The sequence below is a fragment of the Ochotona curzoniae genome, unplaced genomic scaffold (assembly GCF_017591425.1).
Source record: "Ochotona curzoniae isolate NIBS_2020 unplaced genomic scaffold, NIBS_Ocur_1.0 contig_1820, whole genome shotgun sequence".
Lineage (NCBI taxonomy): Eukaryota > Metazoa > Chordata > Mammalia > Lagomorpha > Ochotonidae > Ochotona > Ochotona curzoniae.
Genome location: NW_024465207.1, coordinates 353,106 through 425,194, shown reverse-complemented (window position 1 = coordinate 425,194; position 72,089 = coordinate 353,106). Strand labels below are relative to the sequence as shown.

The window sequence follows — 72,089 nt, the reverse complement described above, 5'->3', positions numbered from 1 at the left end:
TCTATTCTATTCCATTGATCTTCCTTTCTGTCTTTGTGCCAGTACCAGGCTGTTTTGATAACCACTGCTCTATAGTATGTCCAGAGGTCCGGGATTGTGATTCCCCCTGCTAACTTCTTATTTTTCAGAATGGTTCTAGCTATTCGTGGTTTTTTGTGTTTCCAGATGAACTTTTGAATCATTGTATCCAGTTCCGTGAAGGATGTTTTGGGCAATTTGATTGGAATTGCGTTGAAAATGCATATTGCTTGTGGTAGTATAGACATTTTAATGATATTGATTATGGCTATCCAGGAGCACGGGATGTTATTCCATCTTTTGAGGTCTTGTTCAATTTCCTTTTTAAATAGTTTGTAGTTTTCTTCGAATAGGTCTCCTACGCTTTTGGTTAAATTTATTCCCAAATACTTCATACTTCTCTCTGCTGTTTTGAATGGTATCCTGTTGGTTAGATCTTCTTCCATCTTGGTGTTATTTGCGTACACTATGGCTGTTGATTTTCGTTCATTAATTTTGTACCCCACCACTCTGCCAAACTCTCGTATAAATTCTAGCAGTTTCTGTATTGAGTCTCCTGGTTTTTCTATGTATAGGATCATGTCATCTGCATATAGTGAAAGCTTGACTTCTTCGTTTCCTATACATATGCCTTTGATTTCTTTTTCTTGTCTTATGTCCTCTGCAAGTACCTCTAGGACTATGTTGAGTAGCGGTGGTGATAGCGGGCATCCTTGTCTTGTTCCAGATCTCAGTGTGAAGGGTTCTAGCTTTTCTCCATTCAGTATGATACTGGCGTTGGGTTTTTCATATATTGCTTTGATTATGTTGTGGATTTTCCCATCTATGCCTACTTTGGCTAGAGTTTTTAGCATGAAGAGGTGTTGGATTTTGTGAAAAGCTTTTTCTGCATCTATTGAAACTATTATGTGGTTCTTGTTTTGCAGTTTTTGGATGTGGTTTATAACATTTATGGATTTCCGAATGTTGAACCATCCCTGCATTCCAGGGATGAATCCTACTTGATCCGGAAGAATGATCTGTCTGATGATTTTTTGAATTCTATTGGCTAGGATTTTGTTGAGAATTTTAGCATCAATGTTCATCAGAGAAATAGATCTGTAGTTTTCCTTCTCTGATGGTTCTCTGTCCGGTTTTGGGATTAAGGTGATGTTGGCTTCATATAATGAGTTTGGAAGGGTTGCTTCCTCCTCTATTGTTTTGAAGAGCTTGTAGAGGATTGGGGTTAGTTCTGTTCGGAATGTTTTGTAGAATTCTGTAGTGAAGCCCTCTGGGCCTGGGCTTTTTTTCGTTGGGAGATCCTTGATGACTGTTTCAATCTCTACCTCGGTTATGGGTTTATTTAATTCTTCAGTTGCCTCTGGACTGAGTTTTGGTAAGTGGTGGGAATCCAAGAACTTTTCTATTTCTTGGTGGTCCTCAAATTTGTGGGAGTACAGTTCTTTGTAGTAATTTCTAATTATTTTCTTAATGATTGCAGTGTCTGTTGTTATGTTGCCTTTTTCATCTTTAATGCTATTGATTCTCACTTTCTCTTGTTTTTTTTTGGTCAATCGGGCCAGTGGAGTGTCTATTTTGTTTATTTTCTCAAAAAACCAACTTTTTGATTTGTTGATTTTATGTATAGTTTTTTTGATTTCTATTTGGTTTATCTCCTCCCTTGTTTTGATGATTTCTTGTTTCCTATTGTGCGTGGGACTCTTCTGCTGCTGTTTTTCCAGATCCTGGAGGTGTGACGTTAGTTCCTGTATTTGGCATCTTTCTTGGGCCTTGACATGCGCTCCGATTGCAATGAATCTACCTCTTAGCACTGCTTTGGCGGTGTCCCACAAGTTTTGGAATGTTGTATCAGAGTTTTCATTGTTTTCCATAAATTTTTTAATCTTATCTTTAATTTCTTCTCTGACCCACTGTTCGTTTAATAACATATTGTTCATTTTCCAAGAGTGCCTATACTTCCTGGGGAGTTTTGAATTGTTGATTTCCAGTTTCATCCCATGGTGGTCTGAGAGGGTACATGGTATGATACTAATGCTTTGGAAGTTGTTTAGATTCGCTTTATGTCCTATCATGTGGTCGATTCTGGAGAAGGTGCCATGCACCGCTGAGAAGAATGTATAGTCTGTGGCCTTAGGATAAAAAGTTCTATATATGTCTACTAAGTCCAGTTGTTCTATTGTTTGTGTAAGCTCTGTTGTTTCTTTGTTGAGTTTTTGTTTCGTAGACCGGTCCATTGTTGTTAGAGGCGTGTTGAGATCGCCTACAAGAATTGTGCGGGTATCTATGTCTTCCCTTAAGTTTGTAAGTAATTGCTTTACGTAACTAGGTGCATTAAGATTCGGTGCATAAACATTAATGATGGTGATTGCTTCTTGATGGATCATTCCTTTCACCAGTATAAAATGGCCTTCCCTGTCTCTTTTGATGTTACTTAGAATGAACTCTATCTCGTCTGAAATTAGGATAGCTACCCCAGCTTTTTTTTCTCGTCTATTGGCGTGAAATATCTTTTTCCATCCCTTCACTTTCAGTTTCTTTGCATCCTTTCTGGTTAGATGTGTTTCTTGTAGGCAACAGATGGCTGGGTCTTGTTTGATGATCCATTCTATTAATCTCTGTCTTTTGATTGGTGAATTTAGACCATTTGTGTTGAGAGTTAAAATTGAGAGGTTGCAATTTTGCCCTGCCATGTGATTGTGTTTTGTGTGTGTGTTGGCAACGCCTGCATTGCCACGTACCTCAAGCCCCGAGTCGAGCGGAGGGACTAGGGTTATGAGACAGACAAGACACACAAGACACACAACACACTGAGACTCATTCTTGTGAAGTGAGTCCTTTATTCAAAGTCGAACTCTCTTATATAGTCTGCTTGGCCCCTCCCAGGATCTTCCCAATGGTTAAGCCACACCTAAGCTCCCCCAAGGACGTGCAAAAAGGGGAAGCAGGAAGGAGGGAAATTGCAATCAGGACGTGCAAGAATGGGAGGCAGGAAGGAGGGAAATTGCAGTCAAGCCATGGGCTAAATGTATCAGGCCATGATTGCCCTTCCTGTTACACCTTTGAGAAACAAGCTGTGCTGTGGAGTTAACCCTTGGGAGACCCGGCCGTGCATGTGTGTTGTTGTCTATGTAATTGTTTTGTTTGTGTGGCCTTTAGTTTGGAGACCTTCTTATTTGCCAACTTTGTTTGTAATTTGCCTCCTTTTTGTCCAGGACTAGCGCATTTCTAAGGAGACTTTGCAGAGCTGGTTTTGTGTAGACATATTCTTCTAGTTTTTCTTTGCTATTGAAGTATCTGATTTCGTTCTCATATACAAATGAGATCTTTGCTGGGTAGATTATTCTTGGTTGACAGTTGTTTTGTTTCAGGGCTTGGAAGATCTTTGTCCATTCTCTCCTGGCTTGTAGGGTCTCTTCGGAGAAGTCAGCAGTGATTCTGATGGGTTTTCCCCTGTATGTGTTCTTTTCTCCATTTCGTACTTGTCTCAGGATTCCTTCTTTGTCTTCATTGGAGTAGCACTTGAGCACCGTGTGTCTGGGTGAAGATCTCTTTGGATCATGTCTGTTGGGAGTTCTCTGTCCATCCTGTATGCGGCTTGGAACGTGTTCCAAGTGTTTTGGAAGTTTTCCTGTATAATTTCGTCAAGCACTGCTTGCATCCCTGATTCTTTTTCTACTCCCTCGGGGAGGCCGATGATCCGAATATTCAATTTTCTAAGGTAATCCTTCATCTCTTGCATCATTTTATTAGTTTTGCTGAGGCTTGTCTCCAGCTGTTTAATTCGCTGGGCACCTTCATTTTGTGTGTCTTCTGTTTCAGAGATCCTTTCCTCTGCCGCATTTATTCTGTTGATGAGGCTTTGAATTTTATGATCTTGGGCATCCAGTTTGGTTTTGATTTGTTGTACTTTGGTGATTATGCGGTTCTGGAGGTCTTCCAGCTTTGTGTCCACGTCTCTGATAAATTTTAGCACTATTTTCATCAATTCCTTTGCTGGTAACTCTTCCATGTCTTCATCTCGCATCGCTGATATTGATAATGGCTTTTGGCCCTTGTTTGGTGGGGTGCTGGCTCTTTCATCTGGAGCACAACTCTTTCTGGTGGATTTTCCCATTGCACTGGTGTATTCTGGTGGGGCAAATGGACCCGTGTGTTCAGGGGCCGTCAGGTGTTTTCCTGTAGAGATTGGAGCCTGCAGGTGTGGTGTTGCCATGCGTGGTAATTTTTAAGGCACCGTTGGTGCGTTCTCAGTGCCCGGGGCTGTAGAGCACCACCTTGGGCGTCCAGTGGATTCCAGGCACACTCTGGGCACCTCTTCTACAGGTGTGACACCCCAGGGTGTGGAGGGATGGAGGTGCTCTCTGGGTGCGCCTCCTGCACGGGAATCCACAGGGCGTAGAAGGTTTTATGTGCTTTCTCCCTGCGTTCTCCGTGTCAGGGACTGCAGGGTTTTTCAGAACCCACCTGGTGTGTCTCGCACACACGGGACTGTGGGTGAGGCACTTTCCAGGCGTGGCTCTTTTGCAGTGAATCCACCACTCATGGTTTGTGGGTCTTCAGAGCCCCTGCTCCCGTGTGCCTCCCCCACACAGGCCCTTAGCGGAGGAGTGACCCAGGCGCCCTGTTAAAATGACTTCTCGGCAGGTTCGCACCGTGTCAGTGTGGTGCAGGAGTTTTCAGAGCTCTCCTGGTGTGTTGCCCATGCTCAGATCTGCGGGGTGGGAGGCGAGGAGTGAGCAGGTCACACTATGGGAGTGGTACCTGCGTGTCAGGGACACACCTCGCTACACTTCCCAGTGCTCAGAGCCCTCCTGACACCTGCACTGCGGAGGCGGCTGCTGCAGGCAGGGCCGCCCAGCCCGCCCGGGGCAGCGTTCAGAGTCCTCCTGGTGTTGTCGCCCACCCACCGGGTAGGGTGTGGGGGATTCCAGACCCTCGCCGGCAGCCTCTGCACACTGAGATGCACTGGCCCCCTCAGCGCAGGAATATCTGAGGCGCTTTCCCGGGGCCTTCTCAGCCACTAATACCACTGTGCGCTGTTCCCAAGGCACAGACCTGACAGTTTCAGGTTGCTTGCCCTGTGTTCTCAGAGGCTGGAACCTCTGCAGGAGGTGAGGAATGCGGAGGCAGTTATGTTAACCCCTAGCTCACCAAATGTCCGGCTGCTGCAGTCTGCCTCTGCTGCTGTTGAAGACCTCCGCCAGCGACGATCCCTCCCGATTTTCCTGTCTCCAAGCTGGCCGCGTCTCCTGTCAGGCCGTTTTCAAAAGTGACTCAGCAGGTCTGGAGTGGGATGTCGGCTTCTCTACCTTTGCCCTGCTCCGTTCTCATTGTTCTTCAGAGTTGTGTGGATCTTTTTGGCTCCACACTGTCCCAGGGAGCTTCACGGACCTCTCCCTGAAGTTCCCTGCTGTTCCTCTTTGCTGCTTCTGTAGCGTTCTATCCCTCTCTCACTGGACGCTCCCTCACAGCCTTCCTCCTACGTCGGCCATCTTAAAACCTCTCCACTGCATTTTTAACGCTCACTTTTCACTTCACCTCAATATGAACACAGGCTCAAATGAAGCAATATACATATGTTTACTTTTTCAAATATAGTTTCTAAGGAATATACATCTTTATGAATGTTCAGATCATTGTTGCTATTGATTATTAAAATAGTTCAAAACTTGGTACACAAATCTTGACATTAGCTATTGTGTCAGGAATGTGTTTTATTTCTGATTAACTCACTGGACTCACACATTGCAGGACAATATGTCACTGCATTCCGTGTTCTGGTTGTATGTGCCCTCATAGCATATTAGCACATGTTGTGTTGAAGCTAATATGTTATTAAGTCCTTTTAAAGTGAATATTGCAGTGAATATTGAGTTTAGAAGGAAATTTCATTTATTTGAATGACAGTTTTATATACTCCTGTATATATAAGTGTCACACCATTTCATTTGGGATTTGTGCATTTTCTGTCAAAAACAGAGTGTACTTTGTGTTGTGCGCATGTGGTGTGTGTGTGTGTGTGTGTGTGTGTGTGTGTGTTTTAGTACATGTATCTATGTGTTTTGCATTTTCATGAGTTGAATTTTCTGTGGCTTCAGTGACCTGTGAGGTGAATGGATGTTTGTGACTAAACTGTCACTAATATAAAGGTGTGTGTCAGCTGGAGAGTTGATGGGGAAAAAGAAGGACAATTGATGGGGGCTCTGTATTCCTTTTAAATACATAATGGAACACAATACCATGATAGAAAATTAAGTGAATTCTCATCATGAACACAGTTGTTGTACATGTGGCCTTAAATTAGGCTGTTTTATTGGAATGGGATGCAGTGTATCCATTACTCATGGTTATAGATAATCTACAAACTTGAAGTTATAAATATCTCACTATGCAGTCAATACAAGGTAGTGAAGGGCAGGATGAATGCAGATGGACTTTAGTTGATGAGTTAGGCAAAATGCTTTTATTTATTTATTTATTTATTTATTTTCTTAATGGGATGATAGAACAGGTGAGTTGGGGCGAAGCGTGTGTGAAACCTCTAAACAAGCATCATTTATACACCTGGCCTCACTTGCAGATCTTCTGCTGAAAGGCTTACTTGGTTCTGAGGCGCTATGAGCTGTTCTTGGCACCACACTAGCTATGTGTCCTTTCTCAAATCCTTTAATCTATTGGCTGTGCTGTAAAGCAGTCATTGTGATGAGAAAGTGGAGTGAGTAGAGGTTGGGTTGGCTGCCTAAATTATAACTTCTGCGCTCAGAGTTTGCATTTGCACCTTACCTTGTTTGATAAGAATGGGTTCATTCCAAGCAGAAACAAAATATACAACACCGCAGGGGGAGCAACTTTCTCCTTCATATGTGGGATGTGTTGAGACCTCCACACATATCAGGAGCATCTTCTTGAGGCTTCTTGGATACTGATTGGAAAATGACAACAACTTAACCTTGGGATGTGGCATCTTACTTGTTTGTTTCCCAAAGTACAGCACATAACACGTTGCTTATCTCATGGGAATACTCACAAATCTGGCTGTCACAGGAGTGAAAGTGATTTCATGCATGCCAGGGGCTATGACAGAGGCCACTCAAAACTTATTGCAGAAATCTTAAGTAAATTCCAGGTTTCTCAGTGTCTTGACAAATTGATGGACACAGTAGTTATGTGTCACTTGTTGGACTGCATTTGTTTTGAAGCTATGCTGTTGTTGAATGTATTCTACGTTTCTTTAATTATGTGCTATTTTGTTTTATGAATTCATGAGTGTTGTGAACAGCTCGAATCCAATGGTTGTATGTTAATGTCTGGAGCTTGTGAATGTTACCATGTGGGCCAATGCAAGTTGGCAAATTGTGTGGCATAAAAGAATGTGTGGTTCAGAAATTTGCTTTCAATGACATATGCAGATGTCAAATATGAATTAAAGAAACATGCAAAATGGAGTTAGGAAGGACAAAGTGTGGGAAAGTTAGGTGGCACTGGTAAGCTATGTGCTGGAGGTAAGCATTGGAGAAGCTGAAAATAAGCAGTTCCTCTGAATTCAGAGAGGCAGGAAACAATTCATATGAATACTTAGATCAAGAAAATGTTTTTTGAATGCAATAACCAAAGTATTTGTTCACTCATTGCTCTTTTCTTTTCATATTTGTTCTCCTTCCACCACAAGTAGAGCATCCCTGCTTGTCTTTCAGATGTCAATACCAGACTACCCTTTGCCAAAGACTATTCCCAGACATACCTGTCGCAGTCTTTGCAGCTGGTGCAGTTTGTTCCTTCCAGGTGTTTTGTCTTTTGCTTGTGCTTCATAGCCCCAACAGTAGGGAATTACTCAAAGCTGCTACTTGCCCCCTAAATTCTTTCTGTTATAGTCAGTGAATTGTAAAACAAAATAAAATTAGAATATTGAAAAACAATAAATGTCATTGATATCCTCTCCAATAGTTACCTAATGTCCTGCCCACTACTCAACACAGAGTCAGGAATGTCATAAGTCCTCACTAAGGTGCCAGAAACATTCTATCAGTGATTGATGATGTCACTCCATTCCAATGACCCAGCCAATAGCTGCAGGATGACAGCTCTGCCAGAGCCAAATTTATATGTGATTTATTTCATTGAATGGAAAGCTAGTGTTGATTTTAATGTTTCTATCTTTTCTTGAAACCAAGAGGAGAAATAGAGAAATTGAATCACTTGATGTAAAACCATGATATGACTCGTAAGATTTGCTTTAGAACCATGATTATTATTGTGTCACAGAAGATATTGAATATTAGTAGTTGCATTGTCTAATTTATAAATAAATATAAATATGCTAATAAAAGCAACATATCTGTTCTGCTTGAAAAACAAAACAAAGCACCTACTGCTTGAAAAAAATGCACAAAGCATGTGTGTATCAAAATGTCACATATTTGTAAATAGTGTGGATGTTTGAATATCTGTGCAGTTTTTAAGAAGCTGCATATTATTTTCTTTTAATTACAAGTAAGAGAATCAAGATGAAGGAACCGTTAGGGACTGTCTAAATGGACAGAAAAACATTTAATCAGAATGAAGCAGAGAGAACACGTTCCAGGAAATAGGAGAGGGCAGAACAACAGCAAAAGAGTATCTGGTCATTGTCAGACACAGGATAGCAGAAGAAACAACGGTGTGGTGTTGCAGTGACTCATACTCCAGTGGCATTCAGCTAACAGGCAATCTGAACTCCACCAGCAACCAGAATTCCACCAGCAAGTAGGAGGGAAGGGAATTTCACTGGGAGCTTGGGAGGTGAACCCAGACAAAGGACCATCCATCCTGCTGATTCATTTGATTTGATCAGGAACAGAGACAGAGTAGCAGACCACAGATGAGCAGTGTGAGAAAAGCATGGATTTCACAGCCCAGTTAGACTGCAAGAGCCGAATTGGGCATCCTTTTGCATAAGGAGGCAAATGCACATAAAGGACTGACCATAGGCTGAGCTGGGAGTGAAATCACTTCTGATTCAGGGACCTGCATCAGCATGGCATTCTACAGGTTCCACCCAAGACAGGTGTGGGTAACCTTCAGATCTGATGGCCAGCAGATCAAGAACTGAATCATTGGTAGGTCAGGTACCATTTCATATACTGTGGCAATAGCTTTAGGACTGCTGGAGAAAACAGTGAACTGCACATGTACTGAGCTCATGAGAACTCAGTGATTTCCATGGATTGCAATGGTCCTGCAGAAAAATAATACGACACTGGCACGTTCTGGCAAGATCAGTGCCACCAACCATCTCGCTCCTTAAGATACCTGTGCAGATCATCGGGCTTCTTCCATAAATGTGAGGGGCGTGTGGGACACATGGGGATCTCTGTAATGTATCAAAGGCCTCTGCATCATATGAGGCTCTGCCATTGACCCGAGGGCTATGAGGACTACATGGGGCTCTGCTATTTATCTGAGAGATGTGCAGCTAACATGGGGCTCTGAAATGGATCAGAGGGGAGTATGGCTCACTAGGGGTTTTGCCATGGATCTGAGGCCTGTGAGGACAACAGGAGTCTCTGAAATGTATCTAAGGTTCTGGATGCCCACATGTCATTCTTCCATGGATCTGAGGGTTACATGGCTCACGCAGGTCTTTGTCATGTGACCAAGGCTGAGAAACCAAATGGGGCTCAGCAAATGACATAAGGTTCTGAATCTTATGTAGGGCTTTACAATGAATTGAGGGCTGTGCAGACAACATGGGGCCCTGCCATTGATCTTATTATTGTATGGACAAAATATTGGTCTGCCATGGATCCAAGGATCATGCAACTCACACAGGACTTTGCCATGAATCTGATGCTATTGAGGACCATGTGGTATCCTGCTGTGTGGGGCACATGGGGCAATGCCATCAATCTAATAGCTAAAAGCACTCCATAGGGTTCTGGCATGGATCTGATAGCTGTGCAGATCACGCAGGTCTCTGCCATACATGTGAGGGCTATGTGGTTCATGTGGTCCTCTGGTATGGACCTGATGGTTGTGAAATCTTTGTGTTCTGCCATAGACCTGAGACACTTAAGGCTCACCCACAGTTACGCTATGGATCAGTAGGACATGCAGGTTATATGGGACATTGTTAAGGGTCTATAACCTGGAAGACCAACAACCATAAGGGGCTGAGTGCACTGAGTGCTGTGAATTTCATGCAGGACTCTGCCATGAATCTGAGTGCCTTTAGGACATTATGTGGTTCTACCATAGATTAGAGGGTCATGTGGCTTAATCATGGCTCTATGATGCAGCTGATTGGTGCAGCTCACATGGGTTCTGCCATGGATCTGAAAAGTGCATAAAGAACTTGGGGCTTTGAAATAGTTCCAAAGGTAGTGCAATCCACTTGGTAATCTGCCATGGATCTAAGTGCCTTGAGTATGACAAGAGGCTATGTAATGCCTATGATGGCTGTTGGGATCACATGGAGCTCTGCCATGAATCTGAAGGGCATGTGACCCATGCTTGGCTCTGCCATGGATCTGAGGTCTGTGTGATTCGTACAGGGCTGTGACAAGGATCTGAGGATTGGGGAACTCATTTTGTTTTCTGGCATGGTTGAAAGGCTTAAGGCTTATGCAGGGCTATGTGACTTATCTGAGGGCTATGAGAACCACATCATGCTCTGCCCTGGATCTGAGTGGAGTGCACCTCATGTGAGGGCCTGCCATGGATCAGAGGTGCATGTGGGACACATAGGGGTCGCTTCGATTGGATGAAAGGCCTTCCAGACCACAAAGGAATCTGGCATGGATCTGAGAGCTGTGTATCTTACCCGGGGCTCTGCTATGAATCAGAGGTAAATGTGATTCACCTGAGGCTCTGCCATTGTCTGAGTTCCAAGAGGACCACAGGTAACTCTGAAGTACATGTTACTGCCATGAGGGACATCGGGTTCTGCCATGAATCTGAGGTCTGTTTAGATCTCTTGGGTTTCTTTTGTGGATCTGAGAGTCATCAGATTACATGCGGCTCTGCCATGAATCTAAAAGTTGTGTAGCTTACACCGGGCTCTTTCATGGAACTGAAGAATATGCAGACAACATGGGGCACTTTCCTGGATCTGAGGTGTGTGTAGGCCAAATGGGGGTCTTTGCAATGGATCAAAGGCCTTCCAGACCACATGGGGCTCTACCATGGATCAGAGGGAAGTGTACTTCAACAGGAGGTTTTCAATGGGTCTGAGGCCAGTGAGTACCACATGGATCTCTTACACGGATTTAACGGACATGAGGACCACATGGGTCTCTAATATGGATCTGAGGGTCTTTTGACCACACAGCGCTCTGCCATGGATCTAAGGAGCAGGCAAATCACACAGGACTCTGTCATGGATCTGACGGCTTTGCAGAGTGACATGAGGCTCTGCTTTTGAACTAAAGGTTGCAACTCTCAGGACCCAGCAGTTCCTCACCTAATGGAATCTTCACAATGGATTTGAAGGGCTTGAAGAACAATGTGGCTCTGCCAAGAAGGAGGGCTTGCAGCTCCTGCAGGGATTATTGATTTGTCTGATGGCTGTGAGGCTGACACAGGGCTCTGCCTTGGATCTGAGGAGCTTGTGGCTCATGTGGGGCACTGCCATGGGTTTGAGGGCTAGGTGGCCCATGTGGCACCCGGCCATGAATCTGAAGGCCCTCCATACCACTTGAGGCTCTGCCATAGATCTGTGGTATGCAGCTCATGCAGGCTCTGTCATGAATCTGAAGGGTGTACGGCCCAAGCGGGCTCTTTCAGGAGTCTGATAGTTGGGGCTTTGAGGGCCCAGGTGAACCTCACCTGTCACAGTCCTCACCTCATATACAGGCAGAGGACTCACACTGCCTTTCCTCTCTCTGATCCCACTCATGATGGCTCAAAGTCCCTCCTCCAAACAGTAGCATTTGGGGTCATCTCACACACTCTGAACTTGTGGGACACAGATGTTATAACTCATAATCAACTGAGTGGAATAATGGCTACTATCCCCCAGCAAAATGGGGTGCTGACAGATGGAATTCCCTACTCCCCATGTGTCCTACTCTCTGCAATGCCCCTGATCACTGAGGAGCTGTCCACTCTCCTCCTTGCACTCTTCCTAAAATTGAAGTCAGGCACAGTTCCCTTTGGAACATTGTCCACTGAGGACAACAGTCCCTGTCTGGGTAATGAGGCATTGGGATCCTGCAGCTTGTGAGGTTGGTTGTTGGAGGGAGCCAGCTGACAGCAGCGAGCTGGTCAGTAATGTGACCTGACTCATCCCATAAGGATCCTGATGATGTCATATCCCTTGTGCTGCGTCTGAGAAGCCATGGCTTGGACCAATGCCCCTTGCCAAGGAATCCAGGTTTTGGATGGTCTAGGCCTGACAGCTCCCCTTATACTTCACTCCTGGTGCTTCCATGGTCACTGGTGATGCTAGGGCTATCTGCATCTTATGCTTGTGCTTTCATGAACTCACCAAGTTTGGCGTGGTTACAGGTTGGGGACATATGTCCACATAGGAGAAAAGAAGACCAGTGTTGGAACTTCCCATGAAATCAGAAACCAAGCCACAGCTGCACTGGACCTTTTTACTTTTCTTTGGCAGGGGAGTGGCTCCTCATGTAGATCCTTGATCACCTCAAACATGTTTAGTGTTGTTTTGAGAAAATGCTATAAACCCAGGCAACCTGTCATACTTGCACAATGCAAGTGAGCAGGCTAAGGCAATTTTCTTTAGCAGTATGGAAGCACAAGCCGTGTGACTGAAAGCCTGAGCTTCACAAAATGCAAGATTTTGTCACCTGCAGTTTTAGGGTCATGCTGCTGTTTGCCCCATGTACCCGCAGCCTTCATCCCCGCTGCAAGCCTGAGCTGGGCACACCCCACAAAGTCTCCCCTCCATATGCACAGCGAGCCTGGGGCCAGGTTCAGGTTGACAACTCACTATCCTGCTCACACACGGGACTTGCCAGTAGAGCTCAGCACGCTAGGGGTCGGTCAGAGAGCACCTCCACGCACTGAATCACCTCACCTCGTCAATGCCAAGGTTTCTTCTCATGCGCCTGGGCTTGGCACTGTCGCCGCTATTTTTCTCCTTATGATGGGTGTTACAAGTAGGTTTCCATTTACTCAGATGAGCAGCTTGCTTAGCGAATTGAACTACAGCGTTAAAATCCAAATTTATTTCAAGAGAAATGGGTATAGGAGTACTGCCAATGTACAAATGCAGCAAGAAATCCTACTGACATTCCTTATATCTGTGAAAACACAGAAGGCTGTTGCAAAGCACTAGCAGAAAAAAAAGCAAAAAGAGAGAGAGATTATTGATGTTTAAATCTTTGTCCAAATTTAAAATTCTGTTACTTTAAACACAGCTATTTCCCTTTCAGGAATATAAGAAAAAGACAACGGTTTTATAATGATGTTTCTAGTGGCATGAAGAAAAACTCAAACAAATATAACTAAATTAAATTAGCAAAATACCTAAATATTTGTGAATTAGATTTTAATTAAATAATGAGTGTTGTGTATTCAGGTAATTGAAGAAAAGACTTAAAAAATGTCTCGACTAAACACGTAACACAAGATAAACATAGATGCACATATACATGAGTTTTAGCAGATTCATGTATTTTTAAGACCTAGGAAATAAATAATTAACAATTATTAGAGAAAATTCCAACTGTAGACTTATACTCTATCAAGAGTCTCATTACACTTTCAAATCTAATGAACTTTATTCAAGTGAACCAAATGTTATAGAACTAACACGGTACCCTTCATTCATCTATAAATAAAAAACATAAATGGCCTAATAAGTCTGACTTAATTGTAGGTAAGAGAAAAGAAAGGCTGGGTCAGGTGACATGATCCCATGCTTACCAACTAGGGCAGTCTGGACATCTTACCTAAGTAAGAGACATAAAGAATGATGTTTAGACACAAAGAACGAAGTATTCACAATGAACAGATCTGCTCCATTCCATGAACTGAAACACAGACTTGACTTAGGCCTCCCTCCCTATTCCCACAAAAATACTTTTCCAAACTCAGCCATAACAGTTAGAATCACTACACTCTGATTGGAAAATCTTTTCTGCTAAGAGTTTGCAAACCTTTGAAATTTTTATCAATCCTTCCTTGTCACCTTCTAGTCAAGCCTGCTCAGATGACCTGCAAAAGAAAACACACCAGATAGCAGAAGGTGAGTAGCTCTTAGATCCCATTCACTAAAAAAAAAAAAAAAAAAAAAAAAAATTAATTACAATAAAAAATTTTAAAACAATGATCCGGTTTAGTCCCTCACAACGAATTGGAGAAAGGACACCGAATACAATTCGCTGTCTTCTTCCTGTCATGATCTTTCATAATAGCTGTCATGATCATAAACTGTAAATCAGACAAGCCAAATTATCACTACTTCTTGTTTTGTTTCACAGTGCATCAGCCTTTTTTGGTAAGGTTTAACAACCCACACACATTGAAACCTTCCAACAACCCTATGAATATTTACTAAATACACTCATTTAAAAGGTGAGAAATGTGCAGTATAGGAATGTGAAGTGTTTAGGGAATTGATTTAAAATGGAGAAAGTCTCCAAGGGCCTAGAGGCTGAATCCTCACCTTGCACACTCCAGGGTCCATATGGAAGTCAATTCATTTCCATGTTGTTCCACTTCCTATCCAGTTCCCTGCTTATGGCCTGGAAAAGCAGTGGAGGATGGCCCAAAGCCTCAGGACCCTGCCCTCACATGGGAGACCTTGAGGAGGCTCTTAATTTGGGCTTCAGATCAGCTTGGCTCTGGTTGTTACTGTCACTTGGGGAATGACCCAGTGGATTGAGGATGTTTGTCTCTCCTTCTCTCTGGAAATCTTCCTATAAACAAACATAGAATCTTAAGAGAGAGGGAGAAACTTCCAGTTTGTCACTCCTGGGTTTAATCATCAGAATTTATCAAATAAGCCATGACTTAAGTTTCCCTCAGTGCTCTTTCATACATTTAACAGAACTGTACCTTAAACTCTTCTCCTCATCTTTGAAGACAAAACTTCATCTTCTTTCTCTGGGCAATACATAGGTAGTTTTTCTAGTGTTTGTAATTATTTATTTTCTATTTCCTAAGCAATGCACACTGTGTTTCTATGTGTCGAATGGATTACAAATACTTCTAAAATTTTGGCACAATTTGGGTCAGTAAGAACTTCTCCAAGTTTCTCAAAAATTCATTCAGCATTTTCTGATGAAACAGACAAAGCCTGTCCAAGGAATTCTAAGCATTCTTCTTTTAGTTTTGTTTGTTTGTTTTTGCATTGGGATTCAGCTATGAGAACATGGTAAATTGTAACAGCAGTATTAGAAAAATTAAACTCACAATAATGAGTATATAATATCTAAAATATATGTATGCATATTTACAGATCAGGAAGAGTAGCTGTGGAGAGGTGGATGACAGTAACTGGGATTCAAGCAAATTGATATAGGCACCAGCTCATCCAATCACCAAATCAAATATTCTCTGAAAAAATACTATCACCTTCAGCTTTTATCACTATCTTTCTGTTTGAACAATCATCTGATTTCACCTCTTCCTCACCTGTGCAGAGAAAGTGGAAAACATATGGAGGAAAATAGCCCCAAATACACAAGAAACACAAACACTGCTTTTCCCTTCATTATTAAAACACCGCAGATAGTTCCCATGTTTGCTGATACATTAAAGAATGCCAAGCACCTGAAAACACTTTGCAATCGCAAAGGATAACTACACTGAATAGTGAGTTTCAAAGCAAAAATGTTAGTTTGTCATTAAAGAGAAAGTCAAACGGGACTTCACATAATGCAATGAGTGTGAAGGAATCATCAGGAACAGCAAGTTTACTAAACACAACTGCCTAAATAAGGCCAGAAAGCAGGGTTTCATCCTAAGAATCAAACATCTCAGAAGAGCACTCTACACAAATCTTTCGTAAGAACAACACTTTCAGGAGTTGTCTCTCCAGGCCCATTAGGAAGTCCAAGGAGGGTGAGGATTGATGAGGATGGTCAAGCTGTGAGAGGTGCAATTGCATGCTTGGGTCAAACTCAACACAAAACGAATAGAGCCTCTAGAAACATGATTATATTTTAGGCTCATTGGGGGCTGAAGTAAGAAACAAACAGGGATAAGGTTACTTAGGCTATATGCAAAAACTTTATAGAGAGGAAGTCAGTTTTCCTTGGAGTGAAGATGCTAGTTAATACGCATGTTTCCCATGGCAGAGTACCTGAGTTCAACCCTCTCTCTGACTCTACCATATTGTTAATATACAACTTAGTGTTGCTTGGTGATGAGACAAGTGATTCAGGTCTTACTACCCTTCTGGGAGAACTGGATACAGCTTTCTCATCTGAGAATAGATTGCTTGCTATCAAGGTCACTTAAACAGTGAATTTCCACACCTCCTTCTGCCATCTGTGTTCTCTGCCTCAACCGATGTGTCAATCTCTATATGTGTCTTTCTTTGTCTTTTAAATAAACAGCTGTTCCAATGTCAGGAGAAATGAATGAAAACCAGAGATTTTTCATGATTTGATGGTACAAGGCAGGATTCTCCCATTCCAAGAGATTGAAGAAGGTGACTCACTTCTATGGCCCATGATGGCAGTCAATCCTGCCGAGATAACCTTCAAGGGAGGCTTGCCAGCCTGTTGCTCTTTCTCCAACTCAATCATAATTACTCATTCAATCAGGAGCAACAGGATTTGTGGTCTCAAAGTCTTAACACCTAAGGGCTAACTCTTTGACCTCCTGAATTAGATCTGCAGGTTAATCAAGACAAATATAAACTCTGGGCGCCCCTCCAATGCATAAATGTACCCACGGGAAGGGATTATCCTCTCGGACAAGGGCAGCTATAAGTATGGGAGAATTTGAAAATGTCCACAGTTGTAACTCTTTCTTTGGGCAATAATGAAAACTTGCCTTGCCTAGGGCCTTTTGAGTCTCCTGTAAGGCTTGTACATGAGGGAAACTCAGTCTCCTAGCATTTTGCTTTTTCAAATAATGGCAGTAATTGCCCTGTAGACATGGGTAGTCAAGGGCATAGCCAATGACCTCTCCAAGAAGCTTTTGAAATTCTACTGGTCGGGACCAGCGCAGTGGCACAGTGGTTAAGGTCCTCGCCTTGCATGCGTGGGATCCTATATGGGGCACCGATTCTAATCCCGGACACCTCGCTTCCTTTCCAGCTTCCTGCCTGTGGCCCAGGAAAGCGGTCGAGGACAGCCCAAAGCTTTGGGACCCTGCACCCACGTAGGAGACCCAGAAGAGGCTCCTGGCTTAGGATCGGCATAGACCCGGCCGTTGCGCTAACTTGGGGAGTGAGTCATTGGACGGAAGATCTTCCTCTCTGTCTCTCCTCTGTGTACATCCACCTTTCCAATGAAAAAATAATAAAAATAAATCTTTAAAAATAAAGAAATTCTACTGGTGAATATTGTTCCTTAACGCTTAGCTGGAATTTCAATGGAGAGGCCTTTTCAAAACATAATTCTGTCACTAAAATTGTAGAAACAGGGGGTTATTTGCACCTTCTCTGAAGAGACATTCATGTTAGCTCTGTCTTAAAGCTATTTTAACTTTTCCTTGACTACTTGCAATTCCTGAGTTGTTTGGGCTCCCAAAATATTATTCAAACTGCCTGGTTACAGGTTTGTTGAGAATGACCCTAAAGACAAGTCTTAGCCCATTGTGAGTGAGGCTCATTTCTGCCACAGCTTTCTCAGGTCTCCTGCATTCCAGGGAGTATCACACTGCCACTGGGCCATCACTTTAGGGTTAACATCAATGGAAAATCCTTAACTGGCTGGTGGAGACCCACCAGAAGGCTTGCACCTGCGGCTGTGTGCTCTGGACTCCCCTTGAACTTGGGGGTGGTTTCCTGCCCTCTAAGCTTCCCAGAAGCTCTTGTTGGGGTGGCTGAGGTGGGCCAGGACCAGCGTTTTGGGCGTCAGTTTTGCTCTTCTTTCATTCCCAAGTATCACGTACAAATAAATTAAGCAATGTGACCACAGTGCCAATGTGACCACAGTCCCTCAGGCCTTGACTGCCTAACTATCTGAGATTTCTAACCCTCAGGACTTCAGCATGTATTTTAGCACCCTAAGTGTGGGATCCTCAATTTCCCCTCCTTTATTGCCCATGGCTACAGAAAGAGAGCAGGGAGGAGAGTGCTCAGAATATCCAGTCAGGCTATTGGGCCCAGGCAATCCCCTATAGAGTTCCAGGTGACACCGAACTTTTGCCTCAGCCAAAAACGTTTAGTCCTTAGACAGGATCACCCCAGAGCCAAGCATCCACAGCTGTCCCTCAAACCAGAAGATGAGAGATAAGAGAGGCACTAGGATACCCAGTCGGGCTGTCTGGCCCAGCGGATCCCCAGCAGAGTTTCAGGTAACGCCAAAGTATTGCCTTGGCCAGAAACTGTCAGTCCTCAAACATGTTCACCCTAGATTCAGGCATCCATGTCCATCTCTCACTGCAAAAGAAGAGAGAATAGGAAAGAAGCCAATTGGGCACCTAACAACTCCCTTCCCTTACAAACTCTCAGGGGATTTGACCATAGCTATACCACAGTTGGCTGTTGCCCACAATTGTACAGAGCTGTGGGGTGCCTAGGGTCACTTCTGTAGGATACACTCCTGTTTGAGAGGAGGAATACTGTACCTTAGGTCACCTTTTCTTTGAGACTCACCTGAAGTTCCACAACTTCATCGACAATGTGCTTCTCTGGTAAGACACTGCTCTGAAGCAATTTTTTTTTTTTTATGGTTGTTACTTTTGTTGCTGGCATTATTATTTTTTCCTTTTTTTTTAGAATTTTTTAAAATTTTATTTTGACATTCTTTACATAGTTAATTAGATTTAGAAGGTTCAAGGGCTACAGGAAAGTGGGTAATACTAGTATGTTTTCCATATTTTTAGCTTCATATTTAAAGGGGGGCATTTAAGGGAGAAGCCCACCCAATTTCCCACCCTCCCCAGGTCCCGGATGTAGGGCACGCTCTGAGGTTCTTGTTCAAGTGGTTTTGATATTGCCACAGTTATGAATCGCTGTCAATCTTGCCACTCCAAGCACTATGAGATCTTGAAAAATCCACTGATTGACATAGTCCATCATAGCTGAGATGGTTGGTTGACCTGTTCTGTCTTCTCTCTTTTCTACGTTAGGGTTCTGAGTCCAGCATTTAGATTAGGAAGATCTCCAGAGAAACTTCTTGTATGTGTTAACAAGTACAGGGCCTGGCACCATCCATCGCTCCAATCAGCTGGTGGGTGCAATTGTTGGAATGGTTCTGTTTCCCGACTTCCACTGGAACAAATGGGTGTTGCAGTCCAGCCTGGTTCTGCCCAGCACATACTTGGCCCTCACATAAACCAGCGGGAGCTGCAGCCTAGGTTGGAGTGACCAACAATAACCCCCACTGGGCCCACCCCATACCCTGGTTTGCCAGTAAGTGCAGCAGTAATCCAGTCTGTCCCACACCCCATTCCACCCCAGTCGCAATCTTAGTTTTATGTCCTCCTGTGGAAGTGGAAACCCAAGAGAGATGAACCCACTATTTCCCTCCCAGGCCTCTCCCACTCCCAGATTCCAGTTGATGCTGCGTCTAAACCCAAACAACCCTCAACCACTTTAATTTTGTTTGCACCAGTAGGAATAATCCGCCCAGCCTGGCTTTTCCCTGATCTAGTCCCATGAGGCACACAGGCGTGGTAGCTCTGCCTAGTCTGGTCTGCCCCCATCCCAGCCCATGCTCTCCTGTGGAAGTAGCTGTCCTGCAAAGGAACCCTCCCTTATTCCCCTGCCGGCTCTGCCCACTTCCTTTCTTGTTCTCAGGATGGTTGGGAGCTGCGGTCCCTTCCGGTACAGGCAACCTCACCTCGGCATTCCATAATGTGCACTAGTCTTTGTTGCGACCGAACTGGGTCAACCCATACTGGTGCCTGGATTTGCCAGTGGATGATGTGGACAGATTCAGCCTGGTATTGCCCCCATGTCTGCCAATTGTATGCCAGTGGGTAGCTTTCCATGGCCTTTTCTGGGCTGTTTCCTATCATGTTTCATGCGTTTACCTGCTGGGTCTGTGTCCTGCCAGAGAAGTTGCCCAGGCTCCTCCATCAGAACCTCCCCCAATGCCAGGTTTCACGCTTACCAGTGGGTCCATGAGCCAACCCTACTCAGTCCACCTCCTGTCATAGCAGGAACTGTGGCTTTTCCTGACTGGCCTTCCACCCAATCTGGTTCTTGCTGTTGGATGTTCCAGCCCAGCCATGGTTTGTCCATACCCACGTATGGCTCACACATGGCTCAGTAGGGGTTTGAGACCCTGCCTAGTCCATCCCACATCTGCCCTGGTCCTCCAGAGCACCAGGGGGAGTCGAGGTCCGGCCCAGTTCAGTGCATCCAATCCCAGTCCACACTTGTGCCAAGGGAGACTACAACTGTTTCCATATCAGAAGGCAGCCACCATTCCAGGCCACATGCCTCTTGGTGGGAACCTCAGCCCAGCTAGGGTTGTCCCCTTTGCTCCCCAACCGGGTTTGTTCCCAGCCATAGATCACATGCCTGCCAATGGATGCTCTGACTCAGCTAGGCACAGTCCCTCCCCTGTCCCGAACGCTGCCTTAGACACTGTGGCTTAGGGTCCCTGGCTCCCGCAAACCAGCAGGTACAAGAGCCTAGCTCGGCATGACCTCTGCTCCCTCCTGGTTTCTAGTTTTACTTGTGGGCTAAGGTTTGCTCAGTCATGCCTAATCTACTCTGTTCCATTACCAGTTGACACATTGGCCAGCTGTTGTAGCTACTTTTGCAGGACAAGCCCCAAGCCATAGCTTCTACATGACTGGTATTTGGAGCTCAGCATTATTAGTGATTGCAAGTTTTGTTAAGGAAGAGTTACTGCCTGTTTCAGGTCCAAGAAGCACAATAGGTTCAACCTGGAGCTAATTAAGCAGCAACTCAAAGAACCAAATCCCCAGAGCTCCACGGCCGGGCAGGCAGCAGGCGGAGCCTGGCACCAAACGGTGCACTGGCCACCTGGGAACAGCTCACCATTTGCACATGGCGGCCGTCTGGGATCCAGGCATGAGACGCCCCGTCCTGAGACCCACCAGCTGCCAGGAGGCAGCTGGAGGTTTAAATAACCCAGGCCCAAGGTTGCGCCCCTCCCAAATCCCATTAACTGCCCCATGAAGGCGGCAGGTGGGTCCTGGACCTGCCCAGGCCCGGAGGCCTCCCCCACTCGGTATACTCACCCCGAAGGAAGCGGCCCCCGAAACCCAGCAGGCCCAGGGAAAACAGCTCACCATGTGCACATGGCAGCTGTCCGGGATCCAGGCATGAGACGCCCCGTCCTGAGACCCACCTGCTCTGAAGCTATTTACAGCCATTCTTCACTTCTCTTTCAAAGCCATGCAGTGAGGAGTGAAAAGGTCCAGCCTTCATGATCCACGCTGGGTGCATATTCTGCAGGGTCTCCCCCACAGATTCCTTTAGTACCCTGTTGCTGGATGGGATGAGCCTGCTGCACACCATCCAGTCTCCTGGCCTGTGAATGGCAAAGGAAAGGACAGGGCTTCTGTCTAAGCAGTGCCGATTTATAGGGAAAATTCAATTCCCTATATAGGGTAAGGGATAGCATTAGGCCTGGAATTTGGGGAAGTCCAGAAGGGGAAAAACTAGGAACCAATTACTCGGAGAATGACTGTAGAAGCCACTTCCATAATCCAATGGTATGTGAGTGAGATGGCCATGGTTGATCAGCATTTCCTTGGAGCTACTTGACTCCTGCCCTGATTCATACCCAGGGTTGTCTCTTGGCCAACATCTTGCCCACTAGTCCCTGGAGTGTTAGTCACATTCTTATTGACGTAGTGACCTCTTTACCCCTGAGCACCACAGAGGATGATGATTACCTGTGTAAATGACCCTTTGGCACATCCACAAAGAGAAATCCTATATCTGAAATCAAATTCCACTTGTAATTTTGTCATCTGGTAACTTTGGTTGCAAGATTGAGGCTGAGTGCTGTGCATAGTTGGATGCTTCTGATGCTCTCGACATCCAGTACTGTTTTCGTATCCTTTCCTAATCCCTTCCACTCTCATCTCCAGATTGTGAGAAGTGTCAGAAGTTCTTCTTGAAAAGCTGTGCTGCTCATGGACTGCCAGTGTTTCTAAAGAACTACACCGTGGATAAGGGACATCCCAGTCCGGTTTTCTTCAGTGTGCGCACTGGACTTAGAATTGGCCCATTCAGCATTCCTGAGGCTGGGCTTGGAGTGTTTAATGAAGCATCTGATCTGCCACTGGGGTTGCACTCTGGTCCTTTTGAGGGCAAGATCACAGAAGTGGAACAGGAAGCCAATAGTGGGTACAGCTGGCAGGTAAGAAGTACATCCCTTTCCGATCTGGTGGCTTTCCAACTGCCTGCTGTGAGTTTGGTTCATGTGTCATTTGTCCTTCTACACATTAAGGCATGAGTGGAGCCAACATGATTACATCACAGAATCCTTACTGAAGATTAGCATTGATGAGATCACTGGGCTGTAAAACCAAAGCAGTTGCGATCTGAGCTGTGGGCTTCTACTGTAAGAAAACAAATCAGATTAGGTGTGTACTAAAACTATGTTATGTCTCAACATGTGGTTGGACTCATGGAATATCATGGAACATGATGGTAGTTGAGTTAATAATTCTGCTGAACAATTCCCTTTCCAGAAACATATTACTGATTTTTTCTGAAACTCAACTATCCAACAGGAGAAACAGCTATGAGTACATGGATGGAAAGGATACTTCTTTCGCCAACTGGATGAGGCAAGAGCCATGCTTTTTACATGTGGAGACAACATTTCTCTCAAGGACAAGATCACTGTCATTTCTCCTCTACTTTTTTCAGTGATTTTTACATGATAAGTCCTCTTTGATATCTAACCGAATGACCGTTGAATACCATGACCAGTTTGTAAAAGCACTTTCTATATAAATACTATTTTTATCATAACATAAAATAATATGTTGAATAAATGGACACAAAAATGGACCTTGAGCAATTTATATCAACAGGGGCATTGACTCACTCTCTAATTATCATTGGTTATGCCTTTCCTGCATAGACAAAATATCCTAGTGCATAGACATAGCATTAAATTGGCACTCTAAAAGTAATGGTTTTTAGTCTTTTGAAAATTATACACTCTCAAACAACTTGATACATAAGGCCTTTAATTTATGAGACATAAACCCATACCAGGCACAGTGGAAAAAAAAAAAGAGAGAGAGAGAGAGAGAGAAAAGAGCCAGATTCTGGGACAAGCATTGTCATTCAGTGGGCTGCAATAAGGACTAGTGTGCCTACATTACAAGTACCGGTTACCCTACGGCCAAACCAGTTGCTTCCTTATGCGCCCTGAGAACCTTCAGAGGATGTCCTCATTCTTTGAGTTCTGCACCCATGTGGAAGACCTGGTTGAAGCTACTGCCTGCCACTGTGTCCTTTTTATCTCTCCACTCCACGCTTTTTCTTGGTATCTCTGTCTTCTGCCCCTTCTCTTCTTTGTGTCTCTGACACTCAAATAGAAAATAATCATAATAATCTTTACCAACTAAACAAAACAAAACTGGAGATGTGGATGAGAGAAGGAAGCTGCGTCTGGATAATTGTTTCTGTGAGCAGTTCTGGGAGAAGCTAAAAAACTCCCAGAGACTCCCAAGGTACAGGAGAAAGATCCAAGAGAAAGGACTTCAAATAATTGCCTTTGGAAAATCTGAGTTGTGCAGCATGTGTGGTAGGCTAGAGTTAGCCAGTGTACACTCACCATATTGTGTGGCATAAAACTAAATTAAATTTGGGGTTTAGGGAACTCTGTGTGCTTCATGGCTGGTCAAGGAGAAAGGTCGAGTAGGGTTTTGAGTATGACTAGTGAGGAAAGGAAGTAGCAAATCATGCTTGTCAGAACAAATACGGTATCTGCAACTTGGATGTTTGACTTCATTGATCTCACGAAAGAGATACATGTTTGCAAGGAGAGCTCTTGCAGAGTAGGGATTCAAGCAGGATGGAGGCTATCAGAGAACAGATGAGATTCAAGTATAACAGCACATGAAACTCTGCATTTATCTCTGACCCAGGTATGTGAACTGTGCCTGGAATGATGAGGAGCAGAATTTGGTGGCCTTCGGATACCACAGACAGATATTTTACCGCAACTTCCAAGTCATCAAACCAGGCTGTGAGCTTCTATTTTGGAATGGGATGAGTATGGCCAGAAGCTGGGTATTAAAAGACGCAGTGGAAAAAAAAAAAAGAAAAAAAAAGAAGGGAAGAAAATGGAAGAACTCACAACAGTGAGAGGTAAGTAGCACTGTTGCTTTTAAAATAAGTAAAGGAGTCACCTGGGGAATATTTGTGATTGAACTCTAAGGAGTCAAATGGAAAGTGACAGCTGTCAAAGTCCAATTCAAATGTGATTTTAATTTAGCAAAAACAAAGACTTAATTCTCAAAAGTAGGGAAGAGTTATAGAGAGACTCAAGCACAGAGAGAGAGAGAGAAAGACAGAGAGATAGCAGGAATGAGAGAGAGAGCAGGAGAGGTCACCAGCTACTGTTTTAACCCCAAAGGCTGCAGGAAGGCCTGGTATGGCAGCCTAGTGGCTAAAGTCCTCACCTTGGACGCGCTGAGATCAAATATTAGCAAAAAACTTCATGTCCACACAGATGCAATGCCTTCCAGCTTCCTGCTTGTGGCCAGGGGAAGCAGTTGAGGACAACCTCAATCCTTAGAGTGCTAAAGCCACAATGGGACCAGGAAGAAGTTCCTGACGTTAATTTTTAGATTGAAACATCTTGGCCTATTGTGTTCACTTGGGAGTGAATAAAAAGACAGACAGATTTCCTCTCTGTCTCTTCTCCTCTATGTATTTCTGATTTCATATATATATATATATAAAGATATTATATAATAAGCTTATTATATTATATTATATGTGTATAATTATGTAATAATTATATATATAAATATAATTATATAATATATGATATTATTATATATTATAATAAAATAATATAATACAGTATACATTATATAGTATTATTATGTTTTACAACATATATTATATTATATTATATTATATTATATTATATTATATTATATTATATTATATTATATTATATTATATTATATTATATTATATTATATTATAGTTACTGTTTACACTATTTTTTTTTTTAATCTGAAACTGTGAAGTCTGTCTCTGGCTAAAACCAGGAGCTCATGTATATCAGCAGTTTACCTGTGTTGTACTTATATCCTGGGTACATTAAAAGACCAGTGGATAGGATAAGGGGCAGCCAGATGTCAATCTAGTCATTATATGCTTTAATATTATCTTAGTAGTGACTTGAAACAGTGTAACCTAATACTGACCCATTTTTTATGTCTTTGACTCCTATGAAAATTTGATCTAAGTTTTTATTTAGTTCTTTTATCTTTTAAATACTTTGTGCACAAAAATATCTCAGAACATACATTTTACATTTTTTTTAATTTTTCATTATATTTTTCACAACTTATATAGTTAATTAGAGTAAAAATGTTCAACGGCTATAGGAACGTGCGTAAGAGTATAATTTTCATGTTGTTTCCTTCATGTATCTGAGGTAATGGGCAATATTGAGGGAGAATCCTCACCCAGTTACCTTCTCCACCCCAGGTCCTTCATGTGAGGCACACTCTGAGATACTCAATCAAGTGGTTTTGATAGTTGATCAGTTCTGAAGCGCTGCCAGTCTCACCACTCCAAACACCATAAGGTTGTTGAAGAATCCACTGAATGACTTAGTCCATCCTAGATTTTCTGGCCAGTAGTTTGCTGCTAAAACATAGCTGCATTGGTTGATTTATGTGTTCTGTCTTCTGTCTTGTCTTGGTTAGGGTTCTGAGTCTGGCATTTTGATTGTGGAGATCCACAAAGATAAGTTCAAGGTCTGAGGTGTTTGCAGTCTAAATTCTTGTATGTCCTGCAAGTACAGGGCCTCGCACATTCCATCGCCTTGATAGCTGGTGGTTGCAATTCCTGGGTTGCTTCTGTTTTCATCCCTGACTCCCACTGGAACTAAAGGATGTTGCAGTCCAGCCTGGTACTGCCCAGCAAATACTCAGCCCTCACATAAGCCAGTGTGGACTGCCCATTTCTTTACAGCAAACCACTTACCATTACCAATTGACAAATTAGCCAGCTGTTAGAGCTACTTTGCGGAGCTTGTCTGACCTCCAGGTCTGGGCCACATATTCACCAGTGAAAACTTTGACTTGCCAGGGGAGTTTCCCAACGTCCTCCAATTGATCCTCTCCCTGACCAAGTTCTCAAATGTGTCATTGTGTTTTATTCCAGGACTTGGCAAATCTGGCCTTCCATTTGGCTTTGTATGAGCTGGTGAACATTACAAGCCAGATCACGTTGTGGAAATTACAATTTACATAATGGTTTCCTTATATTAGAGAGAACATATGTATTTTCTCTTTTGTGATTGACACATTTGATTGAGCAAATTGGATTGTCATTGGGACAACCTGGTTATCCATGGCATAAGTTTGTTCTTCTTAATAGATAATATTATTCCATGGAGAATAAGTAATACAATTTCTTCCACCGTTCTTCTATGGGAGCACATCTGGATTGTTTCCATGTCTTTGCTATTGTAGATTGTGCTGCTGGAAATATAGGCTTAGAGATCCCCTTCGCATATGCAGATTTCTTTTCTATTAGGTACAATTCTAGGAGCAGGAGAGATGTATCATATGGCAGGTTTGTTTGCAATTCTCCAAGCATTCTCCATACTGATTTCCATTTATATTAGGCCACACTCCCACCCGCAGTGAAGGAGGCTACCTTTCTTCATACATCTTTGCCATTAGGTTGTAACTGGAGATTGGAATATAGGCCAGCCTCATTGAAGTTAAGCGGTAATTCTACATGGTTTTAAAGTGTGTCTCTTTGATGGCTTGGGAGCCTGAGATTCTTTTCCTTTAAATCAGACTTCTGAAAAAATGGTCTGCAGAATCCTTTGCCCTTTACTTCACAGGTTGTTTGTTTGTTTTTATTGTCCCTGGGATTCTGTATCTGTTTGCAAATCCTGCATATTAGTTCCTATTCATTTATGGGTTGTGCAAGTATTTTCTCTGTTTCTGTTGTTTACCTCCTCACTTTGTTCATTTGTTTCATTTAGTGCGCAGAAGAATCTTTTTTAGTTTGATGACATCCCATTTGTTCGCTTTGGCTTTGATTGCCTGTTCTTTTGGTTACTCTTCTAAGAAATCTTTCCTTCTTGCTACATTTTCGAGCGTGCTCCCTATATATATATATATACATATATACATATATATACATATATACATATATATACACATATATGTATATATATACATATATACACACATATATACATATATACATATATATACATATATATACATATATACATATATATACATATACATATACTTATGTACATATATACATATATACATATATGTTTAACAGTTTGATGGTTTCTGGGTGTAGATTTAGTTCCTTCATCCATTTAGAGCCAACATTTTTATACTTGGACAGTTGTGTTTCTTGCTTCTTACTTCTGCAGCTGCTATACATTTATCCGAACAGCACTTGGTGAATAGATCCAGATTTTTCTTGGATAGTTTCCAGCTTTCTTCTCAAAGATTAGTTGACCCTACAAGTGTGGGCTCCCTTCTGGTGTTTGAATTTACGTAGCTTAATTCCTAGGTATTTCCCATTCCACTCTTCTATGTTAAAACTTACTCTACTAACAATTTCTTTCTCAGCCTTAGAATTGTTTGTGTACACCAGTGTCATTGACTTGTGCTCACTAATTCTTTATACTGCTACTCTGCCAAAGTCTCTTCTGACTTCCAAAAGACTCTTGGATGAATCCTTGGGTCTCCTAGGTAGAGAATAATGGAGTTTGCAAGTAGCGATAGTTTCAGTTCCTCAGTTCAAATTTGGATTGCTTTAATTCTTTTCTGCTTGCCTCATGGCTCTGGCAAGGAATTCCAATACTACAATGAAGAGCAGTGGTGACAGTGGGCAGCCCTTCCTAATTCCTGGTGTTACTGGGTAGGTTTTCAATCTTTCCCCATTTAGTATGATGCTGGTATATTGGGTTGTTCATGAATTGCTTTGATTGTATTGTGGAATGTTCCTTCTATGCCTGACTTCTTTGCATTTTGAGAGGACCATATGGTATTTATTTTTAATTTGTTGATTTGATGCATCTCATTTCATGATTAGCTGATGCTGAATCATCCCTGCATCTCTGTAGTGCATGGATGTATCCCACCTGGTCTGGGTGAATGATCTGCCTGATGTGCTGTTGGATCTGGTTGGCTAGTATTTTGCTGAGGATCTTTGAATCTATGTTCTTCAAGAATTCGGTTTGTAGTTCTGTTTTTGTGTTGTTTCTCTGTGGCTTTGGTGCTAAAGTGATATTGGCTTTATAGAAAGTGTTTGGAAGATCTGCCTCGCTTTCTACTTCTTGGAAAAGTTTGTGACGATTGGGGTAAATTCCTCTTGAAATGTGTGCCAGAATTCAGCAGTGAAGCCATGTGGTGTAGGACTTTCCTTGTTTGGGAGGGCTTTAATTACTGACTCAAAATCATTGCTAATTATAGGCCTATTTAGATTAATTGCTTCTAGAGTCAATTGTGGTGGATTGTATGTGTCCAAAGATCTATCCATCTCTTTAGGTCTTTTGATTTGCTGCAGATAGTTGCTTGTAATAGCTCCTGGTGGGCTGTTGGGGAATCTGTTTTGTTAATTTTCTCAAAGAACCAGCTCTTTGATTTATTGACCTTATGCATAGAACTTTTATCTCTATTCCGTTTATTCCCTCCCTTGTTTTGATGATTTCCTTTTGGCTTCTAATCTTAGGATTGCACTGCTGTTGTTTTTCCTTCTCCTTCAACTGCAGTGCTGGCCGATTTACTTCATTCTTTTCTATTTTCTGGACATAGGCACTGATTGAAATGAACTTCTCCCTAGCACTGCCTTGATTTCCCTTATGATTTCCTCCCTAACCTTTTGCTCATTTAGCAACATGATTTATTCTCCACGTGTTTGCAAGTCTTCCTTGGTGTTTTGAACTTTTTGGTTTCTACCTTCAGTCGATGATGGTCTGAGAAGTTGCTCAGTATGATTTTAAGTTTTAAAAATTGTTGAAGCTTAATTTGTGGCTTATAAGATGGTCAGTTCTGGAGAAGATTTCAATGCTCTGATTTTAAAGAAACAGTGTATTCTCTGTCTGTATGATTAACAGCTTGATAGATGTAAACAAATGCATTTGCTCTAGAGTTTGGTGAGTTCTGTTATTTCTTTGCTTAGTTTCTGTCTCTTTGATATGTCCTTTGATGTGAATTGTGCATTAAGATCCCCCACTATGATCATATTGGAGTCTGTTTCTCCCATCAAAGCCATTAATATTTGTTTCACACAGCTAGATACTGCGGCATTATTCACATATACTTTTATTATGACAATCTTCTTTCTGAATGGATCCTTGGATCATTATGTTATGTCCATCTTCATCTCTTGGAAGTTCTTTACATCGAAGCCTATGTCTTCTGATAAAAGAATGTTTAGTCCTGCACGTATTTTCTTACAATTCACTTGCAATATCTCTTTCCATTCCTTCAGTTTCAATTGCCTCTGATCTTTGTTGGTGAGATGTGTCTTCTCTAAGCAGCAGATAGATGGATTTTGGTTTTATCCAGTCCTTCTCTATGGCATTTGACTGATGAGTTTAAGCCATTTAAGTTCAGAGTTATTGTGAGTAAGGGGCATCAGGCCCTATCTGCCTTTTCAATAATGGAGGCTGGATGTGACTTCTCTTCTTCTCTCCTCCTTTCCTTCAGATTCAGGATGATAAAAAAGACAATAAAGAAATTCTAATGTCTGCCAACTTCATGTAGCCCTTGTCCCTATTCCTCCTAATCACACATGTAAAAATCTACAAAGGTAAAAATAGATAAAAATATTATGTATAACATATAAGATAATATAAATTAAACAATAATAAATATGTATAAAATAATATACTATATAAAATAAACATAAAATATATGATATTGTAATAACCCTGTATATAATAAATAATATATAACAAATAGTAATTTTATAAAATAAAAAAATATATAATACAAAAGAAGAAGACGACAAAGGAGAAAAAGCTTTGCTGGGTAGATTATTCTAATGTGACAAATTTTGCTGTCAGATTTTGGAATGTATCACAACATTCTCTTCTGACCTGTAGTCTCCTGTGAGATATCAGCTGTGAATTTAATTGTCATACATCTATATATCAATCAATGTTTTTCTTGAGCACATTGAAGGATTTCTTTTTTGTATTCAATTGACAAGAGTTTGATTAGCTTGCGTTATGGTCAAGATCACTTTGGTCAACCCTGTTGGGAGTCCTGAGTCCCTCTTGGATATTAATGTCCATTCTTTGTGTAGTTTAGGAAATGTCTAATTTGTTATTTCATTGAATTCATTTTTTAAATGTAGATTTCTTTATTTTTTTTTGGAAAATGAAATATATAGAGCAGGAGAGTCAGAGAGGAAGATCGTCTGCCTGTTGATTTATTTCCAAGCATCAGTGATGGCTGGAGTTGTGCTGATCCAAAGCCAGGAGCCAGGAACCAGGAGCCAGTAGCTTCTCCTGGGTCTCCTGTCCTAAGTTCAGGGCCCCAAAGCTTTGATCCATCCTTCACTGCTTTCCAAGGCCACAAGCCAGGATCTGGAAAGTTAATGGTATCGCCAGTATTAGAACCAGTGTCCTATGAGTTCTTTGGTGCATGAAATGTAAGGTTATGACTACTATGGCTTCAAGTCAACCATGGTATGTCCATTGAATGCATATTTGTTTATTTGTTTAGTTATTTATTTATTCATTAAAATTATTACATTGCATTATTCATATGGTTTCTTATATACTGGCATTCCCCCCATCACCTCCCTAAACCCTGCACCCATTGTGGATTCCTCCACCTCCTGCATTGCCACAGTTCAAGTTCAGTTGAGATTCTTTCATTGCAATCATATACCAAGCATACAGTGTAGTATCTAAGAGTCGAGATAAGTTCAATGGCTTCTTATGGAGACCATCTCTGGTGTGAAGGCAAAGCTGGCAGAGTATCATCCTGATCAACCCAAATCCCCAACATATCATCAGCAACAATTTATAACATTATGGAATTAGTGGATATAGTATTGAGTAATCAATATGTTAAAAAAATAAATGCAAGCTCTTAACCACATCCTGTGCTTCTTCACTGACATTTCCATTTTAGTTTATATACAACCAGATTCTATACACCTTAAAATTGCTATAGGTTAACATCCAGTTGTCTCATGTATATTTTCAGTGTAGTATTTAGCTTTTTATTGCGTGGAAACATAATTTTAATGAACCTGGCTAATTTTGGGAGAAGGCGGGGGAGTCTATACTGGCTTATAACTCTAACAAGACATATATCAACAATTTAGGTGCAGAACAGTTTTATTGAAGGGTGTGCAGAGGAATCTTTAATTCCCCAGTGAGGAGTAACTAATTTTTATGTCTCACCTAGTAAGATATAAGTGAGTCCACGCTGACTGCTTCCTGTCTATTTCTAGGCTTTCCTTGTTGTTCTCTGTCTATCTGGTCTAGATTTTAGATTTTTTGGTTGGTTATTTGTTTTGAGAGGTTTCTGGAGTGATCCTGATGGCCATTGCCAGAGAGGGTGTGGACCCAAAGTTGTAACCAAGTGAGGACCAGAGAGAGCTCCCCTGCCTAGTCCCAAAGGAAGTCCGTTGTTCTTCTGTTTCTGCAGACTGCTCAGGACTCCTGACTGTTGTGCTGATGCGCTTGGATCCTGTGAGGGAGGATTTGGACTTGTTCCATCCCATGTGGTAGATTCAAAGAGGAATGGGATGACCACAGAGTTCTTGGCCTCTGAGGGCACTTCAATTCCCTGTGGTCTCCTTAGTAGCTGGAATGTAGTCCTTAGTGCTCATATTGATAGACCTTGGTGAGGGTCTCGGAGTCTTCAGGGTTTGGATACAAGCCTCCTCTTGTCCCCATGCTCCACTCTGTGTTCCCAACCTGCTCTTTGTATATGACTTCTGGTTATGAGCTTGTCAGGATCGCTCTTGAATCCTTCTATATATGTTTGTACTTTAACAATTGTCTAATTCTGATTTGGGTCTGTTGTTATCAGTTACAGTATGATACTCCTAGGTTGTATATCACATCTACCTCACACATTCTAGGGAGATGGAAGATTTCTCTGTTCTCCCACTCTCTTATGGAATAACATAGAGTATTAAAATATATTAGGTTTTATGTTAGTTCTTTGATGTAGATCATAAACTGACTTACTTTGACTATTGATTCTTCAGTTATTTCATAATATCTTATTGCATGTGGTATGGGCTGTGTGGTGTTGAGATAATATTAATTGCAGGTTCTTCTTGAAGATTTATTGTCATTGGGAATCATTAGGATTGATTCTCATCCCCAAAGCACTGTGCGTTCAGCTGGGACCTACCTAAGCAGCAAATCAAAGAACCAAAATCAAAGAGCTCTCTTGCCGTGCGTCCAGCAAGGGGAGCATTTGGAGTTCATCACATACGCTTGGTGGGTGGCATGTGTATCCAGGCATGAGAGACACCTGGTCCCTGTGCCCCCGCAACCAGGTGGCTGCTTGAAGTCCTAAACCTCATCCTTAGCTCTTGCCAAGCCCGTTCCTGTCCTCAGTTTAAGGACATGGTGAGCAGTGGCAGGGTCCAGATCTGCTTAACAAAGTCCCAAGACTTACCCCGGGAAAGAGCATGCCAGGGGTTTTTCAGGCTTGGGCGCAGACTACCATGTGCACGTGGATGCTTTTGCGTGTATCCAGGCATGATACAGCACTGGTTCTGGCCCACCAGAAGCCATGTGGCCATGGAAGTTAACCACACAGGGCCAGGTCCCACTCTTCCCATTCCCAGCTCAAGCTCCTAGCTAGCAATGGAAGGGTCCAGGCCTGCTTAACAAAGCCTGAAGACTCCCAACTGAAGGGTAGCCCATGATGCTTAGGCAGGCCTGGGTACAACCTATCATGTGCAGGTGATTGCAGGCGTGTGTATCAAGGCATGAGACACACCTGTTCCTGGTATCCTGCATCCTCTCGGCTGCTGCAGTTCTTACCCCACACCCCAGTGGAGGTCCCACCCCTTCCAGTTCCCATTCCCAACTCAAACTCCTGGTGAGCAGTGGAATGCCAAACATGTGTGGGATGTAACTAATGGAGCTGTAATTTGGCTGTTTAAAAATTTAATCAATGAAGGATTACGATGACTGTCTAAGGTGAAGCACAAAGGCTAGATTCCAGAAAAAGAAATATGGTCAATAGCAGTGGCATGAAATCCACACTTCAGGGATAGGCAAAACTGCAGCAGCAGCCAGGTTAGAGAGGAAATTCACTGGGAGCGTATGAACTGAACACAGGAAGACAATGATCATTCTCTTGATTTGTTTGACTGGATAATTAACCACAGATGGAAAAGGTCATTTGGTATAATTATAATGCACCTTACATAGTTTGGTTTCACTTGTTCCTAGTTCATATTATCATTCAGCTGTTAATAAATTTTACCCAACTTCATTCCAGTGTGTGTTGTGTGACAGTCTCTACTACACAGATGCCTTTCTCTCAGGAACTGTTCAGGCTTACTGTTAAACTTTCTACAAGTGTTCTCTATTCCATGACATGAGTTTGTATATACAGAGATATGTGAATATAACCATAACTGTGTTTCTAACTCATTTCTCAATCTATCCCTCTGTTTGAATTCGATCATTTTCATCTCATAGGTTCAAATCCTTTGAATTTGTGTGAGTTTCCTGTTTCAGTGATGTAATGAATTTGTTATAGTTAAGACATAAAATGGCGTTTTCAGAGAAGTGCACTAGGGTGATGAGATGGATGCCTATGATACTTGAGAACAGTTTTACTACAGTAATACAGGGGTTAGGTGACCTTGAGATTTTAAAGTGTGAGGGCAGAAAACTGGAGTGTAATTTGAGTAAATGTGTAAGAGTCATTGTATTGTGCAGTCACAAAGTAGACTTAACAGCTGATTCACTATGTGTGGAAACTACTTCAGAGATACTAGCATATTCATCATAGGACAAGAGATATCATTAGTGGAAAAGCATGCTTGAAATTGAAATCTATGACCAAGATATCAGGCGAAAGTTGCCTTAAGGGTTGCAATATCATTTTAAATGGGGAACTTCACTATCCATGGTCAGGATCTATGCTATAGGACCAATTCTTGCAGAGACTGAAAGTGTTGTATCCATACTTGGCTGGCTGCACAAATCTGAAGTCATATTGAACTCAATCGCTTTACCTTTTTGTAACAATAATTTATTGTAAACCATGAAATATATGCCAATTATGTACCCAATGATATTTCCACAAGTCATAGGAACTAGTGAAGACCAGTAAAAGTTTGCGTTCAGCAAGAGATACAAATGAAACAAAGAAAGATTCACTAGTGGCTTTTATATAGCAGACACAAACAGAGATAAGCAAAGAGAGATGTAATTTGTCTCACTGCAACTTAACTCTACACTAAACATGACAGATGCTTATTTTGACTGCTAATTGTTCCCTAAGACATTACCTTCTGGACAGGAAATATTTCTAGCATCTTCCTGTGGAACAATCCTGTTGTGATGGCAGAATGAATACTCTTTCCCAGGATTCCTTTGTAAGTTAGCATGGCTCCAAACTTCATGCTCAGTTATTCATATGCTTTGAAACCCAGCCAAGATATAAAACATAAAGTTATTGTCCAAGTTGCAGTTTTTGTGTTAGCCACATTAGAGTCAGTTGGTTAAGACTACACGGATTTTCATAGTCTTGTTTGATAATATATTGTAATGGTTTTGTAGTAGGTATCATGTGGATCTGTTATTTTTAAGTATTATTTTTCAGCAAATATCATATGATTTTGCAGTATAAATCACATGGATCCCTTAAGTGGTCAATGGAATTTTCAAACACTTCGATTTACAGAAAAAAACTATGTGCTCCATTTAAAATTGAGGGGATGAGTAAAGCAGGGCTTGCTTACAACAGAATATGTGGAATGTGTATAGTCACTTCTCATTTTCACAGTAGTAAAGACAATAGAAAGATTGTGGAAATTTTGAATATAACTTTCAGATTAGTTACTATTAAATACTATCACAATAATGCCTTCATGTTGTTAAATGTAATTTTTTTTTAGATTCGGTGGTATTTTTATTTATGATCTCTTTGTAAAATAATTCTTTGTTTCCATTACATAGGTTTCATGCTCATCCTACATCCATGTTTAAATTTCGCTCACCCTATTGCTAGGACATTTCATAGGAAACACATGCACCACTCGTGTCCTGACAGTCTACTCTGCATCAGGTCTCTGCTAACATGCATATGAAGGCAGCAGCAGATGATGGTACAAGACTTTGGGCTCCTGAATCTATTTTAGAGAACTTCCAGAAGCTCCTGGATCCAAGCCTTCTAACTGCTCTGCTCCAAACATTGCAGTCATTTGGGGAATGAAGCAGTACTTGGGAGATGTCTCTGATTTTTCAAATAAGTACGTATAATTTAGAAACAAAGAAAGAAACTATGCATCCAGCAATGAAAAGGCAAATTAAAAATAGGAAATCATCTAAAAAGCTACCCAATTGCAAGATTTGCAACTTTCCAAAAAAGACACAAAAGAACACTCAAGAGCATTTCATAAGGAGAAGATACAGAGAAAAGGCAGCAGTACTGCACACCACTCAAAACAGCCAACAGCATCCATAACATGGACAATGGCAGAGAGCCCAGCATTCTATTTTAACAATGTTGGGAACAGTCTCACCGAGAGTACATCTTTGTTTTGAAAGCAGACATGTATACGGCTTAGTATCTTCACATCTCAATATGTTAGTCTCTATCACACAGTTATTGTACATCCCCATTATAGAAAAGCCACAAAATAAGATCAACAGCAAGAAGTAAAACAGAAAATTAACTGTAACATGAAGGTAAATACCATAGTCCTGAATGATCAAAGTGTCATTGAAGAAATGACAAGTAAACTCAAAAATCTTGAAGGCAATGATGCTACTGTGTAATGGACTCAGTGATAGAATAGAATGTAAATACTTCATTTGAATGAATGAAAATTAAAACAAATATACCTTGAAACATAATGCAGACAGCATATTGAAAGGATATTGATCTTATAATTCTATGTGGTTTTCCTTATACCAGAGAACATATGGTATTTGTCTTTTGAGGTTGACTTGTTTCATTGAGTATAATGGTCTCTACCTGGGTACATATTGTCACAAAGGGGAGAATTTCATTCTTTCTGGTGGTCATGTGATGTTCCATGGAGTAGATGTAGCACAGTTTATGTTTGTTCTACTGAAAAAAGAAAATTCCAACCAAGTACAAACAGGTCTTTATTATGCAAAGAGAAGTCAGTTCCTGGGCTTATCCCATGCAGTGGAGTAATGGACAGAAGAAGAGAGAACTGCAAGTTAGAAAGACCAGCAGGGTAGTGGAGACAAATGTCTTCTACTCCCTCTGACAAGAGTGCTGGCATCAGCTCTGCTTGGGTTCTGATAGGAGAGGGAATGTTTCTTTTTGTCCATCATCAGCCTGTACATGGAATTGGTGGCCTTGGGGGAGTGCCAGATCTCTGACTGAGTTGACGGTGGTGTCGACCTATTTTCTGTAACCACAGCAAGCATCGATTTCTTATCCAGTACTCTATGGATTGGAGCTTGGCGGGGGAGGGTGTCAGCCTAACAGACATCATGGTCATAAAGGATTTTAGCAAAAGAGCAGAATAAAGTGCCTCAAACACTCTCACTCAAGTGTCGGGTGATTTCTTCCGCGGGAGAGGAGGACCCCAATAACTGTGCTGTGACTCAGATAGAAGATAACTGACCTTGTGAATCATATAGAAGTCAGCTGATGAATCCCAGAAAGGTAAGCTGAGCAGATTGCTCAGGGAGCTGCTTCCACTGGGAATTAGTTTACAACTGAGCCTTTTGCTCTGGAAGCCGCTGATAGAAGCAGGGATGTGCATGTCACGTTGGTGCAGTAGCAATGAGTCAGGTTCGCAGAGTAGTAACCAGCCAAGTTCATGGTGTAGCGACCATTAAAACTTGATCCTAGTGACCATTCAGGCTTGCAGTCTAGCGGCCATTCAAATTCATTCAGGTTCACTCACGATTGTGTTTACCGCCCACTCACAATCGTGTTTATTGCCCACTCAGCAGGCATTTACAGCTCATTTACAGTTGCATTTAAAATGCACTCATGTTCCATCATGTTTACGGTGCATTCCGGGTCGAAGTCTAGTGCCCATTCTAGTTCGTGGTTAACAATCACTCAATTTCTTGATTTAATGATCAGTCAAGTTTGCAGGTTAGCAAGGATCTGAGTTGTGTTAGAAACATGGGCAATTTAACTTGTTCAATGCAGGAAGAATCTTCCTTGAAAGGTGGAGATAGCAGTGAAGAATACTCAGACTCAGGCAGTCTGGGCCTCTGGCGAGGATATTGATGAACTCATGCAGAAACTAGAAACCACTTCAATGAGAGCAAAAAGGTCTATCTGGCAGCTGGCTACCCCTCCAGGAGACCCTCCATTCATGCCAACTGCACCACCATGGTAATGCCAGGGGTGAAAGGGAAATAGAGTATATGTCCCCACAACCCGTGTGCAAGTTCATGGCACAATTTTGCCAAGGCAGGCCAAGTGTTTCCAGTTACACAGAATAGAGCACAAAATTCCCCAGTTCGCTCCTGAATCTCACCTGATTTCAAATTAATTAAAGATTTGAAGACCTCTGTTGATTCCTATGGTGTTCATGCCCTCTTCACCCTCGCGGTGCTGGAACAGATAGCAGGCTCGGCATTGACCCCTGATGATTGGAAAAATTTAGCTAAAGCCAGCCTGTCCCCTGGACAGTATTTTGTCTGGCAGTCAGCCTGCCGCAAGTTAGCACTAGCCACTGCACGCTGTAATGCCCAAGCAGGCAATCTTACATGGGACATTGACGTAATCCTTGGGGAAGGTGCTCGAGCGGGACAAGAAAACCAAATAGATTACCCCAAGCTTGTTTATGCCCAGATAGCCACCATTGGGAGCAATGCTTGGAGGGTCCTTCATAGCAAAGGTGATCTGTGCTTTTCAAAATGTAAAGTGACCAAGGGCCTAATGAGCCCTATGGGGACTTTGTGAGCTGCCTCATGGAGGTTGCATCAAAATTATTTCCTGATATAGAACAAGCTATGCCATTAGTGAAGCAATTGACCTATGAAAATGCTAATAAATGGTGCCATGAAGCCATACACCCTTGGAAGCATAAGGACTTGGATACATGGATTAAAATCAGTAGAGATGTCCATGATCAAGTTATAGCTGGAGTTATTAAAAAGAAATCAGGGAAGTGGCGGCTTTTGCATGATCTTTGCACTATAAATGAAACTATACAACCTATGCATACAACCTGGTGTGCCTTTAGCCACCGTAGTGCCTAGAGAATGGTATCTTATTGTGATTGATATTAAGGATTGCTTTTTTACGATACCTTCACGTCCACAAATATCAGAGCATTTTACCTTGCCTTGCCTTCTATTAATCATCAAGGCCCAGATCAGACATACCAATGGATTGCACTCCCACAAGGTATGATGAATAGTCCTTCTATGTGTCAACTCTATGTACCTCAAACACTGTGCCCTGTAAGATGAAAGTTTTTGTGGCTTTGAATATATCATATGGATGACATTCTTGTGGCAGGAAATCAGAAAGAAGAAGTGCAGGCCGCCTTAGTTTGCTTGAAGCAAGAACTGGCATGATGGAAATTGCACATTGCCCCTTAGAAGATTCAAGAGTGTGTCAATATTAAATATCTGGGACTACAAATGTCATCCCATCAGGTGCCCCATTATAGGTTAAAATCAGAATGGATGGTTTAAAGACAATTAATGATTTCCAGCGGGTATTGGGGTATATTAATTGGATCTGACCATATCTTTGTATTACCACCAAAGATTTAGAGCCCTGTTTTCTAGACTTCATGGAAACCCCACATTAGATTCACCTGAGAGCTTACTTTGGAGGGATGAAAGGCCCTTGAATTGGTCCAGTGTATACTCCAAGGAGCTCAGGTTGAGCATCATGAACCTTCAAAATCATTGTCCATTCTGATTTTACGTGAAATTATGCCTGCTGTGCTGCTATGGAAGTGTGGGCCTTTAGTCTGGATCTATTTACCCATGCAACCTTCCAAAGTGCTTGCCACCTTCCCTGAACTTATGGGCCAAGGGATTCTTAAAGCAGTGGAGAGAGCCCAAGAAGCCTTTGGTGTTTATCCTAGCTTATGTGTTACCCCTTATTCTAGAGGAATAGTTGCCAACCTATGAAAAATGGTAGATATTTGCGCCATTTTGCTGTCCTGCTTTTCTTTGCAATTTGCTAGCATTATGCATCCCAACCCTTGGTGCAGTTTTGCAAACATTCCCCATTGTGCTTTCCCAAGGTTGTTAAGTAGTGGCCCATTAATGGAGCACAGCTTGCTTTTACAGATGGGGCTAAAGGTGGTACAGGGGCAGTTGTCTTGGATACCCAAATTTTCCCAATCACGGTTGCTTTCCCTTCCCCACAAGCTGCAGAATTGGCCTCCCATTGCCTTGGCCTTTTGGTTAGTGCCTGAACCCCTGAACATTCTTTCTGACAGCTTATATGTGGTGAATGCTGTTAAATGCCTTGAGAGGGTACAATATATTTTGCCTTGCTTTATGCTGCTAGAGGCCCTGTTTGAAATCTGATAATTGTTATTAACCCAGAACAATCGTCTTTATGTGGGCTTTCTATGGGCACGTTTCAACTTGCCAGGATCTATAGCCCAGAGCAATGACAGGGCTGACTCTGCTTCTAGAATTCTCTTAGCATTCTCCGTGGAGGAAGAGGCAAAGTGCTTTCACCAACTGTAGCATGTTAGCGCACAAAGCTTGGTAAAGCGCTTCCCCATCTCTTGGGATGCTGCCCACACTGTTATTCAACAATGCCAAAATTGTGTCCCCATTTTATCCCAGTCTTGCTCTGGGGTGGATCCCCGTGGTCTTATGCCTAATCATATATGGCAGATGGATGTTACCCATGTTCCCAGGTTTGGTCGTGTTTCTTTTGTTCATGTCTCTAATGACACCTGCACTGTGGTTCTTTAAGCTCAGCTCATACCAGGGGAAAGGTTCAAGATGCTATATCTCATTGTCTTCAGGCTTTTGCAGCCTGGGGTGTGTCCAAGTGTTATAACACTGATAATGGACCCATCTATACAGCCAAAGCATTTGATAAATTTTGTTCTGAATTTGTGATTCAACACTCCACTGACATTACATAGAATCCCACAGGCCAGGTTGATGGGTGATGTGGAAGGATGTTTTAACAAAACAATGGATGGGCCCACATCCTGTCTTAAGACAGACGCAAGGAGCAGTTTGTAATTTTCCACAGGATTTTGACGGACTGGTGTGGGTACCATAACATTTGACGTGATTGATAAGACAACCAGAGCAAGATGAAGCTATGGACGTGATGGAGGCTGAGCAGCCTGATGTTCATTCAGATACCAAGAGGAGACAGCCAGAATCTCCAGCTAAAACTGCACCATAAAAGGAGTCAGCAAATATTGCTTCACTGTCTAGTGCCTTGGAAATGGTCCCCAGAATGGACTGCTGTCAAAGTACTGTGGCTCCTAGAAGAGTAGCGCCTGATCTTGCTGTGACCAATTTATTTCCTACCTGTTGAAATACTGCCTTTGTGGGGTATAACTGTATATATGGTAGCCTTGTTCTCTCTGTTTCTGCTCAGTCTTGGAAGTAGTAGGGTGAGTGTTCAGATATATCAGCTTTTGCATTTATTGATAAGGAAGTAATAAGAAATTGCAATTATATTAGTAATAGTTCTAGAATATGGGAAGAATGTTAAAGTTACAGTCATGATGTTATTTATAATGCTATTTCTGTATGTGTACAATCTCCATTTATGTTTATTGTTCCATGAGCGCCAATGTTACCCTTTTGAATTGCTCTGCAGTTAAGTGAGCCCTTACCCAGTGTTGGAATGGCTCTGGCACTGCGGTGCTGGTACGCATTCCACAATTTATTCCCCTGCTCGTTCAATTGGTTTCAATAGTTCACCATTCATTGATTGCTACCACACAAAGCATGATGTGGTCGTTGTGTCATCCATTGATTAACTCAGTCCCTTAAAGAGTCTCCATTATCCCAGGGCTATGCTGCCAACAGATAGCTGTAGTTGTTGATTGGCTTGGTTTGTCTTTTTTTGGTTAGGACTCTGAGTACAGTATCTTGACTTGGGGGATCCCCAAAGAAAATTTGAGGTATTCCCATTCCAGCTTCTTGAGTGTTTTACCAGGCATAGTCCCAGCACAGTCCATCACCCTGATGACCTGTTGTTTGCAGTTGCTGGGTTGGTTCTGTCTCCATCCATGTCCTCCACAGGAACCAATGGGTGTTGCACTCCAGCCTAGTTTTGCCCAGCAGGTACACGGCCCTCAGACAAACCAGTAGGAGCTGCAGCCCAGTCAGGGCGACCCAGAGTAACCCCAACCAGGCCCAAACCCTACGCTGGCTTGACACTATGTATGGTAGGCTAGTCTGGTCTGTCGCACATTCCCTTCTGTTCAGATACATGTTCATGGGTGTTGTGACCTAGTTCCATTCAACTGTCTCATTTATCCAGCCCTCGTGGATATTATTGGGTGTCTCTCTGGCCAGTCTATCCCATGTCCTAGTTCCCATGCCCTTCCGTGGAAGGTGGTGACCCAAGTGGGAGGAGCCCACTATTTCCCTCCCCGGCCACTCCAAGTACAAGGTTATGCCCTCTCAAGGTGACCCCATGGTTTAACTCCACATGACTAGCCCCTTGTACCAGCCTCTGTCAGCCGATACTATGAACAAACCCCACCAACCCTCATCCACTCTGATTGTAGATTGCACCAGTGGGAATAATCCACTCAACCTAGTTTTCATCAGATCTTGTCCACATGAGGTGAACAGGTACTGTGGCCCTGCCTGGTCTGGTCTATTCCATTCCCAGGTCACACTCCCAAATGAAAGTAGCTGTTTTTCTTGGGAAATACCACTTATTCCTCTGCCAGCTCTGACACCTCCCTTCATGGTTCTCACGTGTGCTGGCTGGGTGCTGTGGTCACAGCTGGTTCAGACAACTTCACCTTGGCATTCCGTGCTATGTATTGCTTTTGTTGCGAACAAGCCGGTTCAACACACTCTGTGTTCTGGCATTCGGATTTACCAGTGGGTGACTTTTCTAAGAGGTCTTTGTCAATGCTAGACTCCTGTAGAGGGCTTCCAACATTTTCCTCTAATGGTCTGATGTTTTCTGATAACAGGTTTAACTTCTTGATCCCTTTAGTTCTGAGTATTGTACAGTGACAGGTAGGGGTCTTGCCTCTTACCTAGGTAGACTGCTATCCAATTGTTCCAAAAACATTTGCTGAAGAGTCCCAATGTTGCCACTGGATTATTTTCAGTTGTTTTTCAGTTGGCTATTTGTGATCCCTTGCGTTTCCAGAGAACTCTGTAAGTTTTTCTCTACTTCTGAGAAGAATGTTATTGGGATTTTGCCTGGAGTTGAGTTGAGTCTAAATATCACTTTTGGTAATAGGGATATTATGATCATGTTGATTCTGCTGATGCAGCAATATGGTAGATTTCTTTATCTTTCAAATTTATCTTCTATTTCCCTTAAAAAGCTTGAAATAGCCCAATGTGCAAAAGGAAAAGATGTGCTGCCACAATCTAATACTATCCCTGAATAAAAACAGGGTGCTGACAAAATCAGCAAATAACATTTTGACAGTAAAACTAGATTCTCTGATTTTGTGTCTTCCTACAATGTCATGATTCACTTAAAATGCCAAATGTTAATGTTACCTGTCACATTACCAAGCTGTAATTGTTACTTCATATCTACACTACAATGATAATATAAAGAGACTATAAAATGAAAATAACAATAATAAACAATAAATACAAAAAACAAACCTCCCAATCCTCTGATTTCTCATAGGAGGGTTGGACAAAGTCAAAACTGGATATCGTAGCTGCATCAGCTAGAATTTGTGTCAATAGGAAATGGAATGGATGTGTACTAGGCAAGACTGAGCAAACCTTAGCCCACAGTTGAAACTACTAACCAGGATGGAACAAATGTCATGCCAACCTAGGCTCTTGCACCTACTGGTCTGCGTGGGATAGGGATTCTAAGCTACAGTGTTTAAGGCAGAGATCAGGACACGTGAGTGCCTGAGCCAAACTGAGTCTGAGCAACCACTGCAATGCATGTGATCTATGGCTGGGAACAGGCTCAGTTGGGAAGTAAGGGGGCAGCCTCAATGGGTTGAGGCTCCCACTAAGTGGTGTGTTGGCTGGAATGGGAGCTGCATTCTCATCAGGATACAGTTGTAGTCTACCCAGTCACAAGTGTGGACTAGGACTTAATGCACCAAGCCTGGCCAGACTCCAACACTGTTTCGTGTCCAGGAGGACCTGGGCAGATGTAGGACAGACTAGGCTAGGGCTCAACCCCTACTGGGCCATGTTTGAGCCATCTGTGAGTGTGGACAAGCCATGGCTGGGCTGAAACAACCAACAGCAAGAACCAGTTTGGGTTGAAGGCCATTCAGAAAAGCCACTGTTTCCTGCTAGAACAGGAGGTGAACTGCATTGGGTTGTCTCATAGATCCACTTGTAAGCATGGAACCTGGCATTGGGAGATGTTCTGATGGAGGAGCTTGTGCAAATCCTCTGGCAGGACACAGAACCACCAGGTAAGTGCAAGAAACATGATAGGAAACAGCCCGGAACAGGCCATGGAAAGTTACCCACTGGCATATATTTATATGTTTAGGGAGCATACTAGACTGAATCAGTTCATGTCATCCACTGGTAAATCTCAGCACCAATACAGAGTGTGGATCAAGCCAGGTTTGATCATGTCAAAAAGCGGTGCACAATACAAAATGTCAAGGTGAGTTTGCATATAATAAATATGACCACAATGATCACCAACACACGTGAATACCAGGAAGAGAGAGGATGGAGCTAGCAGGGGCAATATTGGGGGTTAGCTTGCTGGAAAGCTACTCCATTGGAGAGCATGAGGTGGGATGGGGCAGAGCAGGGCTACAACACCTGTGCACCTTATGTGGACCAGGAATTGCAAACACCTATTGATTGGGGCAAAGCACTGTGCTGGACCTGGCACTTGCCAGTACATACAAGAATTTGGACTGGGACCACCTCAGACAAAGTTTCTTTGAGAATTTCCCCAGTGAAAATGCCAGACTCAGAACCATAACCAAGACAAGAAAGAAGAAAGAAAAATCAATCAACCATCACAGCTATATGTTGGCAGGTAAAATAATAGGCAAACGAAGACACTATGATGGACTAAGTCATTCAGTGGATTCTTCAGTGATCTCATTTTGTTTGGAGTTCCGAGAATGACAGTGATTTATAAGTGATCAATGATCAAATCCACTTGAGCAAGAATCTTTGTACACTCCCCACATACGGGACCTGTGGTGGGGGATAATTGGTCGGGGATTCTTCCTCAATATCACACTTCACCTTGGATGAATGAAGGAAAAAACATAGAAATAATAATATTAAGCATGCTCCTATAGCTGTTGAACCTTCTTGCCCTAATAAATTGTGGAAATATTTTTCAAAAATGTAACACAAAATAAATAAATAAATAAAAGAAAAGGTTTGGTCTGGGATATTTTTGTGCACAAAGTATTTCAAAAAATAAAAGAACTAAATAAAAACGTGGATCAATTGCTCCCAGCAGTAAACAGCATTAAAAAAAAATGGGTCAGTATAAGGTCACACTGCTTCAAGTCACTATGACACTAGTCGACCATATAATCACTAGTTTGAAATCTGGCTGCTCCATGTTCAATCTCCTGCTGTTTTAATGTACCCAAGGAATGAGTACATATTATTTAAAGTGATGAAATACAGAGGAGACTCAGATGTAATCCGGGCGCCTGCCTTAGGCCAGAGTTAGTCTTGGCAGACGCAGCCTTAAACAATAGTGTTAATATAATATAATATAATATAATATAATATAATATAATATAATATAATATAATATAATATAATATAATATAATATAATATAATATAATATAATATAATATAATATAATATAATATAATATAATATAATATAATATAATATAATATAATATAATATAATATAATATAATATAATATAATATAACATAACATAATATAATATAACTCCATAAAATACCATTTAATATCATATCTACTCTAATTCAAAAATCTATATGAACTCAGGTATACAAAGAGGAGGAGAGACATACAGGAAATCTTTCTGTCTTTTGATTCACTCCCAAGTGGCCACAATAGCCAGAGATGTGTCAATCCAAAGCCTAGAGCCAGGAATGTATTACTTGTCTCCATTTTGGCTGTAGTGTCCCAAGGCTGGAGGCTGTCCTCAACTGCTTCCCAAGCCACAAGCTGGAATTGAAGTGAAAGAATCAGGAAATGAAGTGGTGTAAATATGGGATCTCAGCATCTCCACGGTAAGGACTTTAGCCTCGTGCAGCCTTTGAAGTAAAACAGTAGCTGGTGATCTCTCCTGCTCTCTCTTTATCTCCTGCTCTGTCTCTCTTCTTATCTCTCTCTCTCTGTGCTTGAGTCTCTCTATAACTCTTTCCTAGTTTTGAGAAGTAAGTCTTTGCTTTTGCTAAATTGAAATCACATTTGAATTTGAATTTTCTAGCTGTTACTTTCCATTTGACTCATTAGAGTTGAACAGCAAATATTCCCCAGGCAACTCCTTGAATTATTTTAAACAATAGTGCTACTTACCTCTCACTGTTGTGAGTTCTTCCTTTTTTTTCCCTTCTCTTTTTTTCCACTGCTTCCTTTGATACCCAGCTTCTGGCCATACTCATCCCCATACCATATTAGAAGTTCACAGCCTGGTTTGATGACTTGGCAGGTGCAGTAAAATATCTGTCTGTGGTATCCGAAGGCCACCAAATTCTTCTCCTCATCATTCCAGGCACAGTTCACATACCTGGGTCAGAGATAAATGCTGAGTTCTCATGCACTGTTACACTTGAATCTCATCTGTTCTCTGATAGCCTCCATCTTGTTTGAATCCCTACTCTGCAAGAGCTCTCCCTGCAAACATGTATCTCTCTCATGAGATCAATGAAGTCCCATGTCCAAGGTGTAGATACCGTATTTGTTCTCACAAGCATGCTTTCTTCCTTCTTTCCTCACTAGTCATCCTCAAAACCCTAAATAGTATTTATATAGAATATCCATTTAGAAACTGGTCATGATATGCGAAGGTCATTCAATTAGAGATTAAAAAGAACATATCATGTAAAAGTCGCTGAGGAAAGTAGAAGAGAAAGAAGAGTGATCTTGTCTTTGAGAGAAATATCATCTCCAGAGGTAAAATGCCATGGTTCTTACCTCATCCAGTTGGCCAAATAAGTGTCCTTTCCATCCATGTACTCAGGGTTGTTCCTCCCCTTGGCTATCTGAGTTTCAGAAAAATCAGTTAATATGTTTCTGGAAAGGGGGTAGTTCAACAGAATTATTAACTCAACTACGATCATGTTCCATGATATTCCATGAGTCCAACCACATGTTGAGACATAACATAGTTTTAGTACAGACCTAATCTGATTTGTTTCCTTCCAGTAGAAGCCACAGCTCAGATCGCAACTGCCTTGTTTTTACAACCCAGTGATCTCATCAATGCTAAACTTCAGTAAGGATTCTGTGATGTAATCATGTTGGCTCTACTCATACCATAATGTATAGAAGGACAAATGACACATGAGCCAAACTCACAGCAGGCAGGTGGAAAGCCACCAGACCGGAAAGGGGTGTACTTCTTACCTGCCAGCTGTACCCTCTGTTGGTTTCTTCTTACACTTCTGTGATCTTGCCCTCAAAAGGACGAAAGTGCAAATCCCGTGGCAGATCAGACGCTTCATTAAACACTCCAAGCCCAGCCTCAGGAATGCTGGATGGGCCAATTCTAAGTCAGTTGGCACTGAGGAAAGCGTGACTAGGACGTCCCTTAACCACTGGGTTGTCCTTTAGAAACACTGGCGGTCCATGAGCAGCACAGCTTTTCAGAAAGAACTTCGGACACTTCTCACAATCTGGAGATGAGAGTGGAAGGGATTAGGAAAGGATAACAAACATTACAGGATATAGAGAGCATCAAACACAGCCAACTATGCACATCACAGCCTCAATCTTGCAACCCAAGTTACCACTAGACAGAATGATAGAATACAAATGTACAAATGGAATTTGATTTCAGGCTATAGGATTTCTCTTTGTGGATGTGCCAAAGGGTCACTCACAGGGTTATAGAGGTCACTAAGTCAATAAGAACTCTTTGTATGTCTGACCCTTTCTTTCTTGTACGTTGTACATCTGAAATTTTCATTCTCATGCTTTCTTCTGACTTATGAGTTAGAGAAACTATGTCAGTGAAGTTATCGGTAATTTCATGTTTCAGGTTTTATTAAAATATCGGGATTTCAAGACAAGAAAAACGTATGGAATTTTTTTTCATGAAAAATCTCTGGTTGTCATTCATTTCCCCTGACATTTGAACAGCTGTTTATTTAAAAGACAAAGAAAGACACACATAGAGGTCAACACATCAGGGGAGACAAACAGAGCATGTAGAATGCAGAGAGAGTAGGGATGATCACTGATTAAGTAACTTTGAGAGCAGGCAATCCAGCCACAGATCAGAAAGCTTTGTCCAGTTCTCACTAAAGGATGGTAAGACTTGAATCATGTGTCTCATCATCAAGCAACACTAAGTTGTATATTAAAATATGGTAGAGTCAGAGAGAGGATTCTGGAACCCATGGGAAACAGGCATATTAAGTAGCATCTTCACTCCTAGAAAAACTGACTTCCTCTCTGTATTTTGCATATAGCCTAAGTAACTTAGATCAGCCCCCAATGAGCCTAAAATGTAATCATGTTTCCAGAGGCTCTATTTGTTTTGCGTTGAGAGTGACCCAAGCATGTAATTTCACCTCTCACAGCTTGACCATCCTCATCTACCCTCACCCTGCTTGGGCTTCCTAGTGGGCCTGGAGAGACAACTCCTGAAATTATTTTTCCTACCGAAGTTTTGTGTAGAGTCCACTTCTGAGATGTTTGATTCTTTAGGATGAAACCCTGTTTCTCAGCCCTGCTTTGAGCCAGTTGTGTTTAGTAAATTTGCTGTTCCTGAGGAATCCTTCATACTCATTTCATTATGTGAAGGCCTGCTGGGCTTTCCCTTTAATGACAAAGTAACAGTTTTGTTTTGAAACTTCCTATTCAGTTTAGTTATCCTTTGGGATTGCAAAGTGTTTTCAGGTGCATGACATTCTTTAATGTATCAGCAAACATGGGAACTATCTGAGGCGTTTGAATGCTGAGGGGAAAACATTATCTGTATTTGTTGTGTATTTGGGGATAGATCACATCAATTGAGGCTATTTTCCTCCAGATGATTTTCAACTTCTTCTGCACAAATGAAAGTAGAAAAGGGGCAGTCATTTGGAAAGATAATCTAGAGAAGAATATATGTGAAGGCAGGCAAATTGGGCTTCTTTAGAAGAGTATGTCTTATCAACCTGTGGCCAGTCAAGGGGAAAATATAGGAAAGCACAGACAGGATGAAATGCAACCGGAACATTTGGTTACATGAATAAGGTGAGGAAGAGGTGAAATCAGATGATTGTCTAAAAAGAAAAATGGTGATAAAAGCTAAATATGATAGCATTTATTCAGGGAATATTTGATTTCGGCATTGGATGGGCTGATGCCTATATCAATTTGCTTGAATCCAGGTGTACTATTAGCTACTTCTCCACAGGTAACCTTCCTCATCTGTAAATTTGCACACATACTTTTTAGATATGACATACTCATTAATGTGAGTTAACTAATTTTTGTAATACTGCTGTTACTCTTTACCATGTTTTCAATGCTCAAACACAAAACTATATATAGTTATTGTTATATATATAAATATATATGTATTTATTATACATAAAATATATATGTATATATATAAGAGAGAGAGAATTATTTTAATGTGCTTTTTCTGTTTCATCAGAAAGTATTGAAATATTTTTCAGAAAACTTGGAGAATTTCTTAATAACCCCAGTTGTGCCAAAACTTGTAAAATATTTGTAATCCCCTGGACATTCAAAAACTCATGGTGCATTGAAAGGGCAACTCGGAAAAATAATTCCAAACTCTAGAGAGACTACCTATTTATTGTCCAGAGAAAGAGGATGTTGTTTTTTCCTACATGAATGAGGACATGAGTTTAAGGTATGATTCTGTTTAACGTACAAATGAGTACAGAGAAAAGTTTCAGTCATTGCTTATTTGATATATACTCAGTACTACACGCTGGAGGCTTCAGGCTTGAGAATTTTGTGTTCTTTCCTAGGAAGATTTCCAGTGAGAAGGAGAGTCAAAATCCTCAATCCACTGGATCATTCCCCAAGTGACAGCAACAGCCAGAGGCAAGCTAATCTGTAGCCCAGCATTTTTAGCCTCCTCAAGGTCTCGCATGTCTGGGCAGGATCCTGAGGCCATCCTCCACTGCTTTTCCAGGCCATAAATAGGGAACTGGATAGGAAGTGGAACAGCTGGGAAATGACCTGGATTCCACATGGGGCCCTGGATTGTTCAAGGTGAGGATTTAACCAGGCACTTGTAGACTTTTTCTACTTGAAATCAATTCCCTAAACACTTCACATTCCTATACTTCACATTCCTCATCTTTTAAATGAGTGTATTTAGTAAAAGATTCATAGGGTTGTTGGAAGGTTTCAATGTGTGTGTGATGTAAATCCTTGTCTGATTTAAAATTATGATCATGTCAGCTATTATGAAAGATCATGACAGGAAGAAGAGAGCGAATAGTATTTGGTGTCTTCTCCTCTTAGTTGTGAGGGACTTAATAGGATTATTCTTTATTTTTATTTTTTATTGTAATTAATTTTTGCAGTGAACGGGATCTAAGAGCCACTCACCTTCTGTTGCCTGGTGTGTTTCATTTTGCAGGTCATCTGAGCAGACTTGACTAGAAGGTGACAAGGAAGGATTGATAAGTATTTCAAGACTTTGTAAACTCTTACCAGAAAAGAATTTCCAATCAGAGAGCAGTGGTTTTAACCTGTGATCAAGATGTGATATGAAAATGTCTTTTAACTCTCATTTAGATGTATGCTTATGTGTTGAAGATTTTTTTTTCTTTAAAACAGACCCCCGCATCAAAAAGAAATCCTTCATTTCCACCTAAGCTCTTACTTATGCCTATTGAATTCAATGAAGTAAACTAAGTTGATTTTCAGAATGTAAGTGATGAACACATTAGGAATAGTAAATTTCCTCAAAATAAAATGAAAATCCTATGGAAAAATCTATAGTTAATTGCATACTTCGTTTTTAAAAATTGAAAACTTATTCTCTAATATCAGAAACTAGGCAAGGTTTTGCATACTTACTACATTTATGTCATCTGAAATTTTTCTAGACAGAACAATGAGGCCAAGAAATTATTTATCCAATTTGGAAATATGATGTCTATATTCATATTTCTGCATGAGCTTAAAAAGGAAAATCCTGAATTTTCCATCAACAACCTGTGACAGTTAGAAAAAGAAAAAAAAAATTGAGCATAGTAACCAGGAAGAAACAAAGGCAATATTTCCAATGAAGTGTTGAGCAACAACTTAAGTTGTCTACAACATCAGCAATCCCATTCCTGAGCACTGGTTTCAGTTCCACCAGACACTTTCAATTCATCTCCTGCCAGTGCAATTGGGGAAGCAGCAGGTAATGGCCTTAATGCTTGGGATTGTTCTAACCACATCAAAGCTTCCATTTTCTGAGCTTAACCAGGTTCACCTGCACTGACTGGGGAGTGAATGTATGGGTAGATCTCTCTGTCTTTTTATCTCTCTTATTCTGACTTCAAAAACATAAACAAACCATTTATGTACAAACGTGGTTGTACTTCCATTTTTGATTTAGCTATTCCATGGTTATTGTCAAATGTTCATACATTTTCCACTTTTTGTCTACTTAATATCATAGTTGCAGTTCTAGGATCTCATGTCAGCAGCCTCTGACAGTCACTGTTTTCAAGATAATGAATGGTGTTAATCAAATATTGCTGAGTCTGATCCCAAGAATGCTTTTCAGTTGCTACTTATCTCTCCTGGCTCTCTGTTTCTTTGTTAGGCTTCTATTCTCAAAAGCATCAGTGTTGTCCAGGACCTCTGACTGCTAGCACTCATAAAAAGCCAGTTGATCTTCACTTCCAGAGGATACAGCTAGGAGACCTGAAAGGCAAAGCCCTCAAAAGCAGGATGGACTGAGATGATCGAGTATAGAAGAGAGGACTGCTTAGCCAGAACACAAATTCCAATATCCTTGTCCATATGCACCCTGAAGAGATGGGACAAGACGGGAAACACATAGGCTAAAAAAGGCTGTTGCTGCATAGGTCCATCTAACCTAAATGCTATATTTCCATTTCACTATTTGAAGGTGTGTCATCTGTGATTTGCCAATGTTTAACAACTATTCTTTGAAGAACTACATGGAAATTTCTTGGAAGGCATTTTGGGATGTTAGAAGACACGAGAGATTGCTGTGCAATCACAGTCACCATACAGGGACATCATGTCCCTCATCTAGATGCAATTGTCTACACTGCCAGTGTTAAAATCTGTCCTGCACCACCCATGCCAACTTCACCAACATAGCAATGTTCCTGAGGCTCTCACCTCCAGATTTCCCAATGCTGAACCTAGGCATTTCCGCACTTGCTTTGGCAGGAACCTCAACACACGTGATTCCAGCATCCCAATCCAATTCTTCTCAGTCTGTCATCAGTCCAGAATTCTGAGAGAAGGAAGAGGCAGGGCCTTGCTGTGAGCCAGGCCCAATAACCAGGAACCAAGCCATGGGCTGTGGCACCAGCAGGATAGTGATCAAGTGGCAGGCTCCACACTCACTGATATCCTTCATCTCTGGATATATGCTGTCGCAACAAAGAACAGTGCATCGTCATGGAAACCAGAATGTGAGGCAGACCGGCAGTTAATAGAGTGCTGGAGTTTGGGGCTGCTTCAGGTGGGGATGGTGCTAAGCTTGCTCATCTCCAGGTTTGTACTAAAATATGATGGGCTTCTTCACAGGTGAATAAAGTTTGGGGTCTCAGGTAAAACAACATTGGAGTCTAAAATGGGAAGTTTATGAGCCCTACTGAAGAGTATGCTCTTCTATAGGTATGTACTTTGAGGTGAGTGAAGCCTGGGTGAGTGTAGGCACTGTTTTAGGCTGAGCATCTGTGTGAATGAGGCTTGGCATCCCTGAAATTGAACAGTGTGGGTCTGGTGTGGGACTGTGATTCAAGGGCAACTGTGTGATTGGTGACCTGCTGGGTGGGCCTGTTTGCAGCCCACCAGATGTGAGGCCTATGAGCTCTCTCCAGCTAGTGGACATGGTCCCTGAATGGCAAAGGATCCCTCTTCTATCACCCTGAGGAAATAGAAAGTTTCTCATTGTGAAAAGGCCTGTGTCATAATCCAATGTTTAAGAGTTCTTACTGCAAGGCAAAAGCTGGACTCTAGTCTGTTATACCTGCTCTCCCCAAGTGATTTTAGAAATTGCTGCTACCTCCTGTGACACCCCTGGTGTAACAGAAAATGCCACCATGGAGTTTTCTGTGTGGTACTGGCTATATGATAATGCTGTGATGAAAGCAGTCTATCTAGGAACTGATGGTGCAGGGCAGAGGAAGGAGCCATGACTATCAGTCATGGTCAACTTAGCCTCGGTCCTGTTGGTCTGGGTGGAGCTGAGCTTATAAACACTCAAGTCCTCGCCCTATGCACAACACCATTCTCTCCTACTCAGTGAATGATAAGACCTGCAAGAGTCAAGCTCAAGTCAAGCTTCAACTTCAGATGCCGCATTCCTCTTGGATCATTCTGGAACCAAATGAAGACTTGCTTTCAATAGTTGAACTCCAGGTAGGAACAGTTGTTTCCTGAAAAGTCAAAATTCATGTTGTGTATTTTGTTCAATTGAGCTGAAGCACATGTATTTTGTTTCTTGGTGGGCAGTGTCTATGCATGTGACGGTGGTCAGGGTGTACATGTGTGCTCTTTTCTGAAATGTCAGCATCTGAACTAATGCATATTCTTTTGTGTTCAGCACCTCTCCATGTATACTGCTTTCTGAAAGGCTAGGGGAAATGTGTTAATTGCTTTATTGGAGGCAGAGCTCTGAGGTAGGGACATTCCTTTTGAACCTTGGAATGAATGTATCCTGTTTCCTTTAATTCTGGAGACTGTGCATGTATTACTTTTTATGAGAGTGAGGTTATACCTCTCACTTGGATTCCTCCTGGCAGTGGTATTGATCTCATTTTTCATCTTCTAAGCCATTAATTGTAGTATTATGATTGCACCTATGTGTTGTGAAATCTATTTTCTCTATTAATATCACATCGCCATATTAATGTTGTAGTGAATGTGTACTTTTGCTAACCCTGATGAATCAATTCTTTACTAATTAAAATGAGAAAGAAATTAAATTGAGGCAAAACCTCAAAAGAATTCAGCTGAAGACACAAATTGTATTCAAGAGATATATTAAATATCTCAATGAACATGGAAATTATAACAATGTTAATGTTTTATCAGGTCTATAGAACATGTGGCTGGAGGACCCTTTGTGCTTTTAGGAAGGAATATAAGTAAATGACACAAGATTTCAAAATGAGAGAGGATTTTATATATACATATCTCTTAAATGTAAATGGGTATATATATGTATATATATATTTATACATAAATACATATGTTAGCAATGTGTGTGAAAAAATATCAAAAAGCCCAATCATTAACAGCCCAGTGTTATACCACTTCTGATCCAGAGCTTATAGAAAGGTAAATTAATAACTGGGAATTATATGAAACCTCAGAACATACATAGGACATTCCTCTCTGTGTCCTCTCTTGTCTGTATATCTGACTTTTCAATTTAAAAATAAATCTTTTATTAAAGATGGGTGTGGGACAACAGCTAAATACAGTGGCCTAGCAGCTGAAGTCCTCACCTTGTATGCACTGGGATCCCATTTGGACGCCATTTCTTATCCCAGTGATCCCGCTTCTCACCCCGCTACCTGCGTGTACCCTGGTAAGGCAGTGGAAAGCCTTGAGGCCCTGCACCTTCGTGGGAGACCTGGAATGAGTCTCCTGCCTCTTCCAGGAGCCATTTCAGCTGCTTAGGGAGTGAACCAGTGAACTGATGTGCTTCTCCTCTGTCTCTCCATCTCTGTATATCTGACATTCCAATAAAAATATCTTTTAAAAAATATACAAATACATACATACATACATATATCACAACTAAAATCTGGTTCTGTCAAAATTATTTTGGGAATTTGTCCAAGGTAAATGCAGAATTACCTTATTTTCCAGCTGCCTTAAATCTACATAATTACCAAATCAGTTCAAAACCAGTACAGTGCTTCATTGCTTAGTGAGAATGCTTACTTTCTGAGAAACAAATCCTCATGCATTTTTCTGTGTGTATAAATACTACGCTGTGTGCTCACACAAACCAAGATGATTACAATGTATGTGGGTGATGAGATCACTGTTTCATGAGAACTGACTAAAATTGTGTTATACAGTGCTTGCTAAGTTGTTTGTGATACTCAAACATGTGCATGCATATCCATAAAACCCCTATTCATGGCAACAAAAAGATGGACACTCTTCTAGGCTTTGAGGCAGGTGAACAGGTGCACCAACCGACAGTGGCATATCCATGTGAAAGTAGAGAAAAATAATCACATAGGCAATGGAGTTGAAAGTTTTTTTGTTTGTTTGTTTGTTTGTTTGTTTGTTTTTTGCTGTCTTAGATGTTCAAATCTGTGTCTAATTTAAAACCATTTATGTATATTAGAAAGAGTGACTTGGGGATTGGAAAGGGAGGATGAAGAATAAGGTAGGTAAGAAGAAAGGGAGTGTGGGAGTAATACATGGGCTGAGGTAGGATAGAGGAAAGCAGGTCTCTCATCTGTTCAGTCAGCCCCAAATTGCTACAAAAACCAGGATTAGTCTGAGATTTCCTGCATATGTGTAGATGCCAGAGCACATATGCTATCTTGCAATATTCTTCTGCCACATTAGTAGGGAGCTTGATTAGAAGAGGGGCACCAAGACTCCAATCATGTCCCAAATGAAATTCTAGGATTGTGGGTGATGCTTTACTTATGCCATACCTGGCCCTGAAGATCCATAGGTTATTTCACATTTTCTATGGGTGCTTTGTCATATTCCCACAGAGTGTTGAGTAATGACAAGTGGAGCATTATGCATGGAGTAATACAGTGCTTACATCCTACAACCAATTATTCTTTGACAGGAAAGGATATGCACTTGGCCTGGCAGGGAAGATGTCGTTATGTGCATGGATATTAGTTCCCCTCTGATCCTGCTTCAATATATCTACTAACACTTAAACTGGGAAGCAGTAAGTGATGGCTCCTGAGTCTGGATATCTGTCACCTGGCTGAGAAATCTAAATTGGATCCATGATTCCAGTCTTTGGCTTGGCCTAGCTGTGGCTGTTGCACCTATTTTTTTTAAGATTTATTTAATTTTTTATTACAAGGTTAGATATATAGAGAGAAGGAGAGACAGAGAGGAAGATCTTCCATCCGATGATTCACTCCCCAAGTGAGTACATTGACTGGTGCTGTGCCAATCTGAAGCCGGGTACCAGGAAACTTTTCTGGGTCTTCCACACAGGTGCAGGGTCCTAAAGTTTTGGGCCATCTTTGACTGCCTTCCCAGGCCACAAGCAGGGAGCTGAATGGGAAGTGGAGCTGCCAGGATTAGAACCGGCACCCCTATGGGATCCTGGCACATTCGAGGCAAGGACTAGCCACTAGTCCATGTTGCCAGGCCCTGTTGCACATATTTTGAGAGTAAAATAGTGCCACACAGAAGCTCAGCTCCAGGGACAACAGGTCTGCATTGAGCCGGCAGGCCACAGAACAAATGCAGGGCTCACTGCATATTCAAATCTCTGGTTTTCCTTTGGAGGAACACACAGAGCATTTCTCCCATCACTCCCAACCATGCAGGAGAACACAAATGGGGCCAACTGTGGAAATCTTTAACTGGATCTGTCCCTGGCATCTTGTGTATTCTTAGAGGCAGCCCAATATTCACGCAGCAGAACTGTATCAAGGTAAATTTGTTTCCATACACAATTTAAAAATGTTTTTAATTTCAGCTTTGTTTGTTATATGATACAGTTCCATAGATTCTTGGATTTAATTTCCTCCCTTACCCGCACTCCACACCCTGATTTCCCCTCTATCATTACAATGGCATGGTCCTACCAAAATAGTTGTAAGTTTATCACTCTGTTATTTAAGTATTTTGTGACAATTTCATAATAACAATGGTTCAAAAGGAATCATTATAAAGGTTATATTATAATACATACTATGCTTGTAGAGTATATGTATTTTAATTATATATTATATATTGTAACATATATAAATATTGAACAACTATTCAAGGGAAGTAGAAATTGAAAAAATACAAGAAAACATTTCAACGTGATTAATTCAGTGTGAGTGTGAAGATATCAAGTGTATACACATCTGCTGATTCTGTAAATAAAAGGTGATTTTCTAGCAGTTTGTAAATTTGCTAAAGAAGAAAAGCTCAGTACATCTAGCTGTTTACTTGCACTGCTCTTTGACTCTCTGCATATTAAGTATGAGTTGTGAGGAAGCACTTTTTTGTAGTTCAGTGTTACGCACACGAAGTACGACATTGGTTGTTATTGAAATCATTATTAGGTTATGTGCAGCTGAAACCACATGCCAAGGTTTGTATGTTATAAATGATAACTTGTTTACATTGGAACCACCAATATGGTAACAGAAGCAATGATAGTATGTGGCTGACTCAGCAGACTGTTCTAAAAAAGAAGTCAAACTGTAGCCCGAATAACCTGATAGAGAAGACAATCTCATCATCCAAATTAGAAATTATTAGACACATAAATTTACAATGCTGTTATGAATAACAGTTATGAATAATGTTAATTTATTCTTCCTGAATTTCCCTTGTGAATAGCAAGTTATCTAACCAGGATTTCCCACATACTTATCTGTACACATTAATGATAAAAGACTTGGTATTTTTCTGTAATCTGAGTCAAATATGCATTTCATCCTATGGTCTATAAAGGAATGTTGTTGTCTTCATGGAATATTTCCCTTAAATTTTTAGTCTTTCTTGACATTATACTTTTGTAATATATGCAAGGTCATGTTAATGTGGGAGATTTGAAAATTGACAGGAGAAACATTTTTTCTCATTTTTTCTGTGTGATGGCACATTAATATTCCACATGATTGCGACAGAATATTCTAAACAACACATGCTTAACTTTCAGAATTACCTCCCAAAGTTGAATAAGATTACTGAACTACACTGGTATGAAAGAGCAATCTAATCCAAATTGAAAGCTTCAAAATGGAATCCAAGCTTGAATTTTCCTACAACCGTATTCTGATGTATTTCTCCTTACATTGAAATAAATTATTGAGAATATTACATGTATATGTTCTCTTAAAATGTCTTCAATACAGAAATAGGGAAAGAAATTTCTTAGTGAAATTCTTGGCTCAATGACATGCTATACTGGAATTCTTGTTCTCTTGTCATATACTCTTTGGATCCACATTTTCACTATGTTGCTCCCTGGAAAGTTATAGGTGAGGGACAAGAAACATATTTCCTGCTGTTCATGAGGAAGTTTGAGGTTGAGTTTCTTTTTCACACAAATGACTGACCTACCCCTGACGATTGTAAAAATCTCAACAAGTGCTACAAGTTTACCTTGCATGTTCTTGGGGAGAGGAGCAATCAAAAAGAAAGGGGGAGGGGTGTTTTCCCAGACAACTCACAAGTTGTATTTTCAGGGTTTCAGTTCTTATCCACTAATAAAGCAAGAGCTCAAACACAACTCAGTATTAGATCATGATTGTAAGCAGGAAGTTCCCAGAAAATTAACAAGGTAGCTTTGTTTAAGGACTATTAACATGCAGAAGAGATAAGGAGCACTGTTTGCCCTTGCTTAGCTGATTAGACAGACCATGGATGTTCAGCTCTGATCAAGGAGTGCATGAAAATACCTTGGAGGACTCAGTGTTGGGAGCATGTATGCTGGGTAAGAGGTCCTGTGCCTCCTCTTCCTGGATCCTGTTTTGGACAGATCCCCAGCCTTAAATCTGTCATCCCAATTTTACCTTTTGGATGCATTCCAACAACAAGCATGACCTCACCACATACATTTAAACACTTACCCACAGACTTCTCATATCTAACAATAGGAGTTAATTGAATGAGAATGTAAAATGACACTGGAAGATACATTTAGATTAATGTGAGAAAAGCACTCTTTAGTAAAAGAACAGTATAGGCTGAGTTAGTTGCTGGGGTTCATGCAGTTGATTTGGATGGTACAACATCGTCAAAGGTATGAAGAGACAGCTCCCCTGTTTGGCAGGACCTAGGGTAGCTGCCAGGCTGCTTGGCAGGTTACAGTAGGTGTCTCTCTAACCACCTGAACTCATTTTCACCCCTTTTTGCATGGACAGTCAAGCACTCCACTAAGAAGTTTGTGATCGATTGATGCATTGTTGTTTGCCCCTGTGCAGTGGTGTGAGCTTGGGAGTTAATGCTATCGATAATGCCCTGGGGAACAGGCATTCAACTATATGCAGCAGTCGAATTAAGCCCATGCCATTTCTGAACACCTTATTTTGTGCCTACCACTGGAATCTGGCCAAGACATATGGCATGCGTTCTAGGAAATGACTTGTTAAAAATGTCACAAACTATAATGGAAGTGATGGGTGTATGAGCTGAAACTGCTATCGCAATATATATGGCTACTGTGACCCTTAAAGTTGAGCCCCTTTTACAGCATAGAAACTGTAGCTGTTTTAGCCAATTTTATAGTGTTTTAACTAGAGGAATTGTAGGGTGTTTAATTAATATCATAAAAGCATGCTTTTGATTATTGCTTGATTGTTTGTGCAGTTATAGAGCCTGTAATTCCAGGGGGATTACATATTGAAACCTTTGTCATGAATTGTTTCCAGTTTTTCTCTTGTAACACATTTCTCACATGAAATGATGGGGCAAGTTGTGGAAATAGGAATGTAGTAGGAATGTATGACTAATTAGTAGGTAATCAAATGTGCCTTGGCCTTGGAGTCCTGGCTGTTACATAGTGGCTACTACTGAACAATGAATAAGGGTTTGCTTTAAAGAAAATGGATAAGGTAACTTACAGAATTAGTTCTAAGAGCATCTTGCAGACCAGGAATTAAAAAGTAAAATAATTAAACAGAAAGTAAAAATAGAAAGATCAAATGATTGTGCAGAGGCTTGTATTGTGTCTGAGTGAATAAAAATTACAGCTTCTTCTTGAGCTGTTGCAAGAAGGCACTGAGTGACAATGTCCTTGTCTTTTTGCTGATGCTACACACCCTTCTAAGGTTCCCTTCTGGCTGGAGTTAGCCTCCGGGATTTAGTCATGTAAAATAGCTTTAATAGATCTTGAAACAGACCATTCATGTGTTTTCACCATAATGTATAACAAATTTAACAAGAAATGTTTAAAAAACATAACATATTTGGTTGTCAAGGGAGAATCAATAGTTACTATGTGTTGGTGAACATCTGCTGTGCAGTGCCAGTTCCGGGTTGTTTCACTTACCTTTGCTTAGCTAATTATTATTAACAAATTGTAACTGGAATATATGTTATAAAACATTTTCTAGTTTTACTATTGTAAAACTACCCATTAAATACTTTGGAGAGTATAAATCAGATGAATTAATGTCTCTCACTTCCTCACACATAGACTTACACAGTGTAAAACTGACTTCAAAGTCAACAAATTGTTAATGAAAGAAAAGCTTTGGCCAAGGTAAGTTACATGGAATACAAATTACTTTAAAATGTGTGATTTAAACATTAGCCTACATACAGAAGGGATTTACAAACAGAAGGGATTTACTTTAACAGAGTATTTCAAGATGAGTCGTATAAAAGCTGTACAGATTTAAGACCTTGTTGCCTTGCAAAAGACATTTTCATACAAAAGATGAAAGCAACACTTTTGTATATACCTTCACATTGCTTATGTTTAATAGCAAAATTTTCTCGTTGACAGACTATTTTGATGTCACTACACTGTTCCATCTATATCTTGTGTGGAATTGTGATTCCTTCAGCTTTTTATTGTTCAAGATAGACTTAGCTATTCATTATCTCATTTTCTAGGAAGAATGTTGTTTGGATTTTAATTTTATTAACTTGAATTATTTTATGACTTTTAGTAATATAGACCTTTCAAAAGACATTTATATATTTTTAATACACACTCAGATATACAGACAGGAGAAACAGAGAGGAAGATCACTTCTCAACTGTCTGCAACAGCCAGAGCTGAGCCAATCCAAAGCCTAGAACCAGAGCCTCTTGCTGTTCTCCAACATAGTTGTGGGGCCCAAAGGGTTTGGGCCATCCTTGACTGCCTTCCCAGGCCACAAGCAGGGAGCTGGATGGGAGCTAGGATTAAAATTGTTGCCCACGTAATTTCTTGACCTGAATAAATTGAGGATTTAGTTGTTAAGTCACCTCCCTGGACCTAATATGTACATTTTAATGATGTTGATTATATAAGTTTAGAAACATGGTGAATTTCTCTTTGCTTTAATTTCTGTATATTTCTTAATTGATTTGGTTTGATTTAGGTAGCTTCATTACCATTCTGATATTCGACATAGAATTCTATTGGCAGAGCCCAGCAGCAGTTGAGTTCAGAATTCAGAAAAGCTGAAGGAATGGGGCAGAAAGGGAAATGAAACAGACCACTAGAATTCCAGGATCATAATGGACAATGAGAGAAAGCTGTCCCCTTTATTTATACAGAAGCAGTCTCAAGTCCTGACACATATTTTTGACATCATGGTCAAAAGGGTGTATCCAAGAAGAATTATGCAATTTCTTTCACCTAAAAACAATAGTAATCACTAGCACAAATCTTATGCTACAACTAAATATTATATCACAAAGAAAAGGAAAAGCTAAAGAATAAGGAAAGAAGAAATCTCTAAATAAATGTCCCTTGATTCACATGAGGTCATTGGGGACAGCCAAAACAGTATGCATAATAAAAGTCCCTTTTATAAAATGTTATTATCAACACTAACCTCCAGGTTCACATTGAGTATAAAACCAACTCCACAGTAGCAAATAATGCCTGAAAGGACTAGAATTGTTCCTCAGGGTTGCACAACGTGTGCATGCAAAAGAAGGTGGACTGTGCATCAACTGAATGTATCCAGCAATTCCCCCTCTATTATTGCATTTGAGTGTGCAGAGTTCTCTCCGAGTGGCTTGAATCATGGAGCTCAAACATCAGGCCAAACGACAATACAAAGAGAACAATTAGTATGATTCCCAAGTTAAGAAAAATGAAGAAAGATTTTATCAAAAAAAAAAAAAGATTGTAAAAATTGATTAGCAGTGCATCCAACCTGAAGATGCAACCTTAAGGCCAGAAGGTTAGAATGAGAAATGGCAGAAATCTGGGCTTTTATTTCCTGGAGCTAAGACTAGTAGATGTGTTTTTCCATACACCTTGGTGGTGAGCTTTAATATCACTTGAGAGACATCCTAGTCTTTACAACCATATTTTAATGAGAATGCAGCATCCATTCTAGCCGCCACACCACTTGGTGGGAGCCTCAATCCATTGAGGGTGTCCCACTATCTCCCACCCGAGCCTATTTTCAGCCTATTTTCATGTGCTTGCCAGTGGTTGCTGTGACACAGTTTGGCATAGCCCCTCACCTGTCCCGATCTCTGCCTTAGACACTGTGACATATCATCTCTGGCTGACGCAGATCACTAGGTGCAAGAGCTTGGCATGACCTATGCTCCATCCTCGTTACTAGTTTTAATTGTTTTCTAACATTTGTTCTGTCTTGCCCAGTACCCCCATTTCCATTGCCAACTGACACATTAGCCAGCTGTTGGAGCTACTTTGCCCAGCTTGTCTGTCCCCCAGGTCTGGACCGCATATTCACTAGTGAAAACTATGATTTGCCAGGGGAGTTTCCCAACTTCCTCTACTTGATTCACTCCCAGACTCAATTCTCATACATGCCATTGCGTTTTATTCCAGGACATGGGGTAATCTGGCCTTCCATTTGGCTTTGTATGGGCTGGTGAACATTACAAGCCAGATCAGGTTATGGAAATTACAATCTCCATGATAGCTTTCTTATATTAAAGAGAACATATATATATATGTATTTGCTGTTTTGTGATTGACACATTTTATTGAGCATAATGGATTGTCTTTGGGACCACCTGGTTGTCCATGGAAAAAGTTTCTTCTTCTTAATAGATAAGAATCTTCTATGGAGAATAAGTAATACAGTTGTGTTAACCATTTTTTTCTATGGGAGCACATCTGGGTTCTTTCCATGTCTTTGCTATTGTAGATTGTGCTGCTGCAAATACAGGCTTAGAGATCTCTTTCGCATATGCAGATTTCTTTTCTGTTGGGTAATTCCTAGGAGCAGGAGAGCTGTATTGTATGGCAGGTTTGTTTGCAATTGCAAAGCACTCTCCATACTGATTTCCACAGTGTTTCATTATCCTACACTCCAACCCACAGTGAATGAGACTACTTTTCTATATACATCTTTGCCAACAGGTGTTGTTACTCTAGTTCTGATTCTAGGCCAGTCTCACTGAAGTTAAGTGGTACTTCAACATGGTTTTAAATTGCGCCTCTCTGATGGCTTGGGAGCCTGAGCATCTTTTCCTCTGAATATGTTCTTTTGAAAATATTTTTGCAGAATCCTTTACCATTTTCTTCACAGGTTGTTGTTTGGTTGGTTGGTTTTTGTTGTCCCTGGCATTAGGTAGATCTTTGCAATTCCTGGATATTAGTTCCTATTCACTTGTGGGTTGTGCATGTATTTACTCTGTGACTGTTGTATACCTCCTCACTTTGTTCATTTGTTTCCTTTGGTGCACAGAAGAAGATTTTTAGTTTGATGATGTCACATTTGTTCACTTTGGCTTTGATTGCCTGTGCTTTTGGTTGCTTTTCTAAGAAGTCTTTCGCTGTTGCTACATCTTCAAGCATGCTTCCTATGTTTTTATTGAAAAGTTTGATGGTTTCTGGGTGTAGATTTAGGTCCTTGATCAATTTAGAGCCAATTTTTATAGTGGGACTCTTGTGTTTCTTACTTCTTACCTCTGCAGCTGCTATACAGTTCTCCGAACAGCACTTGGTGAATAAATCTGGATATTTTCTTGGATAGTTTCCAGCATTCTTGTCAAAGATTAGTTGACCCTACATGTGTGGACTCCCTTCTGGTGTTTATATTCTGTTCCACTGATCACCTTCTCTGTTTCTGATCCAATACAAGAGTGTTTTGATGACCACCGATCTGTATCTGTCTTGAGGTCTGGAATTGTGATTCCTTTCACTTGGCTTTTTATTATTCAAGATATCTTAGGTTATTTCTGGGCTTTTGTGAATCCTAATAAACTTTCTTACAAATTGTTTCTATTTCTGAGAAAAATGTAATTGGGATTTTGATTGGGATTGCATTGAATCTGAATATCATTTTTGCTAATATGGTCTTTAAATGATATTGATATTGTCACTCCAGGTGCATGGTAATTTTTCAATCTTTCAAGATCTTCTATTTACTTCTTAAATATTTTATACTTTTCTTCATAGATATCTTCCACATATTTACTTAGCATAATTCCTAGGTGTTTAAGGTTCTTCTCTTTTATGTTGATGGGTACTGTACTAAGAATTTCTTTCTCAGCCTTAGAATTGTTTGTGTACACCAGTGTCATTGACTTGTGCTCACTAATTCTTTATACTGCTACTCTGCCAAAATCTCTTCTGAGTTCCAATAGACTCTTGAATGAGTCCTTTGGTCTCCTAGGTAGAGAATCATGTAGTCTGCAAGTAGCGATCATTTCAGTTACTCAGTTCAAATTTGGATTGCTTTAATTCTTTTCTGCTTGCCTTGTGGCTCTGGCAAGGAATTCCAATACTACAATGAAGAGCAGTGGTGACAGTGGGCATCCCTGTCTAGTTCCTGATGTTACTGTGTAGATTTCCAATTTTTCCCCATTAGTATGATGCTGATATGTTGGGTTGTTCATGAATTGCTTTGATTGTATTGTGGAATGTTCCTTCTATGCCTGAAATACTTAGGGTTTTCAGCATGAAGTGTGCTGGATTTTGTCAAATGACTTCTTTGCGTCTGTTGAGAGGACATATGTTTTTTATTTTTAATCTGTTAATGTGACCTATCACATTTCATGTTTGGCTGATGCTGAATCATCCCTGCATCTCTGCAGTGCATAGATGTATCCCACCTGGTCCGGGTGAACTGCCTGATGTGCTGTTGGATCTGGTTGGCTAATATTTTGCTGAGGATTTTTGAATCTATGTTCTTCAAGAATATCGGTTTGTAGTTCTGTTTTTGTGTTGTTTCTCTGTGGCTTTGGTGCTAAAGTGATATTGGCTTTATAGAAAGTGTTTGGAAGATCTGCCTCGCTTTCTACTTCTTGGAAAAGTTTGTGAAGGATTGGGGTAAATTCCTCCTGAAATGTGTGTTAAAATTTAGCAGTGAAGTCATCTGGTGTAGGACTTTCCTTGTTTGGGAGAGCTTTAGTTACTGACTCAAAATCATTGCTAGTGATATTTCTATTAAAAGTAATTTCTTTTAGATACATTTGTGGTGGATTGTATGTGTACAAAGATCTATCTATCTCTTTTAGGTCATCTGATTTGCTGCAGATAGTTTATTGTAATAGTTCATGATGGACTAGTGGGAAGTCTGTTCTGTTAATTTTCTCAAAAACCAGCTCTTTGAGGGCCTGGCATGGTGGCGCAGTGGTTGAGGTTCTCACCTTGTATGCCAGGATCCCATAAGTGCCCTGGTTCTAATCCGGGCGGTCCCGCTGCCCATCCAGCTCCCTGCCTGTATCCTGGGAAAGCAGTAGAGTACAGCTCAAAGCTTTGGGGCCCTGCATCCACATGAGAGACCAGGAAGAAGGTCCTGGCTTCAGTTTGGCATAGCATTCTCAGTTGCACTCACTTGGGGAGTGAATCATTGGATGGAAGATCTTCCTCTCTGTCTTTCCTCTTTGTATATATGCCTTTTAATAATAATAATAAAAAAATTCTTAAAAAAATAAACAGTTCTTGATCTAATGTACAGATCTTGTATCTCTATTTCATTTGTGCCCTCCCTTGGTTTGATGATTTCCTTTTGGCTTCTAATCTTAGGATTGCACTACTCTTGTTTTTCCATCTCCTTCAACTATAGGGTTAGCAGATTTACTTCATGCTTTTCTAGTTTCTTGACATACACACTGATTAAAATGAACTTCTCCCTGGCACTGCCTTGATTCCCCTTTGATTTCCTCTCTAACCTACTGCTCATTTAGCAACTTTTTTTTAGTCTTCATGTGTTTGCATGTCTTTCTTGGTGTTTTGGACTTCTTGGTTTCTAGCTTCAGTCAATCATGGTCTGAGAAGTTGCTTAGTATAATTTTAAGTTTTAAAATTTGTTGAGGCATACTTTGTGCTCTACAGAAGATAGACCTTATGTATAGATCTTTTGTTTATTTTCTTTATTCCCTCCCTTAATTTAACTATTTCTTTTGGGTTCTAATCTTGGGATTGCGCTGCTGTTTTTTTTTTTTTCCATCTGTTTCAACTGTAGGGGTAGTCTATATGGTGGTCAGTTCTGGAGAAGATTCCAATGCTCTGATTTTAAACAAAAAATGTATTCTCTCTCTGTATGATTAACTGCTTCATACATGTAAACTAAGTCAATTTGCTCCGGAGTTTTGTGAGTTCTGTTATTTTTTTGCTTAGTTTCTGTCAATTTGATATGTCCTTTGAGGTGAATGGGGTATTAAAATCCCCCACTATGATCATATTGGAGTCTGTTTCTCCCATCAAAGCCATTAATATTTGTTTCACATAGCTAGATGTTCCAGCATTAGGCATGTATACACTTATTATGATGATCTTCTTTCTGAATAGATCCTTGGATCATTATGTTGTGTCCATCTTCATCTGTTTGATGTTCTTCACATCAAAGCCTATGTCATCTGATAAAAGAATGGTTAGTTCTGCACATTTTTGCTTATGATTCACTTGCAATATCTTTTTCCATCCCTTCAGTTTCCATTGCCTCTGATCTTTGTTGGTGAGATGTGTCTCCTCTAAGCAGCAGAAAGATTGATGTTATTTTTTGACTAATGAGTTTAAGCCATTTAAGTTCAGAGTTATTATAGGTAATGGGCAATTAGGTCCTGTCATTTTATCATTTGGTTGTTCTTTGATTAAGTCTTCTGTTAGCCTTTTAGTGGGATGTGCTCCACATTTGCCTTTGCTTTTGGTAGTTGCTACTCCTTTTTGTGTTTCATGGGAATTTCTGTGAGTATCATTTGTGGAGCATGTTTACAAGAGGAAAATTCTTGAAGTTGTTCATTGTGTGAAGAACTTCATTTCATTTTCAAAGGCAAAATGGAACTTTGCAATTCCTAAGATGAATAATCTGCAGGTCTCCGAATTGATGTCTATGTTCAATCAGTGCCCTAGATTAGGAAAACACCAGTTATCCTGCATAACACACACACACACACACACACACACACACACACACACACACACACACCACACAAAGCAAACAAACTCAAGCACACACACAAAGGAAATACACAAACAAGTACAGACAAAAACCCTCCATGACCTAATTAATTGGGTCAGAATTTGACTTGGCTTCTTTCTTTGGCTTTTTTCCCGGAAAGCCCATTAACATAGTCTTTGTATGATTCATTTTTCTCAGTATCAGCTATGTATACAAAGGACACGGTGGTTCTTTCTGAGATAGACTATATAGTAACAGAAGCACTAATTTCAATGTGAATAAGAGACTCCCTTTGTGAGCATACCTGATGTGTAGAGAGTTTGGTGTCAATAATTTCCTGGACAAAGTCATTGGTGTTGAGATTGATGATATAGCTCCTCCTTGTTTTACTGTCATAAATGAATCATATTGGGGCTTGGCAACAATTCCTATGGCTAGAGACAGTATGGCATCAATGATCCATCTCATGCAACAGTAAGGGTTCTGATTGATGTTTTGGCCTATAAAACCAACATCCCCAATCTTGAGACTAGAGCATGTGAAGTTGATCCCATTTTCTCATCTAGGATGAACACAAGGCACACTGCATTTATTCTCTAGGATATAATACTAGAGCCGTGGAATACAGATAGGTCAAATGCTATAGGTACCAGGCTGATGACAGTGGTACTAAAAACCTGAAATGAATGGCTATATCACTGGCCATTGCAGGCAGTAAGAAAAGGAGCCAGGAGGTACAAGACTTTATATCAGTCTGTATGCAATAATACCTTTCAAATAATTCAAAAAAATCTTTTAAACTAAATTAGCATAGCTTGTCTAATACATCTATCCAGAAAAAGTCCATCTTGACATGGATTGATGAAGCTTAAAGTGCATATAGGTATCTCATTGCTGGACAAATACACCAACAACTGATATATAGGTTCTCTGTTTAGTGATTATTGCTCATTTGAAGAACCCATTCAATGGACTGGGGATTTCAGTGGGAATCCATGAAAAATCGCTAATTTTTCTCTGAAAATGAAAAGTGGAAATTTGTATTGGCGGAATGAGTTAGCCATGTACATTTTTTTAAAAATAATGATTTATTTATATTTGAAACTCAGATATACAATGAGGCAATCTGGTGATTCATATCCCAACAGGCCACAATGGTCAGAGTTGAAATGATGAAAGACTCCTCCAGGATGAAATCATGATGGTCGCCAGATTTAGACTAATATAGTCAAGGGTCCTTGAAAATGGAAACGCGAGCAGAGTGTAGTGAGCCTGAGATGGCAAGAACCACGGGCAACATTGTGGGAAATTCCCCAGTTTCACCAGGACTGAGAGAAATGGTGCATGGCACTAGAACAATCACAAAGTACTGAGATCCACAGCAGGAAAGTGGCAGGGAGAGAGCCCTGGACTGCAGAGACTAGTAAGTCACTAACCTGGGAGAAATCAGGGAGCGATCTGTGGTGAATCTCTAAAGCAGGAAGGTGCTTGCCTTTGGCAGGAGGCAAAACCAGCCAAGTGGTTGGGAAGGGGACCTCAGTGAAAAGCAAACAAGGAAACCCTCCTACACTCCAGCAGCAGGCAAATTCTGCCAGTCACTAGCACAGAGTAAAATAGGTCCTTAGCACCAGGAACTTGAGATGAAAAAAAAAAAAAAAAAAAAAAAACTAGACCAGCAAGATTTCAGCTCACCCACTAGGTGGCAAACCGGGAGACATGGGGCAAAGTCACAGAAAAATAATTGAATCAGAGGAAGGAGCCCATGACACCCCAAAAACTCACAAAAAGGACTAGTCAATCACAGAGATTACAGATGAAGAAATTGAAGACGAACAGGGCAAGGAGTATAGGAAAGAAATTATTGTACTCTTCCAGGACAGTGAAAAGAGTTGGGAGGAACATAAGGAATTCAAAAATCACACAATTACAGAAACAAAACTACTCAAAAATGAAAATCTCAGAGTCAAACACAAAGTTGAGAGCCTAACTAACATCAAAAAATGTTGGAATCATACCATGCACATTCTCAGACCACCAAGAAGTGAACCTGGAAGTCAACAACTTTAAATGCCCCAGAAAATATATGTACTCTTGGAGGCTGAACAATATGTTATTAAATAATCAATGGGTCAAAGAAGAAATGAAAGACAAGATCAAAAAATTGATGGATACCAATGAAAACCCAGATACAACATTCCAGACCTTGTGGGGCACTACCAAAGTAGTGCTACGGGGCAAGCTCATGACAATTGGTGCTTACATCAAAGCCCAAGAAAGACACCAAGTACAGGAATTAACAACACACCACCAGGAATTGGAAAAACAACAGCAAAATGCCCCCACAAGCCAGAGGAAACAAGAAATCATCATAACCATGGAGGAAATAAACCATATAAAATTAAAAAAAAATACACAAAATCAACCAATCAAAAAGCTGGTTTTTCAAGAAGATAAAATAGACACCCCACTAGTTCGGCTAGCAAATAAACAAGAGAAAGTCAGGATTAATAGCATCAACAATGAAAGAAGCATTATAACAACAGACACTGAAACCATTAAGAAATCCATCAGAGATTATTACAACCAACTGTATTCCAACAAGTCAGAAGACCAGCTGGAATCGGAAAGGTTCTTAGACTCCCACCACTTACCAAAACTTAACCCAGAGGCAACAAAAGACCTGAGTAAACCCATAACTGAAGCAGAGTTTGAGTCAATGATCAAAGAGTTTCCAAAAAAGAAAAAGAATTTCATTTGGGACATGACTGGAGTCTTGGTGCTCGTCTTCTGATCAAGCTCCCTGCTAATGTGGCGGAAGAATATTGCAAGATAACATATGTGCTCTGGCATCTACACACATGCAGGAAATCTCAGACTAATCATGGTTTTTGTAGCAATTTGGGTCTGAGTGAGCAGATGAGAGACCTGCTTTCCTCTATCCTACCCTAGCCTGTCTATTACTTCCCACACTCCCTTTCTTCTTACCAACCTTATTCTTCCTCCTCCCATTCCTGTCCCCAAGTCACTCTTTCTAATATACATAAATGGTTTTATATTATACACAGATTTGAAAATTTAAGACAGCAAAAAAAAAAATAGGATATCAGTGAGCTTGGAGCCTGCCTCTTGATCACTATCCTGCTGGTGCCACAGCCCATGGCTGAGTTCCTGGTTATTGGGCCTGGCTCACAGCAAGGCCCTGCATCTTCCCTCTCTCAGAATTCTGGCCTTATGATGTTGGAGAGTGGGCTAAATCCCCCAGGCATCAGGGTGTGAGTCCATCATGCTCCAGAGAATGACAGAGATCTCACTGGTAATGTGAACAGCAAGCAGAGTTTATTGCCTCAGCATGCTGGTGTCAGATTAAACTTGGGGGACACCTGTCTACCACACGAGGCTGTTGGGCCCTGAACAGCCCAAGACAGAAGCTTATATAAGCGCTTCTGGGCTGGGAAATACATCAAAAGTAACATTCTTAAACATGTTAATTTTTATTGCATCAAGCACAGGAAGCCTGTTACATTCCCATGCCCAGTATCTTTATGTCTTATCCCATTCTCACACCCTTATCTTCCTCCTGTTACAGGGACCTTGGGAGAATCGCTCCATTACCTTCTTGTACTGTGTTTACAAAGTTGCAGGATATCAAAGAACAGATTTTTCACTAAAGGGGAATCCTCTCATAGTCCAGGTGCCTCCTCATCTGACAATGTAGCAGTTTTTCAGCACCAAGGAAACTAGACTGCCCAACCAAAACATCCTGTCCTAACATGCTAATACACTATCATAGCATTTATCGATACTCCAACCATGAGAGACTCAGAGGAGTTTGAGTGGGATACAGGAATCACGTGCGTCGAGGTTCCTGCCAAAGCAAACTTCAAAACACCTAGGTTCAACATTGGGAAATCTTGAGGTGAGGGCCTCAAGCACTCAGTTATTTTGGTGAGGTAGGCACAGGAGGCCAGAACAGACTTTAACATTGGCAGAGTGGACACCTGCATCGAGATAAGTTGAAATGACTGAAACCATGTTCCTCTGTCGTGACTGTGATTGCACAATAACTGCATGTCATCTAACATTCGAAGATGCCTTGCAAGAAATTTCCATGCAGTATTCCAAAGAATAGTTGGTAAAGATTGGCAAGTGAAATGGAAATATAGCATGCAGGTTTCAATACCTATGCAGCAACAGCCTTTTTTTTTTTCCATGTGTATTTCCCCTCCTCTTGTCCCACCTGTTCAGGAATGAATATGGACAAGAATTTCTGTGTTCTGGCTATGCAGACCTCTCACCTATACTCGATCTTCCCAGCCCATCCTGATTATGGAGGTTTGGATGGTTTAGTATTTTAGTTATCCTTCTAGCTGTATCCTCTGGAAGTGAAGATTTTGCTTTAATCTATCTCTGAGAACCCACTCAACTGGCTTTCTTCTTATTTCTGGCGGACAGGTTTTCTTCTGTGTGCTAGCAGTCAGAGCCCCTGAACAACACAGATGCTTTTGGGAATAGAGACCTCACAATGAAAGTGAGGGCCAGGAGAGATAAGTAGCAACTGAACATTCTTGGGATCAGACTCAGCATTGTTTGATTAACACCATTCATTATCTTGTCACATCTGGATCACAGGTTAGAATCACTACTCTCTGATTGCAGGTTCATTTCTTGTAAGAGTTTTCAAAGCTTTGAAATATTTATCAATCCTTTTTTGTCAGTTTCTAGTCAAGCCTGCTCAGATGACCTGCAAAATAAAAGACACCAGATAGCAGAAGGTGAGTAGCTTTTTGATCCCATTCACTAAAAAAAAAATTACAATAAAAAAATTAATAAATAATCCTGTTATGTCCCTCACAGGTAAAAGGAGAAAGGACACCTTCTTCCTGTCATGATATTTCATAGTAGCTGTAAATCAGACAAGCCAAATTATCACTACTTCTAGTT

At 41.0% G+C, this 72,089-nt stretch overlaps 1 pseudogene; it reads right to left on the bottom strand.

The window, feature by feature from the left end:
• Positions 1-42,367: 42,367 nt before the first annotated feature.
• Positions 42,368-52,126, bottom strand: LOC121148813 (annotated as a pseudogene).
• Between the last annotated feature and the right edge of the window lie 19,963 nt (positions 52,127-72,089).